Raw genomic sequence first — 72,089 nt, forward strand, 5'->3', positions numbered from 1 at the left:
CTGAGTGGCTCCAAGCCCTAATTAAAAAAAGATCTGAAAGAAGATATAAGGAATAGATTAGAACAGAAACAACTGGAAATTTTAATTTACTTATTCAGTGTCACACCAAACTACCATGAATCACTTCACAGAGCTAGAGAAAATAATAACAAAATTCATCTGGAAGAACAAATGATTAAGAAATCTCAAGATAAATAACAAAAGAAAGTGGGAAAGAAGGGAGCCTACCAGTACCAGATCTCAAACTATACTACAAAGCATTAATCATTAAAATGATTTGGTGCTGATTAAAAAAAAGAGATAGATCAATGGAATAGATTAGATATACAAAATATAGAATCAACAGAAGCATACAGTAAGCAAAGATCTCAACTTCTGGGATAAATACTAACCATTCAACACACAATTTTGGGAAAACTAGACAGTAGTCTGGTATAAATTAGGTATAGATCTCACACCATATACCAATATAAGCTCCAAATGGAAGCATGACTCAGAAATAAAGGATGACATCATAAAACATTAAAGGAGCAAGGAAAAAAATTACCTTTTGCAATGATGGATAAAACTTATTACCAAAGAAATGACAAAGAGGATCAGAGAAGATGAAATAGCCAATTTTGATTAAATAAAATTAAAGAAAATTTTTGCACAAATGAAACCAATGCAGTTAAAACAGGTAACTAGAAATTTTCCATAAATTTCTCTGATTATGGTCCCATATCCAAGATATGTAAGGAATTGATTCAAATTTACAAGAATAAGAGCTATTCCTCAATTTATAAATGGGTAAATATGAACAGGCAATTCTCAAATAAAGAAATCCAAGCAAGCTAACACCCAGACCACACACACACACACACACACACACACACACACACACACACACACACACACACCCCACTGATAACTACAGAAATACAAAGTAAAATAACTCTTAAGTTCTACCTCATAACCATCAGATTGGCAAAGATGACAAAAAGAAAAATGACAATTGTTGAGAGGGCTAGGGCAAAAAAGCACACATGCACTGTTAGTGGAGCTATGAACTGGTTCAGCCACTCTGGAGATCAATTTAGAACCATGGCCCCCCAAATCACTAAACACATATATATGTTATACATGTATATAAATGTATATATTTATATAGCATCTCTTTTTGTACTGCCAAAGAATTGGAAACTAAGGGGCTACCTACCAATTAGAGAACAGGTGAACAAATTATGGTATATAAATATAGTGAAATATTATGGCATTATAAGAAATAATGAAAGGAATGGTTTCAGAGAAGCCTAGGAATATTTGTATGGACTGATATGAAGTGAAAGTGAGCAGAACCAGGTGAACAATTTATATCACAAGAATGACATTTTAAAGACAAACACCTCTTTTCAGAGATGGGAGACTACAGGTGGGGAAAATTATATATGCTATCAGACTCAGATGATACATTGATTAATTTTGCTGAACTTTTTTTTCCTTTCTTTTTTAATATATGTTACAAGGAACAACTCCTTGGGGAAAGCATATATGTGGAAATGAAGGTTAGGTAGAAAAGATATCAATACAACATTATACACATATATGTCTACTAAGTAATAAAGGAAAACTATCTGGATTATAGGAAATCCCAGATAGTATGCCAATGATTAAAGGGGACATCAATATACTTCTCTCAGACTTACATAAATCTAACAGAAAAGAAAGAAGTTAGGAATCTGAACAGAATATTAGATAATTAGCTATAACCAACCTGTGGCAATTATTGAATAGCATTCTCAAGAAATATGCCATTTTTCCCAGACTGAACAGCACTTGCACAAAAAAACTGACCATGCAATGGAATAAAGAATTATGGAATAATTGGAAAATGGAATAAAGAATCCATAAATAAATTCAGGTAGAAACAGTAAACATATTCTTTATATACCATAATGCAATATGAATTGAAATCAATAAGGTAAATATGAACTAAGGAACCAGACCTGGATGGGAGGTTACCCAAAATAGTCCTAGAGAACGAATGGATCAAAGAACAAATTATAAAAATAATGAAATAACTATATTAAACTTTTCAGTATGATTTCAATTATTTTTGTGAAACACTGCGAGAGAATAGCAGATACCAATATTCAGATGTAAACGTAAAAGTACTTGTTTTTGATTATCCACACCATGGCTATTCTGCATTAGCATGGAGTATCATAAGTTGACCACACACCCTTTAAAAAATTCTGGAAGGGAAGGAAATATTTTTGCTATAATTATATTTGAGAGAAAAAATACTTTATAAGAAACTGGTTTTAAATCATGGCAATGTGATTGCAGAGGAAGGGAAAATCAACTTGATTTAAATTACTTATTCAGGAAGCATTTCCCAGTTTGTGTATTATCCAGATGCCTTCTCCCTTTGCCTACATTTTGGCTATAGTACTACAATTGGCACCTTCACAATAAGTTAGGAAATGGTGTGAATGGCATTTTTTCTCCTAGACGGCAACTCTGCTGAATAGTTAGTTTGGGAAGAAAGCTGAAGCATTTGACAGAAATGGGGTTTATGGATACCCTATGAATCCTGTTGCTGTGACTATTTTAAATAAAAAGTTATCAATACTTCCAAAAAGTTGTTAGTAATTGTTAGTTTATCCTCCTAGGTAACTGTCAGAAGTGAAACTTTAAAACTAATTTTCTGACCATTCTTCATCATATGTCTTTACTGGTTTTGTCAATTCCTAACTTAAAACCATAAATTTACAGCTCCTACTTAAAAACTCCACTATTTAGAGGTTTGCTTTCTTTCTGTACACAATATTAAAGTCATCTTATTTTAGAAAAAAAATAACCTCAGAGGGGATTTTGAGAGGATGGTGAAGTAAGTCAGAAAATTCCAAGCTCTCCAGATCTCCTCCATAAATAAGATAAAATAGCACCTCAGAACAAACATAGAGTGGTAAAAATAAACAAGAGTTGGGGCAAAACAGTGATCCTCCTGGGACAACCTGAGAAGATCCGAGCTTTGGTCCCTGTAAAGTGTAAACACCTCCAGGTTAGTTCTGCTAAAACAGCAAGTGACAAGCCCTGGGACTGGCTTGGGAGGTAGTCTTGGCCCCTAGTCACAGGAATTTTTACCTCCTGGACAATGTGGGAAGTCCAGCATATGAGCAGGAGAAGATTAAGGCAACCAGTAACCTCTGCTGATACGGGATGCCAGGCTCACCTGTGCTGCCAAAACGTGGCCTTGGGTAAGAAGGAATCAGCCCATACCCTGGTGAATGCAGAAACAATGGGGCGGGGACACTGCTGGCTGTGGGCACTTACAGGAAGGCAGAGTTCTTGGTTTCAGTTCCAAGCCAGAGAGGAGAACTGAAGGAGGATCTGAGGCCAGAGACATCATCCCCCATACTCCAGGACTAGAGGTGATTACAATAACAAGCTGCTATAAATAAATAAATTTAAAAAATGAGCAGGCAAAGGAGAAAGAACCCAACCATAGAAAGTTACTATAGGAATAGAGAAGACTGGGGTTTGTCTTCAGAGGAGGATATTGAAGCAAAAAAAGCTTCTCCTACCCCAAAGAGCAACATCACATGGTCACCTGCCCAAAAAGAATTCATAGAAGGACTTTAATAATCAAATGAGAGAGACTAAGGAAAAAGTTAAAAAAAAAAACAATCCAAGAAAAACAAGATTATAAAAAGAAAGTCAACAAACCGGAAAAAGAGATCCAAAATCTTAAGGAAGATGAAAATTAGATTTGGGCAAGGGGAAGCCAGTGAAGTTATGAGACAAAGAAATAACAAAACAAAATATGAAGAATGAAAAAACTGAAAAAAAAGTAAAACATCCCATAAGAAAAACAACTGATCTGGAAAACAGATCAAAAGGAGAAAACATAAGAATAATCAAACTACCTGAAAGCTATAACCAAAAAAAGAATCTTGGTAAAATAATACAAGAAATAATTAAAGAAAATTGTCCTGAAGTGTTAGAACAAGAGGGGAAAGTAGAAATAGGAAAAAAAAATCACCAATCATCACCTGAAAGAGATCCTTGGAGGAAAACCTACACAAATACCATAGCTAGATTTTGAAACCCCCAGCTCAAGGAGAAAATATTATGAGCAACAAGAAAAAGAAAAACAATTCAAATACAGCAGAGCCACAATTAGAATCACACAAGACCTAGCAGCGGCTACACTAAAAGACTGCAAGTCTTGGAACACTATATATCAAAGAGCAAAAGAAATGGGGTTACAGCAGAAAAATATCACACCTGTAAAAGTTAAGCATAATCCTGAACGAAAAAAAAAGGAGACATTCAATGAATGGCCAGACTTTCAGGATTTTGTTGCAAAAAGACCTGAAATCAATAAAAAATTTGACATACAAAATCCAAGAGGAATATAAGGTAAACATCAAAGACAAATTACAAGGGGCTCGATAAAGACAGACTGCTTACTTTTTATATGAAGAAATGTAAATCATATGTCTAAGATTGTTATTAGTAATTGGGTAGTTCAAAAGAAAGATTGGGGTAGAACTAAGTATGATGTGATACTAAAAAGTAAACCATCTAGGAAAAGGTAAAAAGAACAATTATTATAACAAATGAGGTGCAAGAGGAAGAACTAACACGGAGGAATTAGATGAGAGAGGAAGGCTGGCAGTTCTGGAACCCTACTCTCATTGGGAATGGGTTAAACAGAGAACAATACATATACATCTAGAAGGCTATAAAAGTCTTATAAATTCAGAAAGAAATAAAGGCTAAGGGTTTAGGGAGGGGGAGAGGATAAGGGAGAGATTTCAGAGCTGGGGGAAAGGATAACAGAGGAATCTTTGGGAGGTTAAGTTATGTAATAGGAGGGCAAGGTAGCGTGTAAAAGTAAAGTAGAGGAGTCAGGAGGGATAGGAAATAAGAGATACACACAAACATAAAATAAAGATCAGGAGTAGAATTTATTAGGGAAAAAAAGCAGAGGTAGTAATTATGATCTCAAAGTTAAAGCTAAAATAGATTTAATCAAAAGAGAAAAATAGGGAAACTACATTATATGTCAGCCATATTAACCAATATTGTTTTAGATTACTTACAATAACTAAGCAGTATAAGGTTGGAATATTGCTGAGGTACAGGAAACAATGAGTTGGTGGACTTAGAAAAATATGGGAAGACTTGGACCTATGAAGGAAGATATTCTCCACCTTCAGAGAAACAGAGGACAAACAAGTATAGTATGGTCTTACATAGTTACATATGAATGTGTGTCTATATATGAGTATGACTATAGATAACTAAGCATACGCATGTGTATGTACATATGTTTATGTGTATATGTATATATATACGTATGTATATGCACATTTGTGTGTGTGTATATATATATTCGCACTTAATTGTAGCCTTCTTGGGAGAAGGGGTCAAGGAAGGGGGAAAAAGAGAACAAAATAAAATATACACAGCACAGAACAAAAGAAAACTTACGAGGAAGCAAAGAAAAGAGGGACAGCTCAGAACACAACGTGTAGTATTTATTATACAGGCTTTGTTGAAATGGAAATTTATTACTGTATATTTTGAATCCTCTCATGTTCTGCTGTGCACATGGCAATGCTTTTTTTTTCTTATTTTGTATATAAGTTTTAGTATTTAAGTTTTTCTTTCTTTTCTTTTTGTGTATTTAAGTTTATGTTTCTTTTTCTTTTCTTATTGTGTATTTAAGTTTTAGTATTTAAGTTTAAAATAAATTTAAAAAAAAGAAAAAAATAACCTCAAAAATTGTGAAAAAGAGCATCTTAACTAATCTATTATATGCCTTTCAAAAAACTAACCAAAAAAATTTCAGGGTCATTAGTCAAATGAGTTATGCCATCCTTATGCCATCCTCAAGGACATCAAAGTTACAAAATTAGGAAACATTTTCTGGCACTGAGATTCATCAGTCTTTATCATTATCAGCTCAAAAACTCCTGGAAGCCAGAAGTACTGGGTAGTATATTAACTTTGCTGAAGGCTGCCTCATGCCATACACATAGTATTAGTGATGAGTAATATTTCCCCATCTCAAAGCCCTGCAAATTTTATTGAAGTAGCAGTTCTCCAAATTTAGATACAGTCCCCTAGAATGTAATAAGAAGAAAGATGATATTGATGTATAAGTAATAATAGTTAACATTAAATATTTTAGTTATTGAAATTAAGCCAGGATTCATCATAGATGAAAAAGTTCTTATAAATGCATTAATATGTTATATAGAATACTAAGTTATTACTGCTTTTGGCTTATGGCACAAAATGTCTCCTGGTATGAGTTTCATATACCTCTTAAACATCTGCATAGTACCCCAATCATGAAGATTCCATTAGCTGTAAAAGTGAGCTTCATGAAGAAGAGAGATCAACAAAGATTTCAAAAGAAAATGAAATCTGGGACACATCATCACCAACAATTACCAAATGCCAGGGCAGCTAGGTGGCACAGCGGATAGAGCACTGGCCCAGAAGTCAGGAGGACCTGAGTTCAAATCCAGCCTCAGACCAAACACTTGACACTTACTAGCTGTGTGACTCTGGGCAAGTCACTTAACCCCAATTGCCTAAAAAAAACCCCAAAAAACATAAAAATTACCAAACACCTAATTCCTATAAAGTATTGTGCTTAGGTGCTGGGGAAACACCTCTTCTCTACATTGAACTGAGAGTTTGAAGTGCCACTGCCAGACATACTGAGACATCTGTATTAGAGGACCACGAATCAGAACTATTCTTCCCATCCAACAAACACACAACCCTTACCCCTCCACTGTTTGAGACCTGAGGTTCCTGACTCTCATCTTAAAGGGCAATTTTTCAGTCTTTCTGTACTACCCTTTCCCTACCTCTAATCTGACCTCAATACACATAGGGCAAGTATGGAATGGCGCATTCTCAATTCACAAGACAACTTTATTCTTTGGTTTTGTAATATAGTGCTGGAAAATGGGGGAAAAAACCAAACACTGACCTAGGAGTCAAGAGATTAGGATTCCAGCCCAGGCTTTCTCACTAACTAGCTACATGATCCTTGGAAAGTCACTTAACTTCCCTATTTCTCAGTTTATTCCTCTGTAAAATGAAAGGGTTGGACTAAATCATTTCTAGCTCTAACATTCTATTATTCTAAATATAAAACAATCTTTGCCTCTAGGATCTCATAATTATTTGGTAAGTTGCCTTATATATAAAAAGATAAATAGCAATTTACATAGTAGCCTGATTTCCACCCAAGTAAGCAACAGTTAACTGGTATCACACAGGCTGCTGCCTTATTCCTAGAAAATAACCTGTCATGAGTTGTTAGACTTCTGGTATCAAGAACCAGGTGCAACTAGGTCCCTTGGTCTGACTCCCTCTGAATGTGGAATGGACTACCTCAGGAGGTAATGGATTTCATATCATTGGAGATCCTCAATCAAAAGCTGGATAACCATTTGTCAGTTATGATTTAAAGGGAATTCTTATTCAAGCATAGTTCAGAGTATATAGCCTCTAAAGTCCCTCCCAAGTTTATTATGTGATTTTGTATAATGGTTAGCAAGTATTGTTTTTTCCAAGAGTCTCAGTATATAACATACAATGCCTAACCTAGATAGATAGATAGATGGATCGGTAGATAAATAGAAAGATAGTAAATATTTGTTAAATGCCTACTATATTCCAGGCACTGTGCTAAGTGTTGGAGGTAAAAAGAGAGGCAAAAGACAATCTCTGCTCTCAAGGAGCTCACAGTTTAATGGAGACAACCTGCAAAGAACTATGTACATAGATAGGTAAACAGATAATCTATTTCTGCAATTTCCTTAGTGAGGGGAGTTCTGATGGTGTGTAAATTCCCTTCACTGCTGCAGATCAGCAATATGTACAATCTTAGAGAGTTACTTGTCAATAAGTACTGGCAAGAAGTGACTTGCTCATGGTTACACAACCAGTATGTATCAGAGGCAGGACTTGAACTGGTCCTGACTCTAGGGCTGGCCTTTTCATAATACCATGTACACTCTCTCTCTCTGTATTATTTTTATGTTAGTTATATAGCATTCTAACAGTTGTGGTCTTGAGACTATAAATACAGAATGAGCTTGACCTTAAAGTCTCCTGGGTTGTGATTAACCTAAAAAGAAGGGCCACAAGAATGGTATGTGAATGTTTGTGGGTTTTAGAGGGAAGAAAAAAAAATAAGGCAAAAGGAACAGTAAGAAAGATCTATTAGATAAATTATAGTTTACCAAAAACTGAAATTTCAAAGAAATAACAATGAAGATATGAAAAATCGAGATCCAGAAATCATGCTTTTTTTGAAAGATTAAAAGTTCTTTATTAAGGAAATATTCTCTTTACTAAGGTAATCAGGGAGAAATATTAAAGGAAGCTTGTTGTTTTATTTTCTTACTCCAAAGACCATTCTTTCTATACAAATTGACAACATGACCGTTAATTATCTGCATAGTGGAATGAAAAATGGAAAGGACAGCACCAACTTGCTATATAGTCTTGGAAAAGTTACTTAACCCTATTTTTAATTTTCGTCAGGAGGCAAAATTAGAGCTAAGTTTTGTGACTTATCTCTATTCAACAATAGTTCAGTTAAATAATGTTGACAAAGTAATATGAAGTACTAGAAGAGTATTAGGGCTCTTTGAAGTACTTCTTTTTTCCAAAGAACTGAGAAATTCTCAGTTCTCAAAAGGGGAGAGAGAATGGGGCAACAGGGTTTTTTCTATGTACTAATCTATGGTAAATAACTAATTTCTGGTTCTGATTAATTACTAGCCTAAAACCTCACACAGAACTTGATGGTCAGCTAAAATCAGTTATCATAGTAACACATTGTCATGTTTCACAGGCAACCAAGAGGCTCAAGGTCTGGTGGCAGATGCTAAGTGGAAGAGTTTATTAAATAAATTTTAAGTTATTTTACAGGTGGATAAAGAACTTGAGACATGTTATAGTCAAAGCGGTAACTGTCAATCAATCAATAAGCATTTATTAAGTGCCTACTATGTGTCAGGGATTGTGCTATGGTAGGGATACAAAAAGAGGCAAAAGGTAATTCCTGACCTCAAGGAGTTTACAATCTAATGGGGGAGACAACATGCAAACAAATATTTATGAAGCAAGCTAGATACAAGACATATCAGAAATAAATAACAGAGGGAAGGTGCTGGAATTAAAAGGAATTGGGGAAGGCTTCCTATAGAAGGTGGGATTTTAGTTGAGACTTGAAGGAAGCCAGGAAAGTCAGTAGAATGAAGAAGAGACAGCGTGTTTCAGGCATGGATGACAGCCAGAGAAAATGGCCAGAATCAAAAAATGGAATTTATTTTTTTCATGGAACAGCCAGGAGGCCAGTGTCACTGATTCAAAAAGTAGGTGGTAGAGAGTAAGGTGTTAAGAAGACTGGAAAGGTAGAAGAGGGATAAACTAAGAAGGACTCTGAATGTTAAACAGAGCATTTTGGTTTTGATCCTGGAGTCAGTAGGATTATCTAGATGAAAAGTTCCATGAAGGGCTAAGGATTCTGATAATACTAACATGGTAGCTTTCTGTCATTTAGGAATGAGTGCTTAAAGGACTGATTTATTGAAGCTCCTCAATTAATATTTTTAGTAATTCTTTTCTTGCCTATTTTTATCATTAAAGTTGTCAACATTTTTATTTACTTTTATAGATTCCTCTCTAATTTTATGATAGATTAGACATTATATAAGTAAAGTTTCCCTCGGAGTTGTTATACCATCTGTCTAAGATCAATTTTAGAACATGAATAAATACATGGAGTCATAATTTTAAAATGTATTTCAATCTAGAGCTGAGCAACAGTGAATTAGTATATCTGGACAATTATCTGAAAAAAATGTGAGATTGAAAGTTGGTAACAAAATGCCATGATCTAGCCCTTAGGTAAGTCAAGTGCAAAATCTTCTGTCCAAAACATTTACTAAGGCTGATGATATACCTTTTCCTTCTGGCTAAATAATAACTAATGTTTATATTACCCTTTTAAGTTCACAAAGTGCTTTACATATACTATCTCATTTACATATACTATCTCCTCCAAACAACCTTATTGAGGTAGGTGTTATTATTATCCCCATTTTACAGATGAGGAAACTGAGGATGAGAGAGGTTAAATGACTTGTCTGAACCACAGCTAAAAAGTACTATCTGAGATAGGATTTGATCTCAAGTTTTCCTGACTCCAAGTCTACCACTCTAACCATTATGCCATCTCACTGCCTCAGACCCATGGTCCAACTGTCTCTGACAATGGACTCTTTTTGGTATGGTACTGACCTCCATCGTATCAATTTCAATCATTAAGGATCTATTTCCCAAATATTATAACTGACATATCATAGATTTGTAGCTGGAAGAGGCTTCAGAGGATATCTAGTTCAACTCCCTCAATTTACAGATGAGGAAACTAAGGTCTGGTAAGGTGATTCTCCCAAACTCAGACAGACAGTAAGTGCTAGAGCTGGGATTCCACCCGGTCCTCTTACTCCAAATCTGGGTGTTTTTTCTTCATTAATAACTTAATGTATCGATAAAGGAGACTTAATAACTGAGGTAAATTTTCATTTTTTACATACGTTAACCAAAATTCTCATTACTGTGCTTGAATCTGTAGAACTCAGTTTCTGCAATATCAAACCATGATACTTTTGTTCATGTTAGAAACAAAAATCTGTGAAAATATTGCTATTTTCACTTTAGTTATTGACTTCTTTCTATATCATCCATAAATTTATCTAAATTCTCATTTAACCTATGTTTTAAATTGATACTACCTCTTAGGGATAAGGAGTTCCATACTGTTGCTATGTACTATCTCACCACCTAAGACTTAGGATCACGGGATCTTAGATTTAAAGCTGTAAGGGAATTCAAAGATCATGTGGTCCAACTTCCTCATTTTATTAGGGAAGAAAGTGAGGCCCAGAGAAGTGATATCCTAACCACTGTGAAAAACCCACTATGCCTAGTTATTTTCAGTATGTCAAACTCCCCTCTAGTCTCAGTAAATTGTGTCAGCTTCTGTCCTGCATTCCTGAGGTTTTCCCTCACTAGTGACTCTGACAGACCTCCCTGTACCTGTTCCCAACACCTTAGCAAGGAAACACACTCAATTTATCCAGCCCTTCCAGCACTTCTTCTCCCTCTACATAATCTATACCGGAGAAAGAAGACAGATCAGAAGACTTGGATTCAAATTCCATTTGTGACATGGACTCTCTAAGCTGAGCCTCAGTTTCCTCTTCTATAAAATGAGATGGTTGGACTAGAAAATTTCTAAGTTCCCTCTCATCTCTATATCTATGATCATATACTCCTCAATTTGACTGTGGGAGAAAACAAACAGTATACAGTCTCTTGTCACACTATCTAATACAGAAAAGGCCTTGCCTAAGATAGCAGAAGGAAAACTCACGTATTAACAGAAACATTTTTTCAAAAATTTCTTTACAAGAATTAAATGGAGAAAAACACACATTTAACAATTATAATTTTAAATCCAAATCAGTTAAACTTACCAATAAGAGGAAAGAGAGTGGTTAAATAGATGAGAACAAAATCCAACAATTTGTTGCAAACATGAACCGCATTTAGAACATAAAAGACAGGGCAAAAATTCAAGGCTGGAACAAAATCTACTATGTTTTGGATAATTCCAAAAAAAGCGCAAGAGTTGCAATCATGATTTCAGAGAAGGGAGCATTAAAAATGGAAAATGCCAGTGGAGATTAAAGAGGGAAAATTCACATAGGTACCCTGGTACAGTATCTAAATCATTAAAGGCAAAGCTAAAAAAACTGTAAAAAGACACTGACAGCAGCACATTTGTAGGAAATTTTAATATCTCCCTTTCAGATAAAGACTCATTTAACAGAAAGATAAACAAGAAAAACATCAAGGTGAACAGACTGTTAGAAAAATCAGATTTCAAAGGCTTATAACTACTTCTGAATGGGAATATTCAAGTATATACCTATTTGTCAGTTTCACATAGAACCTTGTACTAAGTACCTAAAGAAATCATATATAAATGTTAAAAAGCAGAAGCATTAAACACATAATTTATAAAGAAGTCATAAAGAAGTCGAGTAATTGATATAATGGTTGCTGTCCTTCATTCTCAAAGAGGACCAAAATGACATCACTATGTTGGGGTCAAGTATATGTCTAACTGTGGTTAATCAGACCAATATGAACTCAGAAGGCTCTGTCACAGGTCAGACACAAACAGTCCATATAATTGATATGGGAAATATAAGGAAAATATATAGACCTAAGTGATGATTTCCTAAACAAGTATAAAAAAATCATAATTAAAATAACTATATTAAAGAGTGACAAGACAAAATATACAATTTATAGGATGCTGTTAAAGAACACAAAATATATTTTTGAAAACGTTTTAACAAAAATAGAAGAGATTATTGAACTGAGCATGTAGTTTACTAAATCAAGAAATTAACAATCTTCAAATAAAGTCCAAAAGAAGAAGTCTTGAAATTAGAGAAGAAATAGATAAAAATGGAAAAGTTATAGAAATGATAAATTTGAATTTGTTTTTAAACACTAAGAAAATCAATAAACTACAAACTTGATTTTTTTTAAATGGGAAAATCAAATTACCAAGATAAAAAACAAACAAGGTAAAAACAAACTAGAAAGGAAATAAAGAGAATTACCAGAAATTACTATATACAATTAAATACTGGAAAAGCTGATAATTTAAAGGAAATGGATAGATACCTTAAAAAATTAAGTAACCATGGATAGAGCACCAGACCTGAAGTCAGGAGGACCTGAGTTGAAATCCGGCCTCAGACCAAACACTTGACACTTACTAGCTGTGTGACCCTGGGCAAGTCACTTAACCCCAATTGCCTAAAAATTAAAAAAAAAATGAAAATGAAAATTTGGGCAGCTAGGTGGTACAGTGGATAGAGCACCGGCCCTGGATTCAGAAGGACCTGAGTTCAAATCCGGCCTCAGACACATAACACTTACTAGCTGTGTGACCCTGGGCAAGTCACTTAACTCCATTGCCTAGACAAAAAAATATATATATATATATAAATAAATAAGTAACCAAATTAACAAAATAAGAAATAAATCTTAGCCAAATCTCAGAAAGAAAAATAGAGGATGCCATAAACAAACTACCAAAGGGGATGGGTGGGGAGAAATGTGGCTAACAAGGACTTACAAGTGAATTCTATGATATTTAAACAACAATAAATATCTATGCTATAAAAATTGTTCTCAACAATTGAAAAAGAAGGCACTCAACTAAGCTCCTTTTATGAGGAAAATATGGTGCTGATTCTCAAACCAGAGTGAGATAAAACACAGAAAAATGTTAGTTATAGGTCAATTTCACTAACAAACATTGGCTGATGCAAAAGTGTTAAATAGTAATATATAAAGTTAGAAGTTATATAATGTGCTTTATAAATATTATCTCATTTTATCCTGACAACAACCCTGGGAAGTAGGTGCTATTATTCTCCCCATTTTACAGATGAGGAAACTGAGGCAGACAGCAGTTAAGTGAATTGCCCAGGGTCATGCAGCTAGTACATATCTAAGTCTGGATTTGAACACAGGTCTTCTTGACTCCATGCTCAGCACTCTATCTACTTCACCACTCAGCTATCCTCAAATATTAGCAAAGATACAGCAATAAATCAAAAAAATTATTCATTCTGGTCAAGCTCGATTTATACTAGGGATAGAAAGACATTAGGTAAGTAATTAGCATAAGTAATCATCTGAACAAAAATTGAGCATTATATCAACAAATAAAGGAAAAGCTTTCAACAAAATACAATATTCATCCATAAGAACGGAAGTATCCTCCTTTAATATGATCAAAAGTATAAATCTAAAACCACGAGCTAGCATTATTCGCAATGAAGAAACCTTAGAAGCTTTCCCAGTAGGTACAATGACTAAGCAAAGATGTCCCATCTCTCCAATATTGTTTGATGTAGTATTACAAATGCTAGTTATAACAATAATACAAAAGAAATTCAAGTTATAAACACTGACAGAAAGAAGAAAAAATATGCTTATTTTTAGGTGACATCATGGCTTACTTAGAAAATTATCAGGAATCATGGAAGAAATTAATTGAAACAATTAAGAGCTTCAGTAAAGTAGCAGGATACAAAATAAATCCACAGAAATCATCACCATAATTGAGTAAAAACCAGTAGGAAATTCTAGAAAGAGAAATTCCATTCAAAACAACTCTATAATTCATAAAATATCTGGGATTTAGCCTACCATACATTTAGGTCTTATATAAATACAAGTATAAAACATTCTTTAAAAAATAAATGAAGATTCAATCATTGAAAAGCTATTCCATATTCACGTTTAGGCTACACATAACATGAGAAAAATATCAATACTGCCTAAATTAATGTACAGATTTAGCACCATACCAATCAGAATTGCAAGATGGCCCTTTGTAGAACTAGAGAAAATAAAATTCACTTGGAGAAATAAAAGATCTACAATCTTATGCAAAAAATGAAAAAAGGAATTAAGGAAATAAGGGTGCCTAGTTTTATCTGATTTCCAACTATATTATAAACCAAGAATCCTCAAAACTGTTACTGGGCTTTAAAAAGAAAAAGGTAGGGGGCAGCTAGGTGGCACAGTGGATAGGGCACCGGCCCTGAAGTCAGGAGGACCTGAGTTCAAATCTGCCCTCAGACCAAACACCTGACACTTACTAGCTGTGTGACCTTGGGCAAGTCACTTAACCCCAATTGCATAAAAAAAAAGGTAGAAAAATAGATCAATAGAAGAGAGTAGACAAGAAAAACCTAAATGGAAGTGAATACCAATAACTCCATGCTCAACATGCCCAGATACACAAAAGACTACAGGAAAGTTTCTCTATTTAACAAGAAATTCTGGGGAAACTGGAAGGCATTTTTGCAGAAAATAAGTTTAGACTAGCATCTTACAGATAAACAACCTAAACTTTTTAAAAGTCACATTCTAAAAAATACTACTTTGAGGAAGCAGAAAGTACCTTTTACAAGCAAACCTAAAGAACGGTTAGAAATCACAAAAGACAAAATTGATGATTTCAAATACGTAAAATTGTAAAGTTTTTACAAACTGGAAGCTAGAACAGGAAAAGAAGCTGTTGCGTAGAAAAAACTTTTTAGATTAAACATTTCTAATACAAATTTTATATCTAAGACATAGAAGAAATTGACATAAATATTAAATTTTAATAGGTTAAAACCTCACTAAATCTTCTCGAACACCCTGTATAAAATAAAGAATCATTCCTGGGTAGAAAAGTAAGTAAAGGATATGAACAGTTTTCAAAAGGAAAAAAATTATCCAAATCACTAATAACAGAAATTCAAATAAAGAACTATGAGACTTTACCTCATACACATTAAATTGACAAAGATGATAAAAGACAGGTTTTATATTGGAGGAGCTATGAGAAAATAGATTCCACTTTTGGTGGAGCTGTAAATTATCTAGGCATTCTGGAAATCAATGTGGTATTATGTGAGAAAAGTCATTAAACTGTTCATACTCTGACTCAGTGAAACCACTTCTGGGCATATATCCCCAAGAAACTCAATGACAGAAAGGCTCCATATACTCCAAAATTTTCATAGCAATATTTTTTCTGGTGGCAAAAAACTAGAAGGAAAGTGGATGCCCCTCAATTGGGAAATAGCTGAAAAAATTATAGCATATAGATATAAAAGGGATCAGCACTACAAAGTAGAGAAAGCAAAAGAGAAAAATTCAGAGAAAAATGGATTAGAGTTCATTTTTATGAACTGATATGGGGGGGGGGAGAAAAGGCCAACCAAACAACATATAAAATGCCTCAATAACATAGAAAACAATCTCAAAAGATAGGTGAAGTCAGGTTAAATACAATGATTACTCTTGGTTCTAGAGCACAGAGGACACACTTCACTCCCTTCAGAAAAGAGATGGTGGACTACAAGTATAGCATCTTATATACACCATCAGAGGCAATCTCTCTTTCAGTAAGTTTTACATAACTTGTTTTCTTTGTTACAAAGGAGGGGGAGTACATGAGGAAATGATTGCAATGTCAAAGACAGCTGTAAAAGAAGTTTAAAATGAAAAAAATAAAAGCTAGGGTTTTCTTCTTAGGAGCAGAGTTGGCCCACTCTGTTTTAGCTCAAAACAAAGTCAATACTATATGTCTGTGTGCAACAATAAAAAGTGTGAGCTACTTTATTAGCTACCTGTGAATAAACACAGATCACAGGATTTATGTCCTAAAATTCAAGGGATCAATGAACTGTATAAAAATCATGTCAGACTTTTCTCTGGCCAAACACCTAGGTAACTGGACTCATGGAAATAACTTGGAAAGGTCTTTATCTTAAGAATCTAAATGAAGAGCCACTACACAAAAGCTTTGAAAAAAAATCTACACAGCACATTGACACTGAGTTTGCCTTGGGGTCAAAAAACTATGGGATAGGATAGGAATTTTAGAAGTGTAGATTGAAGTCTCCCCACAAAACAAGGTTTTTACCTCGTTGTCGCTTCACTCCAAATGTAAATTGTTCTTCACCCAAAAGACTTCTTCACACAGCTCTTGAACCTTAAAATACTAAAGGAAAGGAAAAAGTTAATTGTAAACGAGTTCCTTTCTGAACAAATATTCCTATACGGAATAATCTTTACATACCATGTGTTTTATATATGTGTGTGTGTGTGTGTGTGTGTGTGTGTGTGTGTGTGTGTGCGTGTGTGTTCCAAAAATAATTTGAAAGGATTCTCAAGTGTGAAGACATACCTGCTAATGGAAAATATTTGATTATTTTTCTTCATCACATCACCTAATAAGAAACAGCCAGGCTCTGCTGATGATAGAAAAATATAATTTCAATTTGATTATTCAAGTTTTTTAAAAGGTTGCCGGGCAGGGGTAAAATCAAATTCCTAGATACTCTATTAAAAGTATATAAGAGACTGCTCTAGATATTTTCTTTCTGGTAGCTGCACATTACACTTAATCCTCAAATGCCACTTTATTTTATGAATTTACATATTTAAAATAATTTAGCATATTTTCAACTTATGATAAGTAGTTTGTATTTATTCTTTTTAAAATCATAAATCTGTGGACTTAATTTGATTTTCCTCCCTTTTTCTATTTCTTTTTTCTCATATTAGTAATGAGAAATCTTGTTTAATTCCTAGTGTCAGGTCTCATCCTACTTCCTTTTTCTGTATTTCTTTTCTCTCTAATTATGGTGAGGACTTTGCAGGTCACATATAAGACTATTCAAATCCATTTCTATTGTGTTTAAATGAACTTTTCTGACTCTTGGCTTTGCCAGCCAAAAACTAAATAGAAGGCCAACTGAAACTAGCAATCTTTTTGCCCTTGTCTTCATAAACCACCTTGATGGTGCCTTTCCCCTAAATTCTGGGAGTGACCTATTACAATGAGCAATAAAAATCCTCAGCTATACCTTCCAGGATTTTCAAGGATTACAATTTCTCTTCCTCTTATAGCCTCCTCAATGACTTCTAGCCCATTTCTTGATAATCTTTCTTTAAGTCCCAAATCACACCTGATAAAGTGGTCTTTTGGGGGGCTCCTAAACACTTCCGCCAACTCACTACACTGCCGTTATTCCCTTAAGATACTGCTTATTTTTTCTTCCCCTTCCCTCTACCTCTATACCAGTGAGTTAGTGTGGAAAAAGCATTGGCTTTGGAGTCAGAAGCTGTAGGTTAAAACCCCGTTCTCTGGTGCTTGCTACCTGTGTGACCTTGGACAAGTCACTTAATCCCCCTGGGCCTCAGATTCCTCATCTTTAAAATGAGAGGATTGGACCAGATGGCCTTCTGAGGTCCCTCCCAGCTCTGTTTCTATAAACCAAAATTGGTGACAGCACCCAAAAAAGAACAGCAATGCAGCTGAAAATGCTGGGGGGGGGGATAGCCTAGTACTACTGTAATCTCAATTTCCTACTTTTGTTTTTCTTCACCATCAATTAGGATTACCAAGTTTTTAACACCCTACAGCAGATGTAAGAAAATAGCCCATATTAGAGTCACAGATCTAGAGCTAGAAGGGAACTTAAAACTCACGTAATTTTACAGAGAAGAAAACTGAAGCCCATAGAGAAGTGACTTGTCCAATGTCACACAGGAAATATGTAACAGAACTGGGATTCTTTGAAGAATTTTTTCTTTGCACAGCCATAGGAAAAATAACTACACCTGAATCATCTAAGTTTATCTGCCTGTGGCTCTGTGATAGACACTTTTGCTAAACCTTTAGATTTAGCGTTAACATTGGCAGAAGTCAAATTAATATACCGAACGCATCTTGAATCATTATCACCCTGTTGTAAGGATAGGATAAAGGAAGCTGCCTATTTGGGACAGGGTGTGTGCACCTTTGTGTTTGTGGAAATCTGCCAAGGACTGAACCATACCAGAGATTCAACAACCACATATAATGAAGAAATGGACGTTCCTATTGTTAAAAAAAAAAAAAGTATAAACCTTTTCAAATATCCATTTGGATTAATACAGTTAATCTTTATTAGTTCTGTGGTATAGTAGAAAGTAAAATGGATTTGGAATTAAAAGACATGAATTCTAATCCCAGCTTTGAGTTTACTACGCTAATTTGGACAAGTTATTTAACCTCTTAAAGCCTTACTTTCTTCATGCAAACTGAAAGGGTTGGACTAGATGATCTCTGAGGTTTCTGCTCTACTTAAATTGTGTAAAGCAAATTGAAGGTTTCATGTATCTTCAGAATGCCAAGATAAGGTTTTAGTGAATCAAACTGATCATTAGCGTATTCACTGGTAACGTAAACCAAGAACATCCTTAAAAGTTACTTCCAAAACCTTTCTTTAACATACTGCATCATTTAAACTTTTAACTTTAAAACTGTAATCTACTTTTCTGAAATTAGAAATTGAAGAAAAATGTTACTTTTACAACCAAAGTTAGATCAGCCCTCTCAACCAATTTTTATGGCATCTTAACAAATATCATTGAAAGTGATAACACAGAAATACTTTCTATTTCCTTTTTCCTTAAGTTAAAAATATCAATAACGGAAGGTAAATTAATCCACTGAACTGATATTTCTATTTCACTGCTAGTATTAAGGGATACAAGCAAAAACAGAAATGAGTTCCAAATAGAACTGATCCAAATCTCCAGCATTACTAATACATTTATAGTATCATGAATCCTTTCCCAATAATTTCTTCTGGGTATATTCTAAAGCACTTCAATTTAAGTACTATGCCTAGAAAAAATATAGTAAACTAGCATTTCTTTCCTTACTATATGTGAATTTATCTTAAGATGGGTTTTGCTATGCTGAGAATATTAGAAAGATTGACTTTTATTTTTATCTTAATGCCAAAATGGGGTCTCAGAAATAGAAAAAAAACCTGCTCCTGTACCTCAGAAGTATAGAACTAATAGCTATCCTGATCAAATTTGCCAAGTTGAGTTTTACTATATCATTGTAAAAATAAATATTTTAGCACAGTGATGTATGAGGTAGGACTAGAGATGCTAAAATTATTATGTGACAGCTTCATGCATATAAGTTCTTCCAAGAATGTATTTCTTATAAGGATTATAGTCAATAAGGTTTGTCTTTGAAGCATTAAGGGCTCATATTTAGTCCAGAAAGCATTAACACAAATGATTAATTTTAGAATTGGTTTATCAACAAACATAGCCCAAAGTAAACATATGGAGCTTATCTAAATACATTAACTATGGTGAAATAAACTTCAACACATACTAAAATATTCGGCTAAAATGAAGAAATTAAAAGTGAGAAAAGTCAAGTCAAATTGCCTGAGGACATAATTTCATGAGAAGAACATAAAATTATTTCCAAAGTAGTACTTCCGTGGCCCTTCCTTCTGTGGCAATTTAGAAGCCAACATTTCTGATCCCAAGATAGGGGGAATTTCACGTTAAAGAAGCATCTCTATGTCACTCTGTTCCATAGCCTCATTTGAAAGATGAAGAAACTTAGATCTAGATAATTTACATGATTTGCCTAACATTCCACTGGTAGTCATCAGCAGAGACGGAAAAGTGGATTATGTATACTTTCCTGCCCAGTTTACTAAACAAAATTTCATCTCTCTCTTCTGAACCTCAGTCCTGATAGGCAGACAACCCTGACCTCTGCTGTGTTTTAATGGTCACTTCACAGTTGACCCATCTTCCATTTTCCAATATTGGAAGTTTCCAAAGAAACGACAGAGGATCTTTGATACAATACTAAGAAATCCTTAAAAAGTACATGCAAGGGGCAGCTAGACGGCGCAGTGGATAGAGCACCGGCCCTGGAGTCAGGAAGACCCAAGTTCAAATCCGGCCTCAGACATGTAACACTCACTAACTGAGTGACTTTGGGCAAGTCAACTTAACTCCGACTGCCTCAAAAAAAAAAAAAGGTACATGCAAATCCTCACAATCTTCCTCCTGTCATCTTGGGGCACCCCTATCTTTTGATCGCTAGTGGCAAAACACTCCAAAACATCTCATCCCAAGAAAACCCCAAATGGGGTCATAAAGAGATGGACTTGACTGAAAAATGACATAACAACAGGGTTTGACTGGCAGAGGACTTTTCAACCCATGTGGAGTTGGCCCGTTGCGCCAGCCCCTCAAGGCCAGCTTAGGCGGCAGCTACGGGACCTCCTCCCCCATTCCCCCCACCCCCCCACCGCCATGAGCACCAAAGAGCCCCCCCTGAAGAGAACGAGGCCACGCACTTTCCAGTTAAGCTTAACTGCCCAAACTTACTTTACCTGAAGACCCAGCTGTAGCCCCCACCAGCCTTTATTTTATGTTAAAAAAAGAAAAAGTATATAAAATAGCCTAGCTCTACCTTTCTCCTTCTTCCGAATGAGTTTTTTGTACTGAGGGAACGAACTGAAGTAAGGGAGAAAGAAGGCTATCAAATCTGGAGGGGCCACACGACGAGGCGCGAGGCCGGTGGAAGGCCAGGGAACGGGAAACTGGTCCGAAACGTCTAAGGCGACCAGTAGCAACCGCTGAGGCGACGACCCAACCGAAGAGTAGACCTGCGTGCAAGGGGCCCGCGCTGAGGGGTGGAATGCGGGGGCAGCGGACGCGGCGGGGGCGGCGGACGCGGCGAGGGCGGCGAGGGCGGGAAGGTAAGAGCGCGAGAAGACAAGAGCGCGAGGCGCAGGGGGAGGGGAGAAGGGAGAGAGGCTCGAGGCGCTCGGGAAGGGCTGGGGCAGGAGCGCGCGAGCGCCCCCTACTGGTCACGCTGTGTGCACCTATTGGTTGCTCCAGGCGCCCCTGTCGGTAGCTCCCTGAGCGGCCCAGCTGGCGGTTGCGACGGCTGGGACCGAGACCGTTGGGATGGTTGGGGCGGTTGGAGCGCTTGGGCCCCGCCCCTCAGGCGCCTGACGCCTGCACCCGCCACCCCGCGCGGCCGCAAAGCCGGAAGTGGGTTCCCCAAACAAACGGGAGGCGCTGTCGGCTCCGGGCGAGAGTGGGAGCGCGGGAGCTCCGGTGACTTGCAGCCTAGGGCCCGCGCAACTCCAGTGCCTCACAGCCACCCGCCACCTCCCCCGGGAGAAACGGCTGGACCATGTCGAACATGGAAAGTATCCTTTCCCTTGGAGCGGGCGGGGGTGGGGAGTGGGGGAGAAGGCTCTGCCAGTGCGGCCTAGGCAGCAGAGCTGGGAGCTGGGTGTGGTAGGGCGGGGTTGCTAGGAAGTGGGGGTGGGGCGGGAGGGGGCCCGAGTAGGGGGGCAGCACTGACTGGGAGTCTGCGGCCGCGGCCGCTCCTGGGTCGGCTCCGGCGCCTGCTGAGTGCCTTCTCCGGGAGCCGCCGCCTCTGCCTTCCTCTGTGCCCCGGCGCAGGTAGCTAGGTAGGCAGGCAAGGACGGACGGAGGGAGATCGAGCGACCTCGGGCTGAGACGCTTTGGAGTCGCGGGACGATTGGGCTCAGGAAGAGTCCTGGTCTCTCCCCCTCCTCCAAACCCCCCCCACACCCCCACCCCCTGGGCTCCGACTCCGGGCTTTGGTCCAACTGGCCCCAGCGTCTCCGCTCGTTTATCAAGTGATTGCGGGGGGCGGGAAGGGAGGAGGAGAGTGGGAAACTTCCAAGGACTCGAGGCCGGGGTGTGCTTTGGGAACGCGGGGCCCGCTGATCTGTATCTTGGGAACTGGCCTCCCTCCCTCCACCACCCCCTTTCCTTCTTTGCGGTTGACAGTGAAGCCAAGAGTGCTCTGCCCAGCCGCCCTCCCCTCCCCTATACGCCGCGTGCAGTCGGCGGGGGGAATAGTCTAGTTTGTTGTAGTTTTAGACACATGAAGCAACTTGGACTTCGAATTCCTTTGAGTGCCACAATTCCTGGGTTCTACCTCCATGATCACACCTCCCCCCCCCCAAATAAATAAATAAATAAATGAATAAATAAAGTGCAGATGCAAAAGAGATCCGTTTCTTCTGAACTTTCCTCCCGGGTCTCTATCCAGGCCATTTCCAATAAAGTCAAGTATGTCACTGTCAACCCTTCCTGAATACGCTTCGGGCTTTGGGATAATTCCTTAAAGGGATACTTTGGTTTCGACTCCCAGTTGGCACTTGAGCCCAAGGCAGTGAGTTGGGAAAAATTTACATTTTGTACCCTCTGAAACAGAGGGTGAATTGGTGACATAGTATGCTAGCTTGCTTTGTTAACACTGTAGGGAAACCAGGCAACATCTAGTGTAGACGATTGCAAATTGTTTTTTAGATGCGGCCTACAGCATTTATCCCCTTTAATTAGTGAGATTGACCTGTAGGTAGGTAGTCATTGGTGAGAGGTGGAATCGAAATCAGACAAGGAAACTGGTGACATCACCAGGCCCTGCACCGACCCAAGTCGAACCAAACCTGTGCTCCAAGTTAATGAGAAACTGCAAGGAAAAAGTCATACTACAGTCAGGGTGGATGATTCAGAAGTGTACTTTCAAGTTCTGGGACATTTGAAAGTGACTGTGCATGTTAAAGGTCTTCCGGGGATAGCACTGAAAAGTGTAGTGATATTTGGAATCCCTTTTCCTCCCAGTTATGAGGAAGATATATCACAGTGTGTGCTTTATCACACTGGTCAGTACAAATGACTATTTTAGTTTTATTTTGCTGCTCCTAGGCCAGGCACCTGTTTTGGTTTCCATTTTTTGAAGAAGTATAATTTCTCAATACTCTCAGATTGAATAATGCTGTTGTCAGGAGTTGAATATATAAAATGGCTCGTTATCTTTCCTTTGTGTCTAAGGTGAATAGGATGAAAGTCTGACTTGATTCGGACCATCTGGCAATGATTGTTTCCCTTGGGTTATTTTCTGTTGAATCTGAGCCCTTTAATTGGTTCATATGGAAAAAACACATGACTCAGACCTATCTCTCATAAATGGTTAACTTGAACTGAGATTATTTTTTAGTAATATTTTTAATCTACTGCCTTTCTGAAATGCAAAGAATGTGTCTTGTAAGATTAAATGTGCTTACAAGATTCTTTTATCATAGCTATTTTGTTTAGGGCAGTTTGGAGATTTTGTTTCTTTGTCCAGAACTCTCATTTCATAGGTTTTTGAAACTCCTGGAAATCTGTCTTATTCCTTGCAGATTGGCAACTTTTCTGTAACATATTCACCCAGGTCTTCCTGACTCCAAGGCCATGCCTCTATCCACTAAGACATGCTTCTCAGGATATTTAACTTTGTGATAATGCCAAAATGTACAAGTCAAAAATCATCGTGAAATTCAGTTCTGGGTACATTGTAGGTGCTTCCTCTGAAAGGAATTAAAAAGTGAAAATAATGCTATGAACCCATTAGGAACCAAAAAAACTCATACATACAAGCCACCTAATCCACTCACTGATCTTATTCCTTTCCTTACCCAAACCTGGCTTTGTGTCTTTGGTTATCTCTTGCAGTTTGAATAGCAGAAGCAATTCTATGGGCAACCTGATAGCTCCCATTCAGTGCCATACAATATTTTCCTTAAAAGCTTTTGGAAAAGTGAGTTGTTATAAAGCAAACCTTTTATAATTGACATTGTCACACAAGTGGGCAAAAGTTGTGAGAAGTGTCTAGCACTGTATCTTCAGGTTAGTAAGTACATAGTTAATGTCTGCTTGAAGTGAATTGAAGTGAAGCTGTTATTGTTATCATGATTGGAAGGGAAAGGAAAGGTGGCCTATATAGTACAATTTCCACTTACCAGACTTCCAGTTTGTCCCTGTTCTTGCTGTGAGTTACATGATGATATTTCTTCAGCTCTTCTATGTAAATAGTGTGTGTCATGCAGGAAGGAGCTGTGATTTTGTCAGTGTAGGGAATTCTCAGTGTGAGAATTTGTTCCATCAAGCAGATCAAAACCCATCTGTTATTTACTAGATAAGTCCCAGGGAGTTAACTAAAAAATGGTATAGAGTGCGGAAAGGACTGGACTTGAAGTCAGGAGAACCTGGGTCCAATTCTTGCCTCTGCTGTGGGCTTTGTGCCCCTGACCAGATCATTTAACCTCTCTGAGCCTCACTTTCCTCATCTGTAAATAAAAATTATCGTGAAGATCAAATGATGTAAATGTTAAATGTTATGATTGAGCAAGACAGCCAGAGATCAAGTATTTACTGATTTATACAAACTGATGTAAACAGAAGTGAGTTGAACCAAAAAAAGAATTTACACAGTGACCATAATGACATAAAGGAAACATTATTATAAGACTCGGAAACTATAGTCAGTGCAGAGACCAATCTTGGCTTTGGAAGACTGATGATAAATACGTGCTTCCTAGCTCTTGGCAAACTATGATGGAATAGAAGTGCAGAAAAGGACATATTTGTGTAGAACTGGCCAAGGTGATATTTATTTCACTTGACTCTACAAGGGAGAGCTTTTTAGGAAGGGTTGGAGAGAATTGGTAGATGGTAATGGTACAAAAAAAGAAGAAAAGGAAAAGAGCATCAGAGATTTTTTAAAAATACAGGAGAGTAGAAGGAAGTTCAGAAGGAGGGAAGGGAAAGGGAATAAACATTTATGTAGCGCTATTTGTCACGCACTATGCTGAACCTTTTATAAATATCTTATTTGATCCTTACAACAACCCTGTAAGATACGTGCTATATTGTTCCTAATTTAGAGATGAAGAAACTGAGGAAAACAGGAGACAGGCAAGCAGGGTGTTTTTATTACTATTGTATTAAATTTAATATAATAACTAACATTTATATAGCATTTATTATGTGCCATACACTGTTACACTACAGATGTTATCTCATGTGGTCCTCACAACAATTCTGAGTTAGGTGCTATTATTCTTCCCATTTTACAGACGAAGAAACTGAGAAAGACGAGTTACACATTACTTATCAAGGGTCATACAGCTATTGAGTGCCTGAGGCTGAATTTGAACTCGGATATTTCTTACTCGGGCCCAGCAGTCTATGCACTGTGCCACCTAGCTGCTAATTAAGTTTAATATATGTTTAAAATATGTATAACAAAAGTTCAGTTTTATATGCCATCCTGTTCTGTGTGTATTTAAATGTTCGTGTTGGTTGACATATAGATTCGTATTTTAAAAGGGGGTGGCTAGGTGGCACAGTGGATAAACCACTAAGCATGGAGTCAGGAAGACCTAAGTTCAAAACTGACCTCTGACACGTAGCTTTGTGACCCTGAACAAGTCACTTAACCTCTGTTTGCCCCTAGTTTTTCATCTGTAAAATGGATAGAATAATAGCACCTACCTCCCAGAGTTGTTGTGAGGACCACATGAGATAATAATTGTGAAGTGCTAAGTAGTGCCTGGGACATATTAAGCACTATGTAGATGTTACCTATTATTATTTTTTTAATGTTTTTAAGTCCAGGCTGCTAACCCAAGGTCACATAGCTAGCTAGTGTCAAAAGTGGAATTTGAACTGAAATCTTCTTGAGTTGAAGCTTAACACTCTTAATTGCCTTTCTGCCTCTAAATATATACATACATTGGAAAAAGGTCTCCGGGTCTTACTTGGTCTCAGTCCATCCAGATAAGTTCCACAGGGACACAGACCAGAGAAAGCACACATTGTACAGGAAAGAACCTTTTAGAAAATTTGTAACCAAATCCAGAGTACTGTTCAAATGGATCATCCATTGTGATATAGAAATAACTTTGATAGCTAGAACTATTTTTGGAATACTTGCTTCATTTGGGCTTTACTATATACTGTCTGTTGAAAGGAATCAGAAGGAAATGTGTGTAAAAAGTTACCTAGAGGCTTTTAGCCTTTTGGTGTTATCTTTGAGTATTCTCTACAGTGATAAGAGACTAGAGCAAATGTGGTGTGCCTGAAAGGTAGGCCTTTGAGAAACTGCTTTGATGCCATATTGTTGTCCCATCAAGTTAGCTTTAGGTTTGCAGTCTAGGAGGGAAGCTAGAGCAGACTCCTGTGGCTGGGTCATTGTTACAGAGCTAATTGTTAGCAGCAAATATCTGAGTATGTCTGTTATTTGCCAAGCATTGTAGAAAGAAGGAAGTATCCCTTCTTGCTGTAAAACAGGTATCAGGCTAAGCCGCTCCCCACCAAACCAGGTTAAAATGTCATTGGGAAATGTTTAACAAAATTTAAAGAAAATATAATACAACATAGATAATGGTGATTTATGGTTTTCTAGGGATCCATTTCTATTTGAGTTTGATACCACTGCTGTAAAAGTACTTCTGATCTAACTGAGGAGGCAGTATACATACATTTGTAAAGGGTGACAATATAAGAAGTCATATACAAAAAAAAAGTAATATACCAAGTAAGTGCTGAGTGAGTGGGATTGATTGACTGAATGGCCTCAGAGTTGGAAAGACCTGACAGATGAGAAGTGTTTAATAAATATCTGTTGATTCATTGAAGGAAGGAGAAATATCTGCTAAGACCTAGACTATCACCGTTGGCTCATTTTATAGTCACCTAAATAGCTAAGAGAGAATGTTATTGCAATCGATGATAACATTGCATAGTATGCTGAAAATGACAGTGTTTGTGATGATACCTTGTCATTTGAAATAACATAGCAATACTACCAAGTGAATGTCGGAATAGCTGAGACTTTTAGGGAAAGATAAATATATTAGAATAATGTGGTTTGGGGCAATAATATCAATACTTGGCCTAGCCAGTGGGATGTCAGATTTTATAAGAAATATTAAGTGGATTGATAAGGAATACTTATGGTACTTTATTTGGCACCTTTTGCAGAGCATTTCTCAGTAATTCAGTATGAAAGTTAAAATTTGAGTCTGAAAAGTGAGAATAGTTGACCTAAATCTGGTATCAGCATGTGGTTCTTTTGTTCAGTAATGACTCTCTTCAGTCCTTCTCTCCCTTTAAACTTCTAGTTTGTCTCCACACCCACACAGGGAGACAGATTGAGGAAATAAGAGGAAAAAGGAAGTAAAGATGTATACATGAAACCGCTTTCCCCTACTCATATATGTGCAACCTGTATAGAAACTGGTAGGATGGAGCTGTTAGGACTGCTAGAGGCATTCTACCATTTCCTACCGTATTGACTTCTGAACCCCATTCCATTTCCTGTTCCTTTTTCTTCTCCCTCCTCCTTTCCTTTGGCCTGTCAGTGACATTCAGCATTTCTTAGGCCTTCTTTAGACACTGGAGACCACAGAGATTGTTAATTCTTACCTTACTGGGTTCCCATAATTTCTTTTCCACTTGATAATATACTTTCTAATTCAGAAATGGGGAAGTGAGAATGAACTTTCTAGCAGAGTAATCAGTATAACGAAATTCCACTTTAAGAATCAGGTTGACTATTCCTCTTAAAAAGCCACTTGACCAGCAGGGCTTTTCTACACTTGAGGAATGTGCTAACTACTAGTGACTATAGTATATAACAGATTAAGACAAATAGCCCCATTGGGGTACCCCCTCTAGTTCTGTCTGCTTCATCAGACAACAAAGCAAAGCAGGGGATCTGTCCTCAAAGGGTCTCAATCCAATTTAGAGAAAGAAGCATTCTATTCCTTGCCAGTCTAAGTTTTTGGCCTCCTCTGGTACCATTCTGGTGTGAGTCCACTACGTGTTTGTTATATAACCTCAACTGGGCCCTCACTGCTGCTAGGCAATCCTCCATATACTTCCCTTATCACTCACTATCCCACTTTCCACAGCAGCTCTTCCAGACGTTTTCATCCCTTATCAAACCTCCTGTGGCTCCTCTTCCCCCTATTCTCAAGCTGAGAACCTTGACTCATATTTTACAGAGAAAACAGTCTATTCACCATGAACTACCTCTTGTCCCCTCTTTAACCCTTGTCTTACATGATGAAGTGGCCTTACTCCTTGTCAGGGGTAAAACCCCTTTCTTGTTCAAGTGTTCTCATTCCATCCCATGCCCTCCAGTGGATTGCTGCTCTGTTGTCCCCTCTCACTTATTTTCAATCTCTCCCTCTCTGCTGGCTCATTTCCTGCTTCCTACAAACATGCCCCTGTCTCCTCTATCCTGAAAAAAACTTTTAAAAAAATTTTTAAATTATTTGTTTTTAGTTTTCAACATTCATTTCCATAAGCTTTTGAGTTTTAAATTTTTTCCACCTTCCTCCCCTCCCTAAGACGGCATGCAATCTGATATAGGCTCTACTTATATATTCTTATTAAACATAGTCTGAAAAAACTTTCACTAGATCCTTCCATCCCTGCTAATTATGGTCCTATATCTCTCCTGCCCTTTGTAGCTAAACTTCACAAAAAGGTCATGTACAATTAGTTGCCTCCATTTTCTCTCTTTTTGCTCTCTTCTGAAACCCTTACAATCTGGCTCCTGACCTTATCATTCTATCAAAACTACTGTGTCCAAAGTTACTAATGATCTCTTAGTTGCCAAATCCAGTGGTCTTCTCTCAATCCTCATCCTCTTTGACCTCTCTGCAGTCTTTGACACAGTTGATCAGTCTGTCCTTGATAGTCTCTTCTTTCTAGGTTTTCTGGACATCACTCTCTCCTGGTTCTCCTACCTATTTGACTGCTTCTTCTGTGTCTCCTTTGCTAGATCTTCTTCCAGATCATGCCCTCTAACTATAGGTGTCCCTCAGGGTTCTATCCTGGGCCATCTTCTCTTCTTCTACTATTCTACTTCACTTGGTGATTTCATCAGCTTCTGTAGATTTAATTACCATCTCTATGCTTATGATTCTCAAATCTGCCTCTCCTGCCCCAGTTTCTCTCTAGTCTTACATCTCTGACTGCCTTTCAGACATCTTAAACAGGATATCCAGTAGTTATCTAAAACTTAATATGTCCAAAACAGAACTCATTATTTTTCTCCCAAACCCTTCCCCACATACCTTCACTCTTACTGTAGAAGGTAACAGCATCCTCCTAGTTCCTCAGACTCACAACCGAGGGGGTCATCCTGGACTCCTCGATATCTCTCATCACCACCACCCATCCAAGTTGTTGCCAACACTGTTGATTTTACCTTTGCAACATCTCTCTAATAGGCCCCCTTCTGTCCTCTGATGCTGCCATCACTCTGGTGCAGGCCTTTATTACCTCATGCCTTGATTATTACAATAGCCTGCTGGTGGGTCAGCCTGCTTCAAATCTCTCCCAACTCCAGTCCATCCTCCATTCAGCCACTAAAGTTATTTTCCGAAAGCACAGGTCTGATCATGTCACGGCACTACTCAGTAAACTCCAGTGGCTCCCTATTGCGTCCAGGAGCAAATAGAAAATGCTTTTTGATATTCAAAGCCCTTCATAACTTAGCCTCCTCCTACTTTTCCAGTCTTCTTACCCCTTACTCTTTGACACGTACTCTTCAATCCGCTGGCCTCCTGACTGTTCAGTAAACAAGACACTCCATCTCTTAGTTCTGGGCATTCTCTCTGCTCTCCCTCTGCTGCTGTGACTTCTGACCTCCCAGGCTACCTTTAAATCCCAGCTAGAATCCCACCTTCTACAGGGAGCCTTCCCCAACCCCCTCTTAATTCCAGTGCCTTCCCTCTGTTAATTATTTCCTATGTATCCTGTATATAGCTTTCTTTGTATATATTTGTTTTCACCTTGTCTCTCCTGTTAGATTGTAAGTTCTGTGAGGGCAGGGACTGTCTTTGGCCTCTTTTTGTATTCCTAGTAGTGCCTGGCACATAGTAGATGCTTAGTAAATGTTTATCAATTTATTTGGTAATTTAATCAGTTTATTTGTCAATTTATTGATTCATCAATTGATTGATAGCATAGTTCCAGGGACTCATAGATAATTCTGTATCCTGTATCAGAAGAAACACTTGGCTGAGAATGAGGGTGTCCAGATTCTGTTCCAAGTCATTGAAGCTCTTTATCCTGCCTAGCTCACAAGTTTGAAAGTCATTGAGATGACAGCTGTGAAAGCAAATGCTCTAACAGGCAGGTCCGGTAGCAGCCCATTTATTGGATGGTCAGACTTCTGAGAACTGGAATCATTCAGGACAGGACCTTGAGCACTTCCCCTCTGTGGGCCTCAGTTCTTCATCTGTAAAACGAGAGAGTTGGACTAGAGCTCTAAGGCCCAGAACTCTCCCTTCTCATCTCAGCCTCCTGGCTCCCTTCAAATCTCAGCTTCAGTCCTGCCTTCTACAAGAAGCCTTTCTTCACCCTAATGTGTACCCTCAGAGATTACTACCCCTCTGCCCTGTCTATAGCTTGTTTGTGCATGCTTCTTTGCATATTGTCTCCCCCATTAGACTGACCTCCTTGAGAAGAGGAATTGTTTTGTGTTTTGCCTGTCTTTATTTCCCCAGCATTTAGCACAGTGCCTGGCACTTAGGAAATGCTTTTATTGACTTGTGTCTTGACCTGACTTCTAGCTTTAATAGTCTATGGTTGGAGTAAGGTCACAGAATCAGAAAGGGAAGTAAAAAACCTCTGAGCTGGTATAATAAAACCTGGTGCCTTGATACCCATGTACTTTAATCTGTCAGAAAAGCCCTAAGGCCACCATTTGGAGCTTATTGACTTTCACTTTATACACAATTCTAACAACCTTGCTTATTTGATTTCTCAGACCACATTGCCATTAGAAGGAGGAGTGACCAAGGCAGGCGTAGGGACAGCTGCGACGTCAAAGAAAGAGACAAAAAAATTACTGTAGTGCAGCATAGCGTACTAAGTGATGGTGCTAATGATAACTCAGGGGTATCAAGCAAAGGTCAGATTTTGGTATACCCTGTTTTAAGGGATGAGGGAAGTGGAATATATTCATGGAAGACTTTGATTTAAAATGGCTTTTTAAAATGATACTTTTTAAGGATACGGTTAAGTTATCTGGAAAATTCATTTCTGTGGAAGACCTGGTTCCCTGGGGAACAGGAGGTAAATGAAGTGTTACTGTAGTAGAAAATACTGTCGCAGAAAGCCAATGAATTGGTAGAAAAATGACTTTCGAGAAATAGAATTTCGCTCTAGTCTGTATATAGAAGGTTATCTGCATAGCCCAGACAGCTACAGTGCTAATGTTTTTCAGCAGATCAATCTTATTGCCGCAAACAGAAACAAAAGGATCCTATCTGACTGAAAGCTAGCTTTTTACACTTGGATACTTTCTGTACACATGGTGTTGAATTCTCTAATGACTGACACTATTGAAATCAGCTTCCTTCACAGAAGTACTTACTATGTCAAAGCAAAAACAAAAAACCGAACTTTGCTGCTGCCAAAAATAGCAATAACTCACAGCTACCAAATGGGGCTAGTTAACCAAGCCTGTGTCTTTTATCTAGTTCTTCTTGCTATGTATTTTGGAACTTTTAGTTGTAGGTTTCTCAACTCCTAGACTAGTTTTCTATTCAGGGAAATTGTGCTGCTTTTATCATACTTCAGAATAGTTTAACCTTCTCCCCCATCTGCTAATGAAAAACTTACTTTAGTAAACAGCTGACTTCAGTGGACCAGAGAATCCAGCAAAAAACCCTTCTTGAAGGGCCCAGAGTTTAAACTGTAACATGTTTCAATGTTGCTTTTTCCTTCTTGAAGTGACCCAGAGCTTGTGGAAATGGACAGAATTTTCCTATCTGCCTGAATGCTTTTATCACCAAGATGCCTAGTCTTAAAATCTAGGCTAAGTAAATTTAGGATTGCCCTTTTTAAATTGTTAGAGTCAGCTAGACCATTTTTCTTTCTTCAAGTGATGTTTGTTCTGGCTTTGGGACTACTCAGATTGTTTAGCTACATGGAGAAAGAAGTACTCTAATGATGGAGTATGGCTGCTTGACCCAGCTGCATTTGATTTAATCGATATTCCCATGATACTGTATTTTGCTAATCATTGATTGTTGCATTCTGTGAAGTACTTTGAATAGTCAGAATGTTTTTGCTGCCAACCAAGGTCAATTCCTTTGGAAACCAAATTCATTATGATCCTTGAAACTGTAATTCCTAAGTCTGTTCAAGAGCGTGAAGTATTAAAATGCTTGTTAAAACCCCAGCACTCAAAAGAGAAAATGACTCCCCTCCTGCAGTCAGGACCTTAGCAATAATCTGATTATGCTAATAAATGGATTATCTGATCATAGGGCTACTGTTGAAAAACAAACACTGAAGAATTGGCTTACTTTTCAGCACTTTGTGCAGGTAGGCCCCCTTGAATTTTCAACACAGTCTATTAATTAATAATCAGCTTCCTTCACATAAATACCGAATTTGGTCAAAGTGAGGGAAACCCATTTGTTATATAATACCTTGCATGTAGGTGGTATTCAATTAAAAAAAAACTTATATTTGCTTTGCTATTAGTTTCCACAATTACATAAACATTTTACTTCTTTTGAAAGGTTACAAATAGTTCTGGGCCTTTTGAATGAAGAATTTCAAGATAGAAAGCAACAGATTGGGTACGTCCTGGTTGGACATTGTTGGATACCTGTTCAACAGGTTTGTGCAAATCTTGGGACAGAATAAAGCCTTGAGGAATTTAAAAAGGGAAGAACTCCAGGCCTTACATATCCTGGCAAAAAGGGCATTCCCATTCTTAAGTGTATCTTGGCTATAAATTAGAAAAAAGATCAGTGGAGAATGATGGAATGAGGAGGAAAATCTAATAGGTTGGAATGCATCGTGACTTCGATCTGACTGTTTCTCTAATGTGTGAAATGGATAGTAGTTGAAATCATTGACCAAGACTTACAAAAAAGATTTAACTCTTGAGAGATTGACTCTGTTACCTCTGGCATCAAAGCAGGTCCTGTTACACCATTTGAGAATAAGGGGTCACCGCTCTGTGCCCTAATGAGGCATTGGCTTGGGGCTATAGTCTAAAATGGTCATTAAAAATGTTTGTACAATGGTTGTTAAACGATGGTTATAGAACATTTTAAAAGAAATTTATTGCAAGTATTTAAATGGAAGCTTGATGCCACTTGTAGACATTCTCCATACATATAGATTCACATGTTTTTGGTAGCTAGGGACAAGGTGTTAATATAAGTTCTGCTTTCTATAGCAAAATTTTCTTTCCAAAGCAGTGATAGTGAAAAAAGCATTGACTTAGAAGTTCAGAGACCTATTTTCCATCCCCATCTCTGCTCTTGACTAGCTTGGTGACCTTGAATAAGTCACTTAAACTCTTTATTTCCCAGTGTTGCTCATCTGTCAGGTGAACTAGAGATCCTAACACTAAGAAGAAAATTTGACCTTATGGGTATCACTGAGATTTGATATGATGAAACCTCTGCCTGGAATCTGGTTCTGGAAGGGCACACTTTACTTAAGGGGAACACAATAGGTGAATGGTAAGGGAGGAAATCATGGTAGCCCTACGAATGTGAGAAAATTTAGAAACTTGAAGGGAAGAATATTTACATGTTTATCAGCCATATACTGTAGACCAGTGGTGTCATACTCATATGGAAACAGATCCTATAGATGCATATGACTTAGAACACCGCAAACTAACATTGTCCAGGTTGTATCGTATTATTTATTTTGTTAAACATTCCCCTTTTTAATGTGGTTCCAGTACACTGCTGAAAATTTGACACATCTGGTACAGAATGCTTAGATTGAAAAAAGTGGGTAAGGAGTTCAGGAAATAAATCACGTGTCTGGCATAGAGGTGTGAAATAGTATCGGTGGGTGACTTGAATTATCTAGACCTCTGAAGCAATCTCCATGCCAAAAGAAGAGTAGCTAATAATTTCTTGGCTTGCCTTACACTCTTCAAATCAGTAGAGGAACCAGTGAAGGTTGCTGCTGAGCTGGGAAAGACAGGAACCTTGGGGAAAAGTGACATTTCCATCTCAGAATTTGTGATAGAGGAGAGGAAAACTGGGCACAGGCTGACAGTCACTCTAGGTTGTAGGGATCAGGGTAGGCAGAAAGGAAGGAAAGAGGCATTTATTAAGTACCTGCTATGTGCCATGCATTGTGCTAAGCCCTTTACAAATGTTATCTTATTTGGGTTTGTTTGTTTGTTTGTTTTTGTTTTGTTGTGCTTTTTTTGGCAAGGCAATCAAGTGACTTGCCCAGGGTCACACAGCTAGTAAGCGTTAAATGTCTGAGGCTGGATTTGAACTCAGGTCCTCCTGACTCCAAGGCCAGAGCTCTATTTACTGCGCCACCTAGCTGCCCATATTATCTTATTTGATCCTCACAAGAACCTTGGGAGGTAGGTGCTCTTACTATTCTCATTTTACGGATGAGAAAGCTGAGGCAGACAGAGATTAAGTGACATGAGCAGGTCTCACAGCTAGCATCTGTCTGGGGCCAAATTTGAACTCGGGTCTTCCTGACTCTGGTTCCAGCACTCTAGCCACTATACCACCTAGGGACTGGACCCTTGATTCCATTGATATAGGCAGCTCCTGAATGAGAAAACTCCCTTTACCATACAGGTTAGCAAGGTCTCTACAATTTGAGTTCAGAAATAGAATAAGATAGGATCTTGTAGACTGAAATTCAACAGGAGAACTTGGCCCAAGAGGAATGAGAAACTCACAATAACAAAATCCAGAAAAGTCGACCGTAGCATGGTTCTCTAAGATTAGCATAAGGAGTATGAAAGCTCCGAATAAGTTGAGGCTGGTTGCACACTGATTAGGCATGCTGTAGAGGAGGGTTTGTTTTGGTATGACTTAGACTAGGTGTCCTCAGAGGTTCCTTCCTATGTCGTATTTCTGTGTTTTAACTTTGTATCCTCAGGGCCTGGTGTAATACCTTGGGTATTAATAAATGCTGCTTAATAAATGTTAGTTGAATTGAATAAAAGACTTTAATCAAATTCCCATGATTATTAATAGATAGTAATTTAAGTGAAGTTTTATCATGAGTTACTAAGTGTTCTGCCATTCAGTTATGATGAGCATTTAACCAAAAATCTTAGGATAGCTTTGCTCTAACAAACTGAGATAACTTCTGTAGTGCACTTGTGTCTTTATATCTTAAAATGGTTAATACATCTTCCCAAAATGTGGTGTTTATTCCTAGGGAGAGCTGAATTGAAAATACCTAATTGAATAGGAAGTTTATAATCTTTACCAGAAGATAAACTTGTTCTCTCTTGGAAAACCAAAAGTATATTGCCTACCTTTTGAGTGTGAAAAGGGAGAAAATAAAATTTCATAGTATTAAAAATCATTATTTCCTTTAAAAAACAAAACCTTTCCTATTCTGGAATTAAAACTAAGAAATATGACCTTTTTTCCTGCTTTTGTTTTGCACTTCATTTTAAACACCTCACTAACATGTATCTGCCTTATGTAATTGGCACATTTTAAATGCCAAGGCCATCACAGCCTGAGTTCTTTGAAGTGATTTCTCTGGGCTTGCATTTGGTAATGCACATGCATGCAGTTCAGGGTAGGGACCAGGAAATTTCCTTTTTCTCATATTCCTCCTTTGCCTGGTGGGCCTTCTAGGAGCAATGCCTTTTTTAAGAGCCTTAATATATATGTTTTAGAACACCTGTTTAACCTGAAGTTTGCTGCAAAAGAGCTTAATAGGAATGCCAAAAAATGTGATAAAGAAGAAAAAGCTGAAAAGACCAAGATTAAAAAGGTGAGTGTAATTTTTAAATTTTACACATATAGCTCCTACGAATTATGAAACAAATTGTCATGGGAATGTTATTGATGCTTGTTGTCTTTTCATCAGTCATTTCCCACCCTTCCCCCATCTAGGCTAAAACAGGTAATAAAGAGACTACCTGTGACAGGGAATACGATATTTGGACCTCTCTGCTGTGAAGGAGGAGCTTTGTGACAGCATCTCTTTTTTGGGACCTTCACTGTTTTTGTTTGTTTGTTTGTTTGTTTTTCCCATTACCCAGTTTTCAGCTCCCTTTTAATGACTGTGTTTTTTGTAGTCACTGTATGTTCTCTCTTGGTTGTGCTTTCCTTGCAACTCTGCCCACATTTCTCTGAATTCTTCATACTCCTCATCTCTTACTATAATGTAACTACCATTATACCATAGTTTCATTTAGCTATTCTCAAATTGGTGAACATCTACTTTGTTTCCATTTTTGATTCCACAGAGTGTTCCTACAAATATTTTTGCATTTATTGGCCCTTTTCTTTGATGATTTCAAATGAAAACCAAATGGTTAGAATACTTAACTACTCCAACAGTTTATCAGCATGCCTGTCTTCTTGTAGATATTCCAGCATTGATTGTTCCTGTAGCTTTGTGTTTCTGCCAATTTCCATGTTGTGAGATGAAACTTTGGTTGATGAAATGTGCATTTCTCTTACTATTTGTGATTTATAGCATTTCCAGTCTTCTTTTGAAAACTCTTCATAATAATGAAAATGCAGATTTAAAACTCTTGAATTTTTACTAACCACCCAACAGCTTGGCCAAGATGATAAAAGATAGTAGTAGTCAGTATTTAAGGGGTGAGTTGTGGAGAGATAAGCATAGAAGTATCCCTCTAGTGGAGTTGTAAAGTGGTTCAGCAGTTCTGGAAAGAGATGTGAAGCTAAGAAAGTGACTAAAACAGCTATATTCTTGGACCAAGAGATCCCATGGGTTGGCATATGCCCCAAAGAGGGAATAGCAAAAAGAGAAAGAAATAGAGCATGAACTAAAATTTTTATAGCAGCACTTTTTTTAGTAGCAAAGAGCAGGAAAGTAGGTAGACACTGACCAGTTGGGAGGTGACTGAACAAATTATAGTACGTGAATGAATGGAATATTATTGCACCGTAAGAAACGGCAAATATAAGGAATGCAAAGAAACACGGGCAGACTTCTGTGAACCAATGCAAAGTGAGATAAGCAGAGCCAGGAGAACTGTACACAGTGACTTACTGTATCATGGTAAATGGCAAGAACAAGAAGAAGAAGAGAGGAACGGAATGCTGGGCAATTATAGTCATCCTGTTTGGCTCCAAAGAAGAGAAAATGTGCTTCCTCTCCTAGGAAGAGCTTGGGGGACTGTGGGTGTGGAACATTGTGTATACTGCCAGGCCCAGTTGGTGAGTTTTGTGGAACTGCTTTTCTTTTATCTTTTTTACTCCTTCTTATGAAGGATGACTTCCATGGTGTAGAGGAAATGGGGAGACGTGTATTTGAACATCAATAGTACATAAAAACAAACAACATTTTTTAAAAACTTCATATTCTTTGACTACTTCTATTGATGAAAGGACTCTTGCTATTATAAAATTGTGTCAGTTCCGAGGTTAATATCTTTTCTGAAAGACATAGGCAAGTATTTTTACAAGTATCCATTTCCTCCCTGGCCTTCTAATACCTCTTAAATACCGCAGTTAATACATTTGATTACATTTGAAAACAGCCTACCTTATCTAAGATATCTGGCCTTGGCTTTTCTTGGTATTCTTTACTAGTCATTACATTATAACTCTTCAAAATGAGTGCAATAGAGGGGTGGCTAGGTGGTGCAGTGGATAGAGCTCTAGCCCTGGATTCAGGAGGATCTGAGTTCAAATGCAGCCTCAGATACACAACACTTACTAGCTGTGTGACCCTGGGCAAGTCACTTAACCTCAATTGCCTCACCAGGAAAAAAAAAAAAGGCAACAAAACAAAATGAAAGCACTAGGTATTACCCTTTGGGCACCATCCATAACAAGTCCAGTGTTAGCTGTGCTCAGTTGTTTGCATAGGTGATATTAAACAATTACACACACCTTAGGTTGGAGAATAAGCCACTCTGAATCTATTGGACTGTCCTCTTAACTGGGATGATGGAATTTGAAGCACATTTTTCACATATCATTGTTGAGTTAGGATTTTCTTCTTTCAAAGAAAACAAAACAAGAAACAAGTTTACCTTTTGGTCAGAGGATAAGCATGGAAAAGTCTTTTTAATAAGTCCTACAAGGTATATGAGTGCTGACACACGCGTGTGTGTGTTTGAGTGATTGAACCAAAGGGCTTACACCAGTGTTTCATTGAAATGAACTAGGAAATTTTCATTCTGCCAGCCCATAAGTCTAGTGACAATAGAACAGTGAAATATAAATAGTCTCTGTCTTTGTCTCCAGTTGAATTCCTCTCTGGAGTAGGCTGTTCACTCTGAGGCCTAGGTCAATGTCTAGGGTGATGTATGGTTGTTCTGTCACCTCCTGCTACTCATCTTATATTAAACATAGCTTTACCCCCAATTTCCTCTCTTCTCTCCCTCTGGCATCTGTTTCAGTACTATATGTATCACAGTACAATTTACAGGTAAAAAAAGCTAAAGAAATCTTAGGCAGCATCAAGATAAGTATGATGCTTGGAACTAGGAAAGCAATTGCCCTTTCTTCAGACCACATGTAGAGTATTGTGGTCAGTCCTAGGCCCGTTTTCAGGAGGACATTGATCTGGAGAATCTAGAGAAGGCTAAAGGAGAATAAATAGCCAGGATGATGAAGAGCCTTGTGATGATGTCATATGTGGACCATTTATAGAAACAGGGTATTTAGAGAAGAGATGAGCTAGTGGGAACATGGCAACTGTGTTCAAGTATTTGAAGGACTTTCACGAAAGAGGGATTAGCCTTGTTCTGCTTGGCTTTAGAGAGCAGAACCAGGTGGCAGCCGGTGCAAGATACAGAGAAGCTACTTTGGGCCAGATGTCAGGAAAAGTTTCTTGCATTGGAACCATCCTGAAGTGGAACAGTTGGTCTCCGGAAATCATGGCTTCTTCTTCACTAGGGGGCTTCAAGCAGAGATTGAGTGACTCCTTGGCAGGTATGTTGTAGAGAGGGGGCTCTTTGTTCAGATTTGGGTTAGCTTAGGTCAGGAGCAGGGAACCTGTGTTCTCAAGGCCCACATGTGGCCTTCTAGGTTGCAGCCTTTGGACTGAGTCCAAGTTTTACAGAACAAGTCCTTTTTATCAAGGGGATTTGTTCTGTGAAGTTTGGATTCAGTCAGAGCCACGCTTGAGAACATAGAGGGTTACATGTGGCTTCAAGCCTCAGGTTCCCTACCCCTGGCTTAGATCCTAGGCTGATAGGTTTCAGGCTGGAAAGAATCTTCGAAATCATCTATTTTAACTGCCTCATTTTACACTTGGGAAACTTGCCAGGTAGTGAGTAGTAAGTATCAGAGGTTAGATTTAAACCTAGAATTTCTGGGTCCTTTCCTTCATGCCTTGGGCCCTTAAAAATTTGAGATTATGTGATTACCTTCTTACAGTTTGTCCAAAATGACAACTTCTGTATTCTGTGGTCTCTGCATGCTTTATCTAAGGGCTCCTGGTGTTTCTTTCCGGGATTCTCTGGTTGCTGTCAGCATACCATCTTCCCTGATAGGATTGTGAAAGCGATAGCTTCCTGGCTTCCACCTCAGGGAGCCTGAGGCTATTGGAGCAGCAGCTCCTGCTGCTAAAGCCCTCCCTGCTTCCAAGGGCCTTCATCAGCCTGGGAACTCACTAATACTCAGCGCTAACTGGGCACACTGATTGTACAGTCAGGAGGAGGTGAGAGTATTAGTGGTAGTTAGGATTTCTTTTAAAGTCTTTTTCTTTCTTTTCTTTGTCATTTTAGATAAGTATATAGGCTGCTTTAAGTGGAGCTTAATAACCACAAGACCAGCAGTTTAGGATGATGAGTTCTGAAATGCTTTAATATTCCCAAAGTACATTCTTCCCATCAGCCCAGTGGAGGTATATGTATTGCAAGTATTTACTATCTATTATAGTTAAGGAAAATTGAGCCTTACTCAGTAAAATTAAGTGACTTTGCCCCTGGTTGTACAAAAAGTGTTGAGACTCAAGACCAAGTCTCCTGACTCCCAAGTCCAGTGTTCTTTGCCTACATCACACTATTTTTCTCTTATTCTCTAACAGTTGACAATGTTAGTCAAAGGTCAGTAACCTTTAAAGCTGCTTATTTTTACATACAGATTCTGTACTGATTTTAGATAGTTGTTCTCTCTTCATGGGCAGCAAAGTGGCATAGTGGATAAAGTGCCAAGCCTGGAGTCAGAAAGACCTGAGTTTGAACCTGGGTATACTTACTTACTAGCTATGTGACTCTAGGCAAGTCACTAAACCCTGTTTGCCACAGTTTCCTCATCTGTAAAATGGACTAGCAAGAAAACCCCAAATGGGGTCACAGAGTCGAACGTGACTGAAAAATTACTGAACAACAGTTTCTGTTCTTAACATATGTATTTTGTTATATGTGCCTTAACTTTTCCATAGTCACCTTTTTGTCATTTTTAAATAGGCCATTCAGAAGGGTAATACAGAAGTTGCACGAATACATGCTGAAAATGCAATCCGCCAGAAAAACCAAGCCATTAATTTCTTGAGAATGAGTGCTCGGGTAGACGCTGTAGCAGCTAGAGTTCAGACAGCTGTGACGATGGGCAAGGTAAGGAATCTGCTCTCTGAGTGAGGGTACTACACTGTCAGTATTGGGAAGATGCTGGAAACTCTTGGTGCACAGTTCCTAACCCAGCTAGAAGTTTGGAGATGCAAAATCATTTTCCCTTTAGCACTACCTTGCTTCTTTATTTTCACACTGTAACCAGAGTCTGTTACTTTGAGAATATCCAGTTTTGTATCATTATAACCTTGAGTTTTTCTTTCCACAAAAATAAGTGGAAAGGAAGAAAACTGGAAATTAGAGCTTCTATTGGAATACTATTTCATACTTGTTATTATTAATATTTCTCTCATAGTCCTGGAAGTGTATTGCTTTACAAGGACTAGTTTACATAGGTATAGAGAGGCAAGCTGGCCACTGTGATGAATTCTTTTGCCATGGCAACTCATAAAAACGGTAGAAAATGGTTGCTTGCCCAGGGATGGCAACAAAGTGGCAGAAAGGAGGTCTCAGAGGGTCTCAAGAAGCACAGAGTTTTTAGACAGTCTGTGCATGTAGGTTGTTCCAAAAGTGTGTGTACTTCTCAGTCATTTAAAAAAAAAAGAGGCTTAAGTTACACTAGGCTTGTGGAACACCCTGTATTAAAGTACTGATGCTCTGAGATAGGAGCAGAAAACAGCATGTCACAGTGAATAGAGCCAGCTTTGGAGACAGAGACACCTCCATTTAAGTCTTGCCTCTAACAGACTGGCTGTGTAACCTTGGGCAAGCCATTTAAGCTCTCAGGGCCCCTATGCAACTCTAAATTTCCTCACATTAATGAAGTCAGGCCTGGCCCTTCCATTTTCTGAACTTTCTCCTTCCCTCCCCCCCCACAAAAAAAAAAAAGCCTTGTCCAATTCATTTGAATTAATACTGCAGGAACTGAGTCATATTGGTTCCGACATTCTTGCTATAAATGGAGCCAGAAGAGATAAGGAAGTTGCAACTAAATGAGAGGATGGCTCATAGGCTGCTCTTAGAGAGGCAAATCAAATGATTTCATTATGTGTTCAAAGGCAACAAAAAATGCCCTTCCGTGGGATCATTGGCATGAGGGACCAGAATGTACTAAAGGCAAATTTGTAGCAAAAGGAGTGGGGGGGGGCAAGAAGGAACTGGTAATGGTATGCGATGTGCAAGGGTCAAGCAGCAAAGGTTTTGAAAATGTCATATGATGAGGTTGAATGTGATGTAGAGCAGCGGTGTCAGACATGTAGCCTCCGAGGAATCAAATCAGATTCAAATGTAATTGGGAAATATTTGACAAAATAAACAAAAAATGTACATAATGTTAATAAGTGGTTTTCTAATTCAATATGCAGCCTGCAGGGATCCTTATGTATGGTTTAATCACCCCTGTTTCTTTTTGAGTTTGATATCACTGCTCTACGTCTCTCAAATCCATCCCCTTCTCTCCACTCAGATGGCCCTAAACCTAATTGAGGTTTTCATCACTTACCAGTATGGACTATTGCAATATAGCCTCCTTAACTGATCTCCTTGGTTTGTGTCCCCTTTCTAATCCATATTCCCAAGCCACAAATCACTCCCTCATGTAAAAATCTTCAGTAGTTCCTTCCTATTTCTAGGATAAAATACAGAGTCCTCAATCTGTAAATTCAAAATGAGGTCAAATTCTGTGTAACCTAAGTCATTAGAGGAACATTTGCAGAAATTGGATGACTGGCTCCACTGTGGATTAGTTAACTCATTGTTTCTTATTCTGTTAATAGGTAACTAAATCAATGGCAGGTGTAGTTAAGTCTATGGATGCTACATTGAGGAGCATGAACCTTGAGAAGGTAAAGAATTTAGTTCTTTAATATTTCAGTTCTGTTTCTAGTCCGTGTGTTTTTTCCCTTGCTCATCTCCCCCTCTCTCTTTGTTTACAGATATCTGCCTTAATGGACAAATTTGAACACCAGTTTGAAACATTAGATGTTCAGACACAACACATGGAAGACACTATGAGCAGCACTACGACGCTGACAACTCCACAAGTAAGCCCTCCAGGATGCCCACCTTGTCCTTTTGAACACAGTTACCCTTCCAGCCATTACCTTCTAGACCCAAAACCCTCCCTTCTTCCTAACTTCCCCATTAGTATTGAGGGTACCACTATCCTCCAAGTCACCCAGGCATGCAAACAAGGTGTCATCCTCCACAAACGCTTCGTAACCCACATCCTCCCACCTTTCCAGTCTTGTTAAACTTTTGACCCCCATCTCACTCAGCCTACTTCCACTTATTCTGCAGTCCAGTGATGGCTGGCCTTTTTGCTGTACTTAAGACTCAGCTCCAGGCATATTCTCTGGTGTTCCCCCTACCTGGAATGCTTTACCTCATCATCTGAATCTCCTAGCTCCTGTGGCTTCCTTCAAGTCCTAGCTAAAATCTCACTTGTTCAAGGAGCCTTTCCCAGTCCCTCTTAATGTTAGCACCTTTCCTTTCTTGATTATTTCCATTTTACCCTGTATAGACTGTGAGCTCCTTGAGGGAAGGGACTGTCTTTTTCCATTCTTTGTATCCCCAGTACAGTGTCTGGCACGTAACTGAGACACAAATGTAAAGTCAATTACAGGCTTGATTTCTGGTTCAGAAAATTCATAAAGAGCAGTCACATCAAAGAAATAGAATCTTGCAAATCAGTTTGCCTGTAGGTGAACCACAAACAAAATGTTGTGAGGTTCAGAATATCCAAATAGAGAAATGTTTTCTTTATTTTTCAACAAAAATAGCCTTTTTAAAAATAGTTATGGTGAAATAATGGAGGAGTAAAACTTGATGCCCTCAGTTGGAATTATTTTTTTCTACACTCTGCTTTTATCAGAAAGAAGCAAATACTTAAGAAGCAAAGTTTATGTTTTGGGGTTCTTTTTAAATAAAAATACAGGGTACTCCCATCAACCTTTTGTCTTGTATCCATGTATATAATAAAATCTCAATTCCTTTTCAGAGGGGGCAGCACAGTATGGTGTAGTAGACAGGATATTGAACTGGAAGTCAAGAGTTCTAGTCTTGTCTCTGCTTCTAACTCACCATGTGGTCTTAAGCAAGACACTTTTCCTCTCTGGGCCTCTTTCTTCATCTTTAAAATGAGAGGGAGCATGATGGAAAATGCTATCCACATCCAAAGAGAAAACTATGGAGTTTGAATGCAGATCGAAGCATACTATTTGCTATTTTTTTCTTCTGTTGTGTTTTGTTTCCTCTTTCTGGTGGTTCCTCCTGTTGGTTCTGATTCTTACCTACAACATCACTAATGTGAAAATATGTTTAATAGGAATATATATATATATATATATATATATATATATTATATATATATATATATCCTATATCAGATTGCGTGCCGTCTTGGGAGGGAGGTGGGCAGGGAGCGGGAGAAAAATTGAAAAATTTAAAATTCACAAGCTTATGGAAGTGATTGTTGATAATTCAAAATAAATTAATTAAAGATTAAAAAGAAACAAACAAAAATAATAAAATAAAATGAGAGGGGGGGGTTAGCCTTGGCTGATATCTCAGGCCCCTTCCAGCTCTAACATTTCATAAAAAGAAAGACCCTAAGATTCTACAGGATCCCATATCACTAGAGAGATTGAATTATGTCCAGTAGACTAGACAGGAAAGTGAACTTATTTTATCTTTTAGAAATGTTTTTCAACTCTGTATCCCAACTCTGTCCCTTCCTTTGTGATCCTGGACAAGTGATTTAACTTTGATGGGCCACAGTTCCCTTATCTGTGAGTTGAGGCTAAACTAGAAAATCCTCTAAGGGCCCTTTTCTCCCACTCTTAAATGGTCTTAAATTTACTGCAGTATTGTTGATGGATGATCAGTTCAACTATTAAAACATGCGTTTGCGGAAAATTCCTATATTTGGCAAATGTTTTGACATTCATTTTAATTTTATTCTTCTGTATATTAAAAATTAGTGTAATAGTCAAACCAATTGGCAGCAAAAATGGCTGCCACCAATTTCATTTTTTAAGTAGAACTCATGTTTTACACTCAAGTTCTAAAAATTTTACACAGTTCTAAAAATTCCTTGTTCCAGAAAAGTTGATTTTAGTAAAAGAGATAACTCAGAAAACAAGAGATTATTTAAAATAAGATGTCAAAATGTAGTGAAGGTTGCTTGTATAGTCATTATTTTAAGGTTTCTCAAATTACCATTAAGGGAAATGATATACTGAAATGATATGGCTCCCCCTGGTGGCAAAACTTAAATAATGCTTCCTAAATGGAAGGCTTGCTTTGAAAGTTATAGATGACAGTCCACCTTAAAGGTAGATATGACTAGAATAAAGAAACAGTCATAAATACTACTGAAAAAGCAATCTTTTTTTTTTCTTCTAGAACCAGGTAGATATGCTCCTTCAGGAAATGGCAGATGAAGCCGGGTAAGTATGAGCCAGGACTCTATTTAATAGCGTTAAAATTAAATCAAGAGTCAGGTAAAACTATCCTCAGAGAGTATTTCTGTGACTCTTCTGTTTTCATGAAAATGGTAAATTGCATAAAAATCAGGATGGAGCATTTGTATTTGCATTTGAGACCACATTTAAATGATTACTTAGAGCTTAACATAATTCAGTGTTCTTATAAGCCTGGTTCTGTTTGTTTGTTTGTTTGTTTTTTATAATTACAGCCTTGATCTCAACATGGAGCTCCCACAAGGTCAGACAGGTTCTGTTGGTACAAGTGTTGCTTCAACAGAACAGGTAAATAAATACTGGATTGTAGCTTGGTTGAATCCAGCTTGAATTATATCTAAGGCCTTTAAGAAATGTAGAAGTGCATGTACTTCATTTTCATCAGTGTGGTGTCATGTGACAGTTAAGTAAAGCAGGCCTTTGTCTCCTTTCCAAAGTGCTCGCACACTTCATTTGCATGTACATTTGAAATCTAGATTGAATTTGTTCCTAATGGTCTAGGTGCATCTGGCCTGTTACCAAATTTCTCTAGCCCTTATAAAAGTTCTCTTAAGCAGGAGTTTTTAACCTTTTCTGTGTCATGGTTCCTTTAGGCAGACTGGTGAAGCCTGTGGACCTCTTTTCCAAATAATGTTTTTAAATACATAAAATCAAATATATATGATTACAAAGGAAGCCAATTATATTAAAATAAAGATTTAATTTTTTCCCCCATCCAAGTTTGTAGACCCTCTCCCCCTCCTGAATTCTCTCCAAGAACCCCTTGGGAGTCCATGGACCCTAGGATAATAGTTCCATCTTAAAGTATCAATCAACAAGCTTTTATTAATAAACCAATCAATCAGCATTTATTTAAGCTCCTCCTATGTTCCAGGCACTGTGCTAAGCACTGGATAAAGTTATAAATCTTTAATGTTGACCTTACATATACAATATAGTCATTTTGGACACACAGTTTTAAATACTATTTAAAATGTGAGCTATTTGCAATGTGTGTGTGGTTTTATGCCTATAAGAATCATGAGACTTAGTGACTTAAAAATTTGTCTCCTCCAGGATGAACTATCGCAGAGACTTGCCCGCCTCCGTGATCAAGTGTAATACAAAGAACTTGATGCTGCTGTTCACTACACTTACTTCTGAAACCTCCTGTGTGTGTATCTATGTGTATGTATGTGTCTGTGAGCTGTGTGTATGTGTGCACACATGCGCGTGTGTACGCATGCATAGATATATATGGAATGTTCAAATATTCTTGGTAGAATAAAATGCTTTGGGCTTGCAGTTCTTTACAAATATGATAAGTTCAAGGGAACTTGCACTCTTACTGGACTTTGTAATTCTGAACAGTAGAGGTTGAAATGTGAAGGATATCTTTTACATGCATCTTAGGTTGAAACTAGAGTTTAACTCATTCTTTTTGAAACATCTTCATTAAACATTGAGTCGAAATTCTAGTACCACACTATTTCATCTCCTGTTTAGAATTATTAGTTATTAAATTGAAACATTTAAATCCCGTGTTCTTTTTATCTTCACAGAACTGAGATGTTTAAGGAAAAAAAAGTAGGAATGGAATAGGGCAAGGGAATCTTTCTCTCTCTTTCTCACTCATTTGCTCACATAGCCCAATACACATCATTCCCTACTTTGGGATGAACAGTACTGTGTTTATGTTGATTTGCTTTTAGTCTGTATTCGTATTTTAAGCTTAGATTACCATAGGCATTTTCACACCATATTGTGACTTCTAGTGGGGGGGGGGGCACGCGCGTGTGTGTGCGTGTGTGCATGCGCGCACACAAGCACATATGTCTTTGTGTGTTCTCTAAAATCTTCATGAAATAATCATCTTCACCCATAATCACCTGGAAAAAGTGACACATTACTTCATTTGCAGGAAAGATTCAAACTTATTTGTATTTGCTATTTGCAAAATCTGGTGGTTAACTCACAGCCATATTTGGACTTACATACTTCTCTCTCTAATGAAATGATAAAATTGAGAAATTGTCTTGTCAGATTTTTATTAGCCAGTATTTTTATGTTAATTTACATGGAATTCTTACCATGCGTATTCCCAGGGACTATTGTTGATTCATTTGGGAAAAATCCTGACCTCTCCTTTTGTTTTAAACAAGAATTTCAAGAACAAAGAAATCAGTAGTGCTGTTCTTGAAACTAAATGTGTTTGTCCAGTATGTCTTAGAAGCAGTACCTCATTATTCATTGGGACTCTTAAGTGGATCGGGGGATTTTAAATTTGGCCATGCAAGCAACATAAACACTCATCTGATCAAGTGGAAGTTAAAATAGTTTGAGGGTATTTGGGGTAGGAGTGGGGATGTGACTGAGTCACTGAATTTTGTTGCCCAGGTATCCATTCAGCCTCTTAGAATGGCCGGTTTAGTTTATTAAAATGTGCAATTTTAACATGTAGCTATGATGTTTTAATTTAGTAGTCACCAAATGGTGGCAAAACAGTGAGTTACTAATACATTGTAGCAAGTATACAAAAAGAGGTTGAATGAGTACAGTGATTTGGGAGAGGGGGAAGTTTATCCCCCTAATGAAAGATTTCCCCATAAAAGAATTCCATTGCTGTTCTTTTGTTTTGTTTTTCCAAATAAGAAAGTTTTATTGAGGAATGATTCTCCCTGTTGTGAGTCACAAAGGCATTCGAAGTGCAATTACAAGAGCCTTTTGCCAGACCTTTCTTAGCCAACTGTTACCCATTCGTCCAAAGTATTTTCCACTGTGAATGAGTGTGTTTGAATCAAAAATACATGAACAAGTAAATGCAATGAGAAATAACTGTTGTTTGTTGAGCAGTAAGCCCCGTGTATCTGAGTTTCTTGGTATGTGACTAGGATGTTTCTGTCTCTGTGTGGATAGCCTGCATTTTGTTAAAAGAGGGATGCTTTTTTTCTCTGTATGAAAGTGGTTGGTGTGTTTGTTCCTATTGAAATATGCTAGGGAGCCAGAGAAGAGAATTATCACAGACCGAAATGCCTATGAAGTAGAAACTCTCCATCTTTTCCATTGTTGATGTATGTAACTTGGATAAAAAAAATTATAATTAAAAATCTGTTAACTTGTGGATACCTCTTATTTGAATCTCTAAACTCAATCAAAAGGTGTGTTTTGTTTTTTTAACATTGGGATGCTATTTTGGTGTGGTGTTTAATAACTGAGTCATTTGTATAGGTTAAAAGCCAGTCTTTATAGTTAGAGTTAAATATTTAGCTAATTGTCACTGATAACTACCAAGCTTCCCTTTTAGACTGCTATCTAATGAAGTGATAAATAAGTGTATGCCACAAGTCTAATAATAATATGTTTCTAATCTCAGAATTCTTAACAACATATATAATTTAAAGCTTTGGTTCATCGTATTTACAGTTTAACAAGTGACTGGAGAGCTAAGCTAAAAAGTAACCCATGGGGGAATTATGCTATAATGAGCTAAAAAAAAAATCATTTATTTTCAGTCTTGGTACTCTGTCCCATCTCAGTTTTTCTCTTATTTTTTTTCCAGTATTTGAAAACCACATTTCACTTGGCCACAGAAATTCAAGTGAATGCTCTTTGCCTCCCTTACCTGGATTAAAACGTCTTTCAGATAATTCAGTTCTATTGGAACATGGATCACGTAGTCATTTAAGGGGCTTCCAAAGGCTCCCCCTGAATAAACACACTTCCTCCTCTCACCTACCTTGGTGCTCTAAATTCTTGATTTTGGGAGGCCAATGCATTCTCATCCAGGAGAGGGGAATCCTGAGCTGACAAGGACTCAGAGTCCTGAAAGGAATGGGATCATTATAAACCCTGATCTGGAAGTCCCTTTGCCACAAGGGAGGAAGTTTTGCTGGAAAAGGAGGTTCTAATTCTTGTCCTTTGGTACTTTTGACAGAAGGAACTGCAGAGCTAGGAGGAGGGAGGGATTCAGGGCCCAATTATCAGGAGCTGCTGAAGCAAGCCTTGTCTCGTGTTCCAATTTACTTGCCTAATAGGGTTGGGCCTGTCAGGAAACCCTTCCGTTGCCTTATTTCTACAACAAGAAGGAAAGTAACTGACACTCTTGTTTTATTAGTAAAAGTGAGCCTGCACATTTATGGAAGAAACCTCTGATTCCCTTTTTGTTACAGGTGTTATTCCTGTAAAGTTTCACCTCATCTCACCTGTTGTGGATAAGGCTGGGGAAAGGATGAGGATAGAAAGCTATGAGAAGCCTCAGAACTAAGATGAGGATGTTTCCCAGTCAGAGGTCAAGATAGTATGGGACGGTGGAAAAAACAGTGCCCTGGGAATCGAAGAGAACTGAGTAGTCCTAGGCCCAGCCCACCCCTCACCCTGGTATTACCCTAAGCATGTCAATTCATAAGGTTATAGATCTAGAGCTAGAAAAAAGTCTGAGAGGCCTTCTAGGCCAACTGCCTATACTTTATAGATGAGAAAACTGGAAAGTTAAATGACTTGCCTGAAGTTGCTCAAATGTCAGTAGGGGGGATTTGAACCCAGGTGCTCTGACTACAGTCTTTTTTAGGCCCCATGTTCTTTCTCCCTCTTAAAATGAAGGGTTAAGGTCGGGGGGGGGGGGGGTGAAGCCAAGGATTCTTGACCTTTCTTGTGTCATGGATCTCTGATGAAACCTATGGACCTCTTCTCAAAGTCACTTTTAAATGCACAAAATATATAGGATGACAAAAGAAATATAACTAAGTTATACAAAAAACTTTTTTTTAAACAGACCCTAGGAACCTCTGTGCTAGATCATCTCTAAGGATCCGTTCCCAAATTGGACATTGAGCAAAGACATTCCTTTTACTCTTGCACTGGGATTTTTTCTATACTATTCAGCTGGGTTTTGCTGGTTACAAAGAAATACGTTCTCTTCTCTACTTTTGTGCTAACAGAGAATGTATTTCCTGATTTGGTTCCAGCCTTGGGCAAAATTAGAGAATTCATGTTCAGCATCTTCAGCCCTCTTATAACCATTTCTCCACTTTTGTTGTACCTTCTCTACTCTCTTTACCTCCACCCCCAAGCACACTCACTCTCTCTCTCTCTCTCCCCCTCTCTCCCTCTCTCCCTCTCTCCTTTCCTCCCTCTCCTCCCTCTCCCTCTCCTTCTCTCTCTCTCTCTCTCCCTCTCTCTCTCTCTCTCTCTCTCTCTCTCTCTCTCTCTCTCTCTCTCTCTCTCTCTCTCTCTCTCTCTCTCCCTGTAATGTAACGTGTTGTTGATACACAAAATCAGTGTTTCTTACACACCAGCCATGTGCCAGGCACTGTGCTCTAGGTCTTGGGGATACAGACAAAAATGAAACCTTCCCTTTTCTCTAGAAGCTTACATTCTAAGTGGAGGGTGGGGAGCGAGAGTGGTATAGCTCATGTGACCTAAGGGGATGATAGAATGGTAGCAACTGGCAGGAAGAGGAAAGGCCTCTTACAGAAGGTGGCAGTTAGAGCAGAAGGATCTGATAACTTCATTTACATTAGGAATTTTAGAGACTTGGATATATTGTGTCTTCTGGATTATTTGCATTTTTCTTTTTAGGACAATGCTTAACCCAAGGTAAGGCACTGTACTTATAAAACCAGTTCTATCTCAGCCACCCTCACTCTTTGTTCCCTGGTATTTTTCTTCCACGTTTTGAAATTGTTCTTGTCTCCAAAGGCAAGACCCTCTGCTCACTACCATGAATGCTAAGGCTCCTTGAAACATGTGTATCAATGTTGGCCACAGACTAGGCAACCATGGAACACCTCTGAGCCCACTGTGAACTTGGAAGTTCAGTCTGTTAAGTAATGACAGAATTTCATGCGCATTTAAAATTATAATTTACGTTGCTATAGCAAGGGGTAACTGCTAGACAAGTCATTCACTCTATTCGAATCCTCGGTGTCTAGAGATAGGCCCCTAGCACCTTGGGTGGATACCCTATGCATAAATTACAGGAGAAGGTGGGCAAAGAACCCCCCAGAATGGGCAGGCATGGATGGGTGAGGGAGGACCCATTTTATAGAGGAGAAGACTCAGGCTTAAGAAAGATGAAACTTACCCAGTGTCACAGCTAGAATTAATAGCCAGTTTGAATCTGGCCCACCTTCCGGTATACCGTGATGCCTCTCAGATCATTTTGTTATAGGCATATTATATTTATAGTCATGCCCATTTACTTGGAGGTAGAAATACAGAAACCAGAGTAAATATATTATGAGATAAATGCTTGCCCAACCAGAGAGGATAAGTCAAAGAAAAATGACCTGGGATTTTTTTCAGCCACCAAGGCATTTCCTATTGATTGAATAAATAACATTTGAGATTTATGAACAGAACCTTTATCAGACAGCAACACCTTTAATAGGAATTAGTTTATCAAATATATCAGCCTCCTAGCAAGTCCTCTTCCCATAAGCTTCCCCCTTCCCCAACTGAATTCCAGGTAGGTGCTAATGGGATGAGGATGGGTACTGAGTTAGCATTGCCCAGTTGAAGGAATGTTATATCGTGGAACTACTAGGTAGCCAGAGGACAGAATGGTTGGGAAGAGGGTCCCTGAAGAGGAACTGAAGCCTGGCCATTTTTTCTCCAGGCTCAGTTCCCTTTGTGGGCTGGTACGTATGTATATGTCCCCAATTATGTTGAAAACCATCTTCATTTTCTATACTTTGCAGCAGGAGAATAAATCAGATGTTTCATAACCATCTTTTTTAACCAACTAGCAGGTGGCATAACCTTGCTATGATGACTTGTCTTATAAATTGCTTGGGAAAGACACATCCAAATTGTGGGGGAGGGGGGCAAAATGATTCTTATAATACATTATTGGGAAGAAAAGTTTCCTTAGACACAATACTTGAAAACTCATGTCTTGAAATCAAGGTTTTTCATTTTGATTCAATATGGTGTGATTGCTCCCAGGTGTGCATGTCATATCTGGGCCTGCTCTTTCTGGAGAGGTCGAATCGTCTTGCTGGCTGCCCCTAATGTGGTATCCTCAAGGGCTCCCCTCAGTTCCTGAGTACCTTCTATTTTTATTCTATCTACATGCAACTCATCAGTGTAACCCAAGGCCCTGTGGATGTTGTGATTCGAGGCAATCCCCCAACAGCTGAAAACCTGCTACAGGTGTTTAATTCCTTTGGATCTGAAAGGTTCTTTTAAAAGGTAGATAATCCTAGAAGAAGGAAGTCCTTAAGCCCTTAGGTTAATGCTTTAGAATTTTAGAGCTGGTAAGACACCTTAGAGATCACTGCCTCATTTATTCGTTTAATAAGCATTTTTTAAGTGGCTACTGTGTGCTAAGTTCTGGTGATTTAAAGACAAAAGCAAAGATTTTCTACCTTCAAAGAGCTCACCTACCCCAGGGGTTTTGAATAGTAGACTTTGCTGTGAATTAGTTTGATGTCCTTCCAGAGAGAAGCAACAGAACAGTTGACAAAGAGCCAGTCTCGAAACCAGGAAGACCCAGATTCAAGTCCTGCTACTGACACAATACTGGCTATGGGACCCTGAGTAAGTTATTTAACCTCTTATTACCCAAGGCAACTTGCTAAGACTGGAAGTTACAGAAAAGGTTGGTACAGGGAGTTTCTTCACCCAGATTATTCTAATGAAACTATAGCCAGCCCCTATCTGACTTAAGGAATTTTTCAATCTAGCAATGAGTATGGGGATTCACATAGAGATTTATGCCACAGGTAATAGCAGATAAATAAGTTATCTCAACTTTCTGAAGACCTCCCTGGTTTTAAAGCCGAGGCCATAGATGGCCTTAGTCCAACGACTAGACCTGAAGACCTCCCTGGTTTGAAATGTCAGTTTAGAATGGCACCTTTAACCCAGCAAATTCAGAAGCTAGAACCTGTCATTTGTAGGAATGTGGAACAGCTTGCTGCAGCAGCTGGGGCTAGGAAATCCACCTCCCCAAGTCCTGGAGTTTGTTTTGAGGGGCAGATTTAAACATGTTGACATGTTACTGTATCCATGATAGAATCCTAGAGCTGGAGGGGACCTCAGCTTCAGGAAAGTGAGATTTTGTTACTCTTCACTTTACAGATACAGAATCTGAGGCCCAGAGAGACTGACTTGTCCAGAATCATACAGCAAATGTGTGACAGGAAAAAAAATAACTTGAACCCAGGTCTCCTTTTTGCACAGTGTTCTTTTGACTACCATATGTGGCATAAAACTGAAGGTCCTGATTTGCTAGAGACTGAGGTAAGAAGTTGAAGAGAAGGGATCTTGGAGACCATTCAGTCTAAACCTCTCATTTTACAGATGAGGAAACTGAGGCCCAGAGAAGCAAAGGGATTTGTCCAAGGTCACCCAGGCATTAAGGAGCAGAGCCAAGATTTGAACCCAGTGTTTCTGTCTCCAAATCCAGCACTATCCTTTTCACAAGAGGAGAAGTTTTTAGCCAGGCCAATGCTGGATTAATCTAGTGTTTTGTTTTGTTTTTCACATGCACGTACACATGCATGCGGTCGCGCAAGCGAGCACGCACACACACACACACACACACACACACACACACACACACACTCCCCAGGCAGGAAGCTCATGCTGTCACACATCATTAGACAACTGGATTTCCTCTTTCCTAAAGGCCTGTCTGTGATCAACTAAAATTTTTAGTAGGATCTGTACGATACAGTTTGTGCAGCTCAGGAACTGGGGAAGAACTGGTAGACTATTTATAACAGTCTTTACTTGACCCCCATGCAATAAGTACACATTGCTCAGCGCCCCCCCCCCCGTGGGTTATTTCAATATTTTAAGAACCCATAATGTCATTGATGTGGGTGCTCCTTCCACTGACTGATCACAAGGTTTTTTATAAATTGGTTATTACAGAATTTCAGAGTTGGAAGGAATTTCAAGGACTAATGTAGTTCAAACTATACATAAGTGAATTCCTCCTACCACATGCCTGGCAAATGGCTTGCTTCCCAAAGTAGCCTGTTCTACTTAGGGACAGCTCATTAAACATCAAGCCAAAATCAGCCACTTTTAAGTTTCCCTATTGCTCTTTGTTCTACCCTCTCGAGCCAAAAAACCCCAAATCAACCCTTTTCAAACTGGTAACATGATAAAAAACAAAGTGTACTGGATTTGGAGCCAGGAAAACCAGGTTACAATTCTGCCTCTCACTCAGCAGTATGACCTTGGACAAGTCACTTACCCTGTTTAGCTCTCCATTCCCTCATTTATAGAAAGAAGTCATTGGACTAGATGGCCTTAGCTTTAAACCTATGATATCATAATAGCCCTTCTGGAATATTCTATTTGAACATAGCTGTCACATGTGCCCCGAGGCTTCTCTATACTGTCAACTGATCCTTATATGAAGCATGGTTTTCTGGAGTTTCTATGACTGAAAAAATCGTCACCCTATGGCCAAACTTAGAGACTGAACTTTGCATAACTAAATGCTAAATGGAAAACTTGACTGATAGCAAAGCATGCCTGACTTAACACACCCTTGATTCCACACCTCTCATCTTCCTCAAATTTCCCCCTTTCATCACTGTCCTGTCCCTGCTACCTACAATCATGCCCATGTCTCCTCTATCCTTGATCCAACATCTCTGCTAGCTATCATCTGCTCTCTCTCCTCCCTTACTCAGCCAAATTCCTTGAGAAAGCTCTTTACACTAGATGCCTCTGCTTCCTCTCCTCATACTCATTTCTAAGTCTTCTACAGTCTGACTTCCAACCTCATTATTCAACTGAAACTGGTCTTTCCAAAGGTGCCAGTGATGTCTTAATTGACAAATCTAATGGTGTTTTCTCAGTACCTATCCTTCTTCCCCTCTCTATAGCCTGTGACACCGATATTCACTATGTCCTCCTGAATACTCTCTCCCATCTAGGTTTTTCTGACATTGCTCTCTGCTAGTTCTCCTCCTGCCTCTCTGACTGCTCCTTCTCAATCTTCTTTGCCTAATCTTCATCTAGGTCATACCCACTAACCGTGGCTGTCCCTCAAGGTTCTGTCCTGGGCAATCTTCTCCCTCTCTACTATCTCTGGTCATTATCTCACCAGCTCCTATGAGTTCACTTTTATCTATGCAGATGTTCTCCACAGCCTTGTCTCTCATCTAGCCCTCATCTGTCCCCTGAGCTCCAATCCCACCTTACCAACTGTTTCTCAGATATGTCCAGCTACCTTGTCACATAAGCATCTCAAGCTCAATGACCTGATCAAAAGCAAAATTTGTTATCTTTACCCCCTACCCATTTCCAAGTTTCCTACTATCTGAAGCACCACCATCCTTTCAGTCACCCAGATGCCTCTCCTTGGTGTCATGTTCAGTCCCTCATTTGAACTTTCCCTGCATGTCTAATCTGTTGTCCAGTCTTTCACTTCTACCTTCACATGTATGTCGTATATGTCCCCTACTCTCCATTCACACAGCCCCCATTATACTACAAGGCCTCATCACCTCTCACCTGAACTACTATAATAATCTTTTCATTGGTCTCTCATCTTCAAGTTTTCCCCCTCCAGTCCATTCTCCACTCAGCTACCAAAGTGATTTTCTTTTTTTTTTCCTTTGGCAATTGGTGTTAAGTGACTTGCCCAGGGTCACACAGCTAGTAAGTATGTCAAGTGTTTGGTCTGAGGCTGGATTTGAACTCAGGTCCTCCTGACTTCGGGGCCAGTGCTCTATCCACTGGGCCACCTAGCTGCCCCTGACGTGATCTTCCTAAAACACATATGTAACTTTGTCACTCCACCTACTGAAAAAAAAACAAAAACCCTTTACATCTCTATTGCCTCTTGGATAAAATATGAAATCTTCGGTTAGACATTTCTAGTTCTTTATGACCTGAGTCCTTCCTACCTTTCCAGACTTCTTACATTTTACTCCTCTTCATGTACTCTTTGATCCAGCTCCACTGGCCCACTTGCTCTTATTCACACACAACACTCCATCTCCCACCTCTGGGCCTTTGCGCTGGCTGTATCCCATGCCCAGGATGCTCTCCCTCCTCACTTCCCCACCTCTTAGCTTTTCTGGCTTACTTCAAGAATCAGCTCAAGTTCTACCTTCCATAAAAGTCCTTTCCTGGTTCCCCCCCCCCACTCCTTCCCATCTGAGATAACCTTCGATTTTCTCTCTCTATCCTGTATGTACTTAGTCATTTACATGCTGTCTCCTTGATTAGCATGTGGACTCTCTGTGAGCTGGGGTAGTGTTTTTGCCTTTCTATGTATTTCTAACACTTAGCCCACTGTTTGGCACATAGTAAGCACTTAATAAATGCTTGGTAACTGACTGATACCCAAGTCTCAGTCTTGCCCACTTCCCAAGATGTGTTTGACACTTATTTTTAAACATGCAAAGATTCCATTTTCTGGAGAGTAAATACAGTTAAAGGATTTGGAGCTGGAAGGAATTCTGGAGATCATATAGTCCAACCCCTTCATTTTACCGATGACGCAGAGAAGTAACAGCTTGCCCAAAGTCAGGAGGAGTCAGAGCTGAGATTCAAATCCAGGTCTTCTGACCCTAAATTCAGTATTCTTGCCACTACTCCATGCTGTCTACAGAGGGGAGGAAAGAATGGGACCAGATACCCCAGAAAGCCTTAGTTTTTCACAAAAGAGTTGGCCAGACTGGCATTCTAGCCCCACCTCCACTACTAAAGTTTTATGTGACCTCACAGCAACCCCAGAGTTGCTTTTTCAGATGGGAGTTTGCCAGTTGGATCTTGCAAGGCTATCTCACCCCAAATGGAAGAGAGTCTTGGAACATGCTGTCCACATCGTGGGAAGGGCAGAGCTGGCCAGGGGACATCTGGATAGAAGGCGCAGCATAAGGACATTGGGAACCTGGGGGATGTGAAGCTAGGGTCAGATGGGCGCAGAAAGGGGTGGTGGGAGAAACATCAAAAACAAATGACTTTGCAGTTCGCCTGAGGGCCAACCTTGCCTCTCAGTTCAGCTTTAGCACTAATGTGCACACAGGAATGATGTAAGGAAAAGAACACTGCATTTGGAAGTCAGAAAACCAGTGACCACCTGTGGCACCTCTTTCTGAGCCTCAGTTTTCTCATCTCTAAGATGGAAATAACCACGTTTTCAGTACTTTTTTCCCAGAGCTATTTAGAGAATCATGTGAGATGTACCAGGAAGTATATTATGAATCTCCCTGCTCTGGAAGCATTAACTATTTATTATCTATTCTGTGGAAGCAGTGACAGGCTTCTTAGTTGCCCGTAGCAAAAGCAAACATGAAAATTTCCCTTAAAATTCATGGGAAAACCCAGTTTGTCCACCCTCAGTGATAGCAGTTAGTTCCAGTCTGTGAGTGAGCACTGAGACGAATTGATATGACCTGGAAGTTGATAAACTCCTTGACAGTTACACCAACCTTTCCTCCAATGGCTTGACAAATGTGCTCCCTTTTAAAGGCCCATCTGGGCCCCAATCTCTTATTCTCTGCTGACAGGGCCCTGTTTCCCAGATGAAGTGCTAATGATGCTCCAGCTTTCTACTGCTTTGGGGCAGTAGGAGCCTTAATTGATTAATGCCAGAAACAAGGCTGGATATTCAATAACCAGAAGTGGGGTCCTGCTAGAAATCATATTTCAAAGTTGTGACTTCTCCAGTTACAGCCCCCTAATCATCTGGCCACTGCTTAATCACTCAAACTTTGTAATGGAAAGCGACATTTCCAAAGACTTCTGCCTGGGAAGAAAGTGAATTAAAAGGAATGCAATTATAAAATACCCACGTTTTGATGTTGCAGAATTAAAATGGCTGGTTCAGCTGCCTATTGACTATTGAATGACTGAATCCATTAAAGTGGAAAAGCAGCTCTACATATTGCAGTCACCATGCTATGGGAAGGAACTCTTTCCTATGACAGGAATTCCAACAGCAGTCTTATCAAGGCAAAGGTAGTCACTCTGAAAGCAGAGGGGGGCAGCTAGGTGGCACAGTGGATAGAGCACCAGCCCTGGATTCAGTTGGACTTAGTTCAAATCCAGCCTCAGGCATATAACACTTACTAGCTGTGTGGCCCTGGGCAAGTCACTTAACCCCATTGCCTAGACCAAAAAAAAAAAAAAGCAGGGGGAGAAATAGCATTGCTCCAGGGGTCAGAATGCCAGAAGTCTAGTCCTGGCCCTGCCAACAACCAGTTTTGTGACCATGGGACAGTTGTTTCCCCTCTCTGGGCCTCAATTTTTACCATGTGTCAAATGAGGATAATCACAGCTGCCCTCCCTATCCCTCTTTATTTCTAAGACCAAAGTGGTGGGGTGAGACTCAAGAGGTGGTCATGATCTGTGAGGAGAACTAACCCACTTCCTTTCTTCACCTCAAGCCCAATATATAGGCAGGGGAGACTGTCACTGTCAGGCTAAGTGTACCTCTTTGAGCTATGAAATTTTTTGAGTTTATGAAAATTCCAAGTTCAAAAGGGGACACAGATAAGAAGAGCAATGTTGGTACTACTGTGTTAAAATAACACCAAACTGTAAAGAACAGAAACTCAATTTTCTATGTAATCCTCTTTTTCTATTTTTTGAATATAGAAATGTGCATGTTTCTTGATTTTTGTCACATTAATGATGAAAAAAATCGAAAGGAGATAGAAAAGAAAAGCCATTCCATGAGTAATTTTCAGATAATGAAGTTCTTGGATTTGTAAAGATACCATGTGCATTTGTACAGTTTTACAACTGCTATTTCTTCCGGCTTATATTCTTTCCTTTCCTTGTTAACACTACAGATGTAGAAGGCTTTACAAAATTTGCAAAGCCTTCCATGCCCACTGTCTGGTTTGAGCTTCACAGTAGCCCAGGAAGGCAGGCAGGACAGGGTAAGACAGGGATTATGGCCCCCAATGTCACAGGTGAATAGCTTAGATAGGTGAAATGATTTGCCCACTGCCAAACAGCTGCTAAGAGGCATAGCTTGAACTCAAATTCAAGTCTTCTGATTATGTCCCCAGTAGATTTCCCACTAGCTACTATAGCTGCCTCTATAAGACTTTTGAGTGTTTTAAACCAAATCCCAGACAGAGAGAAAAAACAAATTACAGGGTGGGATTTGGGCACGCTGTTAATGTGAAATCTTATTTTTTTCTAGTTTCTTTCGAATGTAAAACTTGTGAAGAGAACTTTGTGTTGCCTAACTAGGTCAAGGGGACCATTCCTGCCTCTAATCTGAGGAATGTAAATGTTTCCAGGGAAAATGATACAGAGTCTTCCCACCAGAAAATTACACGTTGGGTTGTTTGGTTTGTTTTTCTTTTTCTTCCAGAAAAAAAAATGTTAAGAAACATCCTTGAAAAATATGGAAAGTTTTCTGTTGTACATTTGACATTTTGGCAATAGGACATTAGAGCTGAAAGCAATCTTCGAGATAATCCAGTTAAAGTCCTTCCCAGGGTCCCAGAATCTCAGAGCTGAAAGGGACCTATGAGCCCATCTAGTCTCACTCATATGGGAGCAAGAATCCTCAGCAACTGGCCATTGAGCTTTTGCTTGAGAATCTCCTAAATACAGCCCATTGTATTTTTGGACAGCCGTAATTGTTAGGAAATGTTTCCTTACGTTGAACCAAAATCTGCTTCTACAACTTTGAACCATTGCTCTGACTTCTGCCCCTTGGAAGCAAAAAGAATAATTCTCATCCGTCTTTCACAGGACAACCCTTGAAATACTGTATTCTCTTCTCCAGGCTAACCATTTCCAGTTGCTTCACCCAATCCAGTGGTGTGATGTCGAGGCCCTTCACAGTCCCAGTCACCCTCTTCCTGATCCTTTCCATCTGATCCAGACTCTTCCTAAAAGGTGATTTTTGATTCAATTCATAATTGAATGATCTTCCAGATGAGACAAGACCAAGACAGAGTACACTAGAACTATTACCTCCCTTGTTCTGTATTCTTTGTCTCTTAATGTAGCCTGAGATCACATTTGGTTTTTTGGCTGCCATATCACACTTTTCACTCATGTGGAGCCTATGGTCCACTTAGATTCCCAGGTGTTTTTCAGACAAATTGCTTTCTCACTCTAGCTACCCTTTCCTATACTTGGGAAACTGAATTTTTCAATCTTAGTTTTAGCCTTTACATTTATTCTTGTTAGGTTTCTCCTTAGTAGATTTACCTCATTATTCTAACCTGAGATCTTTATTTCCTTCTTCATTATACAGAAGAGGAAACCAAAGTCCAGAGAGGTAGCAATTATTTTTCCTCTTTGTGATTTTGTCTTTAATCTAGTCTGTGAACATGAAGACAAATGATTTCTGTGGACATATGGGGTACAGATGGCCAGTCGGAAGGTGCCACGGACATAGAGCATCTGACCAAAAGGTGAAGGGCCATCTAGTCAAAGGTTTGAATTCTATCCTGCCCAACTAAGCTGCTTTCATAAAAGGAGGAGGCTGCTCACTTTCACTCATTTTAAGCCAGATTTTTCTGGGTGCTGTGATAGTTTCAAAATAGGTGGCGCTTTGTCACCTCCATCCATTGAAGCTTGCTAACTCAAGAACACCCCAACCATGTCAGGACTACCCAGTTTTATGAAAAACATTGCTTTATTTAAGAAAACTAGAAATTTGTAAAATAATACCAAGAAGTTCACCTGAAAGCCTTCATTCATTCCACATGTATTATTTAGGCTCCAGGGCAGTCGTGATAGAATGAATGAATGAAGCATTTACTGTGTGCAGAGCATTGTACTAAGCCGCAAGCATACGATGGCCCTGCTTTCAGTGAATTCACTTTCTAATGGGGGAGGTTTCAACTGCAAGTTAGATAGAAAAGTCTCACGATCGTAAAGATGCTAAGAGGGTAATGCCTCTTCCTTAATGTCATTTCCACTGAGGAAGTCATCAGTTTCTGAGGTTGAATGATTTGACGGTGCCAAGGCCTTTAGTGGTGAGAACTTTCCTTTCTGGGTCTTTAAAATGTATGGCAACAGCCCCTTCAGGAGCAGCGACCAGGCTGCCTCTCCTCAGGGGTTGCTTCCCTATACAATGGCTTGAGGGTGCTGAGCTAGAAGCATGACTGTTCCAAAACCTCTTAGGTCCAGGGTGCTGGGACGTCTCCATCAGGGTCAGAGGGAACAAGCTAGTCAAAGTGGTAAGGGTGATTTGACTTGTGTGGCACATACAGCCTCCTGCCTCTCTCTCAGGGTGCCTCACTACTTCAGCTAGGCTGGCTTGTCTACCCTGTGTGTGGAAGTAGGTTAGTATTTGGTGGGAATGTCTGGCCTCTGCTTCACAGGATCTGCGTCCCCTGATGATGGCAGTGAGGGATGGGCTGGGAGTGGGGTTGGTGGCTGGGGAGACAGAGAGGGAAGGGTACTGCCACTCTCAGGGTTATTATTGTGCCTATCTGATCTTTGGTGGCAGTTTGTCAGCAGCTGTCGCTGGAAGTGATGACGTAGGTGGGCTCTATGTCCACAATGATTTCTCTCCTCTGTGATGGCTGTGGGGAGCTAGGTTGGAAGTAGTTCTGGTGCTTTGAGGGCACTGCTTTTCCCAAGGCTTTTGGGTTCTGGACCCTGGGCTATCTCCATCAGGATCTGAAAGAAGATGGTGGTTAAAGTGGTGGTGGTTGTTTGACTTGCCTGGCACATGCTGCCTCCTGTCTCTTGACTTAAAACACCTGAAAACGCAGGATAAGGGATAAGAAATCCATACAATTAGCTATTAAACAAAACAATATGTGCCATATTAGAAGTATGAACAAAATAGGTGACTCAGAAAAGAGATTGAGTGATCAGGGAAGACTTCCTGGAAAAGGTAGTTACTGAACTGGGCTTTGAAGATCCATCCACAAGATTTAAAGTCTAAAAGGATCAAAGATATCATCTAATCCAATCTCTTCATTTTCAAACAAGGAAACAAGGGTGCTGGATTTGGAGGGAGAGGATTTGGGATTGAATCCCAGGTCCACTACTTTCTGTGTGACCTTGGGCAGGTTACCTCACCCTTCTGAACCTTGGTTCTGTAAAATGAAGGAGTTGGACCAGAGCTCAAATATCCCTTCTAGTGCTAAATCCTATGATCTGAGTTATTTCTCCAAAGTCACAGGTCAGAAATATGAATTCAAGTCCTCTGATTTCAAATACAGTGCATTTTCCAAGATACCTTGTTTCAACAGAGATTTGAGATTGAAGGGTTGAGATGGGTAGAGACTTTATTCACAAAGATGTGGAAGAGGTCTTGGGCCTACACTTCTCCAGGAGGTGTTTGGAATGCTTTTGAAGGCAAATTTGATGCCTATACCTTCTTCTTCCCTCCCAGTACCACCCATAAAGTGAGTCATTGATGTGCCCACAGGCAGAAGTAGCAGAGCCCAACACTCAGTCCCATCACTGAAGCCTGAAGAACTGAACAAGTTGGGCTCTTGTTTAGGCAAAAAGGTATATTCTTTTATGATTTTTTTTCAAGTGTGATTAATTTCCCCTTTTCCAATTTGCCTACCAAATATTGATCTCAGTGGGTAAGCTTGAAAACAAGATGCTGACAAGATGGTCATAAATGAGGCAGTTGCCACCCCCAGTGCATAACTCTCATAGATCCCATTCCCAGTGTGGAGAGAAGGCAAGCAGGAAGAGTAGAAGGCACAGCTATATAGGGCATTTACCCTAGGAAAAAGGGTAGATTCAGACTGGGAATGTAAGTTAGGCTCTCAAGGACACCAGATCCTTTGGAACAGTTATATTCCTCATCCCCTAGCCCATTCTAGACCACCGTAGGACAGCCTTTCATTCTAAACTTGCAAACTACAGTATGTGCAACTGATTGGTAGTTTGAAAATGTTAGTAATGGCATGAGAGCTTGTAGTCCAAAACCACTCGTACCCTTATGAGGCTGAATCCTAAACTTTGTGAGTAAAAGCTCAGTATCTCCTTTTATTAGTTCACATTCTGTTGATAAGGGTTTTCACAAAGGTCTCAAGCTGCCATCTCACTCACCTAGCTTCCACCTTAAGATTGCATCTTACAACTCTGAGTATACCTGAGACACATGTCGCCAGATATAAGATGTCAAAACATGGTGTGCCTGTTGAGTGAGCTCAGTGAGTTATAGTTTATTTGTTTCATCTTTCCCTTTTAAGAGAAGCTATTACAACCTCAACTTTATGTAGAATTCAAATTACTGTTGCTTGAATAATGTCCTATAAAGTGGTTTAAGATTCTCTAGAGATGATAGATTTACCACATAATTACTTTGGGGCCCATGCACAGAGGACCTGTTATTTTAGAGTCTAATATGAACTAACCATACCTTTGGTATTATAGAGAGCATGAGAAATCAGGAAAAGTTAAAGGTTTCTCTAGCTCTTTGGGCAGTATCAAAGCACTAATAAATGTGATCTGATATTTAGACCACATCAGCTAACCACATGGAACTGCCTTAGGTGGTACCCCATCACCATCACCCAGGTTGTCTTTGTTCTTGTTTTGAATAGGAACTCAAATGTTTCCCCCTCCAACAGTTCCAGTGTAGGCCTGCCTACACTGCCTGGTACTTGATATGAACCCTTTTCCAACATGATGGGAATTATAAGGGTAAAAGGAAAAAGTAAGTAAATGAACAAGAATGAGCAAGAGAGAATCAAAATGTGTTTTGTGAGCATTTAAGCTCCTACTATGTGCACTCCCATTCCAAGCTTATATTGATCTTATCAGCCACAGTCGGACACACTGCAACTTGATTCCAACATAATGATGTCATTTTGGTCCTCTTCAAGAAAAAGGACAACTATACAACTATGTGCATTGTACTGTGCTAGACAATGGAAATACAAAGACAAATTATAGGATTTAGAGTTGGAAGGTTCCTTAGAGATCATCCAGTCTAATTCAACTCCTTAATTTTACAGATTCCAGGGAATTGTGGGATAGTATGCAAAGAGCAATGGACTTGGAATCAAACAAGACTTGCCTTTGGATCTTGACGACTCCACTTAATAGCTATGTGACCGTTGACTTGACCTCACTGAGCCTCTGTCATCTATAAAACAGGAAGATAATACCTGCAGCACCTACCTCACAGGCTTCTCGTAAGGATCAAATAACAAATGTAAGTAAAGTATCTTTCCAAAGATAGATTTTGGGGGGTTCTTGAATTTGGATGGGAAAAAATATATCTTTATTTTCACTAACCTCTAATTCAAATTTAGCTTTTCTTTAATTATGAATTTTTTTTTTAATGTGAGATTCTGGGGAGAGTTTCACTATAGGCTTCACCAGGCTTCCAGAGGGGTCCATGACATAAGAATAGTTAGGAACTCCTACCTTGAAGCATTAGATACATGTCAACTATTATAAGTAACAAAGCTAGGATCTGAACCCAGATCCCTCACTCCAAATCCTGTGTTTCTATCACTACCTCAGGCCATGTTTATGGTTTCCAAAGTGGTTTTTCTCACCACAACCCCTTGGGGTAGGCATTACCCTTGTGGATCAGCAAAGTAATATGACTTGTCCATGGTGACAAAGCAGGTAGGTTTCAACCAGGGCTCAAATCTAATTGGTCTGGCTCCAAATTCAGTTCTTTTTCCTAGAACATCCTGCACAAAGGGATGGAAGGTGGAAAAAAGGGATTATAACTGCTCCTATTTCTGTCATGCTTTATATGTTTACAGAGCACTCTCCTAAAAATAGCCCTGTGAAGCAAGAAGTGCCAGTAATATTGTCCCCAGTTTTTATATGTGGAAACTGAGACTAAGAAAAGTTAGGATTTAGAGCTGGAAGGACCGTTAGAGATTGTTACTTTAGAAAGGAAATTGAGGCCCTGAGAGAGAAAATGACTTGCTCAGGGTCATATTAGAACCCGTATTTGAACCTAGGTTCTGTAACTCTAGAACCAGAACTTTTTCCATTGTGTCACAATGAAAAGAGGGAAGAAAAGAAGAAAGAAACCGAGGGCTTAAAATAGTTCTTCCATGCCTACTGGGCCTCCTCCGTTCAATGCAGGGTTGGATGGAGAAGAAGCGAAGGGGCAGCTGGTAACTATATTGAACGCTGGTTAGTTAGTCACACCAGTGGTGTGTTAATTGAATTACCTTTGACAGTGAGGAGCAAACCTAGTGGGTGATCTCCTAAAGGAAATTGATGAATGGGTTCCCGAAAATCAATTACCATCTCGGCGGCAGTGAGCTGCTGCAGAGACACATCCTGCTGCTCTGAGGGGGGACCAGCAACTGGTTGGAGTGATGGCAACAAATGTGAGATGGAGGGAAAGCATACAGCCCCAACCGTGGCTGACCGACCTCTGCTGCCCAACATGAAAGAAAAAACAGGAGTCAAACAGGAGCTGTAAGGATGATAGTAAATCACTAGAGCTCTGCTTGCAGCATTGATATAGGATGCTTTCCAAATGCTTGATTAATCCTTGGCAGTATATTAAAAGGAGACACAGAAAAGTCGATGGCTGGTCATGAAGCTGATACAGCATGAACGAAGAAGAGGGAACATCTGCTAGCTCTCATTCTGTTTGGTGAGGGGTAGCTAGTGAATTCCTTGGGTGGGGGATGGCAGAGGAGAAAATGATCTGTTTAATATGGGATATAGTCCTCTCCCCTCTTCTGTAGACAGTTTATCATTACAAAGGGTTTTCTTTCCCCCTCTTTGACTGTTTGTTTCCTATTTGAATTACTTATCGCCACCCTTAACCCCACCTAAAAAAAAAATATGACCCCTGTCTCATTGCAATATGATTCCATGTGCAGCAAAAGGAAACCCATGTAATAAGGCCCAGATGCTATAGATAGTACAACTCAGCACCCCAAATTATATTTGAGTAATTTGAAGGTCATAGAATAAACCTACAAAATCTAGGAAACTCCCCATTGAGGTTGCCTTCCCTTGCTTAGCCCTTTGCTGGGTTCAAAAAGAGGAAGGAGACCAAAGCCTATATTAGGGAAGTGTTTCCTTCCGGTTTGGTTCTGACCCCAAGGCCTAAACTTAGAACTTAGGCCTAGAGGTCATCGAATCCATTATACAGAGGAAGAAATGGAGGCACAGAGTAGAAAGTGACTTGCCCAATATGGCCCCAGCTGGGCACACTTGAAGTCGCAACTCATTTTTGAGTTGTTCTTACCTCTTGGTACGGTCAACAGTATAGAAAAATCTACAGTAGGAATTTTTTTTACCTATCCATAGGAATGCTTGTTACCAAGTGTTCTTATGAGTAGGTAATATAGCATATTATTTTTATATAAATAATTTTTATATAGGTTCTATTTTTCCTATTTAATGGATGAGGAAACTGAAATCCAGAGCATTTAAGTGACTTGATCAAGGTCACAAAGATATGAGACCATAGGATTTGGAGCTGAAGGAGGCCTTTTACTTCTTAATTTTACAGATAGGGAAACCGAGTCTAAGAAAGGAGAAGTATTTTGCCCAAGATCATGATGGTGATAAGTAGCAGTGCCAGGACTTAAACCGAAGTCGAGTCTTCTTCTTCTTAATGACATTGTGCTGTTTCATAGATATATCATTATTCCTGATGGTCTCAAAGCTAACAGAGAACTATGTCTCCATGAGGTGAATAGTACATATTATTTGAGGAAATGTTTATTTCCAAAATATCTAGCAAAAAAAATTTTATTTAAATCAAAAAATCAATGTAAAAAGTATAAACTATGTAAGTTCTTACTCAAAATAGAGACTGGGATAGATTTATTAGAAAAACAAAAAGGAAGTGATATTCAATGATGTCTGTCCCAGGTGTGAAACTGTGATGTAGTAAGGAAACAAAGTGCTTTAGCACTCCATTCTGGGTCATCATATTGTTGGAAGGAATTGTTTGTCTGATGTGGGGTCGGTACTGTTGCAAAGGTCCTTAAAGGTCATCTGATTCAAGACTCTATGTTGTCATGAATACGAGGGGCAACACGGTCTAGAAGAAAGAAAATGGACCTGAGAGGTAGTAGTCCTGGGCTCCAGTTCTGGCTCTGCCACTAACCAGCTTTAGGCTTAGTTTCCTCTGTGTTCCTCCAGATCATAGATATAGAACTAGGAGGGACCTCAGAGACCATACAGATGAGGAAATTGAGGCCTAAAGAGGTTAAGTGATTTGCCCAAGATCTACATGGGTAGTAAGCATCAGAGACCAGATTTAAATTCAAGTCCTCTGATTTAAAATCCAAATATATGCCATTGTATCACTTTTGGAATGCTATCTACACTTCCTAGCTTATAGGGTTGTTGTGAGGATCAGAGTTTTTATGAGAGTGGTCTTCCTCTGTGCTATCCTACCCCTGAGTCCCTACTCTCATGCTACCCCAAGTTATTCCTACTCCAGAGAATCAAGACCAGCCTTTCCCATGGATGGAATAGACCATCAGTCACCTACCAGGGTAAGGATGATTTCAGAGTTATGCCTCAAATGTTTCAGAGTTATGCCTCCAAAATCCTCTATTTCCATGGCTGCCACAGTGTCTGAAATCCCACCATTAGTGCTTCATTCCCCTGGGATAAACACTGTCCCTCTGTAGGCTCCTGAAGGGGGCAGTTGGCATTCCTAACATGACATTTCTAACCCCTCTGGAGCATGGACTTCCCTCAGTAGCCCATGAAGGCAGTACTAATCTACTGAGGGCTGTAATCCAAATCTAACCTGGAAGTCCTTCACTACTTTTACTCAACTAGTGCTAAAATTGTCTTCTTTCTCCATGCATCCTAGCAAGATATGAGAGCAACCCAGAGGGCTTCTGTAAACAGTGTTGTATTGTAAGGGCCTCTTAATGAGAATTCCATTAACCATACATCTACAAAATGTCTCCTGTGTTAAGGTTCTGTTTTAGAGCTGGGTACTCAAAGCTGGAAGTGGACACTGTCCCTTCCTTTTCAAAGGTTCCTTTGTTATGAAGGGGTCCCAGGATGTACATCTAGCTCTTAGCACAGTGCCTGACACTTCAAAATCTGGCCCCAGCCTACCTTTCCAGCCTTCTCTCATCTTTCTCCCTTTACACTTTCTAAGTTCCAGCCAAACTGGACTCCTAATTTGCTGACCTCCTTCTGCTGTGTCCAGCCTCTATGAATTCCTGAAGGCCATGAGCCATTCCTGCTATATATTCTTTCCTTGTCTCTGTCTGCTGCCATTTTTCTCTTTAAGACTCAGCTCAGGTGATCCCTCCTCCTTCATGAAACCTTCCATTGAAAATGATCTCTAGCTCCTTACATTTTCCTAGAGCATTTTAGGCAAGAGTTAAGTGGTAGGGAGCCACTGGAGATTCTTGAGCAGAGGAGTAACATGGTTGGACCTATGCCTTAGGAAGATGATTCTGCCATTTGAAAAGCAGCTTTATTACTTTGTAGTCACACTTCACTTTTTACCCCAAATGTAGTCCCACCAGACTTGATCATTCACCTTATATACAAGGCTTGGCCCCAAATGATTTTGGATCATCTTCAGACATCAAATTTACACTCCAAGGATTACTATTTACCACACCAAAAATAGTTAAAAACAAACAAACAAAAAAAACCCCCACAATGCAAACTCTAAAGGCAGTTCCAGGACCAAAGTTTCAAATAGGTTTGGAACAATAGCCTTATTTGCATAAGTGAGTGTTCATCCCCCCAACTCCCTTCTACTCCAGGAGTACATGAACCTTGTTCCTCCCCCCACACACACAACCATGGAGGAAGAAGAGGAACCTAGAAATGGGAGCGGGGAAGTGCTGATGACAAATCCTACCTGCCTCAAAATCCAGCCTTGAATTTCAGGAATTTAAGCCCAATTTGACAGCGAAAACCTGTGAAGTCTTTTGTGCAGTGGAATTAGGTGACCAGAGCTAGTTTTAGGAAAATTCACCTAGCACTTGTGTGCAAGACAGAGGTAGAGAGCAAACAGAACATTTGTTAAGTGCCTGCTATGTTCGAGGCATCGCGCTAAGCACTTTACAAATATTGTCTCATTTGATCCTTACAACAACCCTGAGGGTTAAGTGCTATTCTTATCCTCATTGTACAGCTGAGGAAACTGAGGCAGGCAGGGGTGAAATGACTTGCACAAGGTCACACAGCTAGTTAGAGTCTGAGACTGGATTTGAACTTGGGTCTTACTGACTGTACACCCAATGCTCTATCCATTGCACCACCTAGCTGCCTAGGGAAACAAGACTCATCAGGCTATGGCAATAATGTAGGTGAGCCTTTCCTATACATGTAAGTTGATCTTCTAGAGCAAGAGCCAAAACAGTTGTTGACTGTGTGTCCCAGGGTGTGAAACTTTGATGTAGTAAGGAATCAAAGTGCTTTAGCATCTCTCGAAAGCAACTCATGGGATAGACTTGGGAACTTACAGTAGCTGAAATGTTTGGAAAATAATCTGAGGATACCCCATCAAGGCGGGAAAATATCAATATAACCAAGTCACAGAAGATCCATTAGCCTGTACATTTGAAACTTTGGACTGAAATTCTGTCTGTAGCAGATGGCATTGACAATCTTTCACCATAGGGCAAAAACAGCTGGCTGCCAGCAACTTGGGGCCAGACAGTGAGAGTGAACTCTTTCTGAGGTGGGGGGGAGAGCCACACTGCAAACAGGTCATTGCTCTCTGTAAATCAGGCATTCCCTACTGAGCTCAGGAAGTAGTTACTGTTTTGTCATATCCGACTCTTCATGATCCTATTTGGGGTTTTCTTGGCAGAGATACTGGAGCAGTTTGCCATTTTCTTCTCCAGCTCATTTTACAAATGAGGAAACTGAGGCAAACAGGGTGAAGTGAGACTTGCCCAGGGTCACACAGCTAGTAAGTGTAAGTATTTGAGGCCAGATTTGAACTCCTGTCTTTCTGACTCTTGGCGCTCTGTTCACTGAGCCCCTAGCCACATACCCTCCTCCAGGGAGGTAGAGGAAGATTCTATCCTTGCTGTGGTCAGACAGAAAAAAAAAGGCCCCAGATGAGGAGTAGGCCTGAGGAGACCAAAGCTAGATGTAGTGGAACAGTGGGTTGGGAGCCACAGGCAGAGCTCAGTATGATAGTGTGAGGGTAGGATGAGATAGATGGGAGCCCAGTCTCCCATATTAGAGGGTAGAGAACAACTAAATCTATCCTGGTCCAAAAATAAGAAGCCAAATTTCAAGGGATAGGGAAGTGGAAGAGAGAATGGGGTAGGGGTGGGGAACCTGCAGCCTCTAGGCCACGTATGGCTCTCTAGGTCCTCAAGTGGGGCCCTTTGACTGAATCCCAAAAGGATTTGTTCTGTGAAGTTTAGATTCAGTGAAAGGGCCCCTACTTGAGGACCTAGAGGGCCACATATGGCCTGGAGGCCTCAGGTTCCCCACCCCTAGAATAGGGCATGATGTAAGGGGATTTGAATTGAGTCAGGGAGGAGGGGAAGCTTTGTTGGTTGGCCTCTGTTTATTAAAGTAGGAGGCAAGGTCTTGCTAGAGGGTGGGGAAATGTGTGTAGGAAGCTTGAGGAAAGAAGATAAGATTTAGAATCATGAATTCCAAGAATGTGAGAGTTAATCAGGGAGAAATAAAATGATTACCTCATGGCAGCAGGGGTCCAGTGGAAGACAGATAACATAAATTGTTAGCTAACTCAATTGGTATGATTGCATGATTTTTCTCCAGCAGTATTCAGCAGCAAGGAAGTAGAGGTGGGGAGAGAGGATGATGGAAGTAATCCACACTTGGGGTTTGTCAAGGTGTGAGGCGTGATAGAAAAAAGGACACCATACTCAAAAGAAAGAGGAGAGGTGAAAGGAGAGGCAGAGGAGCACTGTATATTTAAAAGCTATACTCATATGGGGAACATAAGTACCAGAGGGAGCGAGCATGACAGAGAGCATTTGGGCGATTATCACTGGAGGCAGTAGCAGAAGCAATATTGCCATCAGAATATATTACAGACCACCTAGACAGTAAGAGGAAATGAGGAGTTTGGAAAACAGATCACAAGCCTGGCCCAGAGGACTGTGCTAGTGATGGAGACTTCAATTATCTGAACACCTGCTGGGCTCCTTTCTCTTTCTCTCTCTGCTGAAAGCAGAACAGCTAATAAATTTTTGACTTGAAGGATAATAATTTCATCCTTCAAAAAGTGGAGGAAGCAGCAAGAGAAAATTCTATTTCGTGTCTGATTCTCACCAAGGAGGAACCAATTGCTGGTATAGAAACATGGGGAAACTTGGGGGAAAGTGATCACTTCCCATCTTAGATTTCGTGACAAAAAGGAGGGGAAAATTTAAGCATTGTCTGATATACACCGTAGACATTTGGGGAGAGATGACAAGGGGTTCAGATAAAGGAGAGAGAGAGAAAGAAAGAGGAAACAAAGATGGGAAGGAGGGAAGATTGGAAGGAGGTAAAGCCCTGGAGAAGGAATTTCTGAATACATATGTATGTGTATATACATATACACACACACATATATGCATACATACATTATATATATATATATATAAATACATATATACATACACACATACATGTATGTGTGTGTATTTACATTTTTTTTTCTGATGAGAAAGAGAAAGAGGACCTGTCTGACAAAATTGATGTGGATACTCGAAGGAACGTACCCATATCTCTCCCATCCTTAAAAAAACCCTCACTTGATCTGACTATCCCTGCTAGCTCTCAGCCCATATCTTGCTTGCCCTTGAGGGCATTAGAACAGCAAGTGGTAGTGGGAATTGAGATAACCACACTGACTCCATCTTGTGACTCAATTCTGGAGCTGGCTCCATTCCCTTTCTATTCAATTATGT

The 72,089-nt window shown here is 39.4% G+C and overlaps 2 protein-coding genes across 2 annotated transcripts; one reads left to right on the forward strand and one right to left on the reverse strand.

Moving 5' to 3' along the window:
- Positions 1-16,614: 16,614 nt before the first annotated feature.
- Positions 16,615-21,714, reverse strand: LOC110193024 (terminal nucleotidyltransferase 5D). Its single transcript, XM_020964550.2, has 3 exons — positions 21,653-21,714; positions 20,981-21,460; positions 16,615-16,690 (listed from the first exon to the last, which is right to left on the reverse strand). The coding sequence occupies exons 1-3, from the start codon at positions 21,712-21,714 to the stop codon at positions 16,648-16,650; spliced, it is 585 nt and encodes a 194-aa protein (XP_020820209.2). The 3' UTR covers positions 16,615-16,647.
- Positions 21,495-48,466, forward strand: LOC110193025 (charged multivesicular body protein 1B2). The gene is made up of 8 exons (XM_020964554.2): positions 21,495-21,728; positions 36,059-36,156; positions 40,784-40,930; positions 42,661-42,729; positions 42,820-42,927; positions 45,290-45,333; positions 45,582-45,654; positions 46,423-48,466. Exons 1-8 carry the CDS (start codon positions 21,713-21,715, stop codon positions 46,465-46,467), a joined length of 600 nt encoding a protein of 199 aa, XP_020820213.1. The 5' UTR covers positions 21,495-21,712; the 3' UTR covers positions 46,468-48,466.
- Positions 48,467-72,089: the final 23,623 nt, after the last annotated feature.

Source organism: Phascolarctos cinereus, unplaced genomic scaffold (assembly GCF_003287225.1).
Source record: "Phascolarctos cinereus isolate Bilbo 61053 unplaced genomic scaffold, phaCin_HiC Scaffold_8;HRSCAF=390, whole genome shotgun sequence".
NCBI classification, from domain to species: Eukaryota; Metazoa; Chordata; class Mammalia; order Diprotodontia; family Phascolarctidae; genus Phascolarctos; species Phascolarctos cinereus.

Excerpts from the sequence above, each read along its gene's own strand:
- LOC110193025 (XM_020964554.2), top strand. Across the intron at positions 36,157-40,783 it reads AAAAGACCAAGATTAAAAAG|GCCATTCAGAAGGGTAATAC; the intron begins GTGAGTGTAATT and ends ATTTTTAAATAG. Across the intron at positions 45,655-46,422 it reads GTGTTGCTTCAACAGAACAG|GATGAACTATCGCAGAGACT; the intron begins GTAAATAAATAC and ends TGTCTCCTCCAG.
- LOC110193024 (XM_020964550.2), bottom strand. The coding sequence starts at position 21,714 with ATGGTCCAGCCGTTTCTCCCGGGGGAGGTGGCGGGTGGCTGTGAGGCA. Across the intron at positions 21,461-21,652 it reads GAGGCACTGGAGTTGCGCGG|CCGTCGCAACCGCCAGCTGG; the intron begins GCCCTAGGCTGC and ends TCTCGGTCCCAG. Across the intron at positions 16,691-20,980 it reads CATTCGGAAGAAGGAGAAAG|TATTTTAAGGTTCAAGAGCT; the intron begins GTAGAGCTAGGC and ends CCTTTCCTTTAG.